General features: G+C 39.9%; 2 protein-coding genes across 3 annotated transcripts; one reads left to right on the top strand and one right to left on the bottom strand.

Moving 5' to 3' along the window:
* The first annotated feature begins 11029 nt into the window (after positions 1-11029).
* Positions 11030-31657, top strand: crtac1b (cartilage acidic protein 1b). Its single transcript, XM_067520200.1, has 15 exons — positions 11030-11165; positions 14041-14231; positions 14958-15154; positions 15504-15640; positions 18136-18292; positions 19907-20041; positions 20148-20290; positions 24066-24202; positions 26103-26185; positions 26367-26467; positions 26546-26714; positions 27661-27806; positions 27982-28024; positions 28130-28273; positions 28546-31657. Exons 2-15 carry the CDS (start codon positions 14047-14049, stop codon positions 28671-28673), a joined length of 1905 nt encoding a protein of 634 aa, XP_067376301.1. The 5' UTR covers positions 11030-11165; positions 14041-14046; the 3' UTR covers positions 28674-31657.
* Positions 31658-34758: 3101 nt separating this feature from the next.
* Positions 34759-51363, bottom strand: golga7bb (golgin A7 family, member Bb). Of its 2 annotated transcripts, XM_067520179.1 has the most exons (6): positions 51214-51362; positions 47911-49739; positions 45324-45449; positions 43495-43647; positions 39952-40053; positions 34759-38817 (listed from the first exon to the last, which is right to left on the bottom strand). In XM_067520179.1, the coding sequence occupies exons 2-6, from the start codon at positions 48004-48006 to the stop codon at positions 38734-38736; spliced, it is 561 nt and encodes a 186-aa protein (XP_067376280.1). In that variant the 5' UTR covers positions 48007-49739; positions 51214-51362; the 3' UTR covers positions 34759-38733. The 2 variants fall into 2 exon arrangements, with proteins under 2 accessions (XP_067376280.1, XP_067376288.1); XM_067520187.1 differs by lacking the exon at positions 47911-49739 and having other exon boundaries at positions 34760-38817; positions 51214-51363.
* Positions 51364-51622: the final 259 nt, after the last annotated feature.

The raw sequence follows: 51622 nt of genomic DNA, 5'->3' as shown, positions 1-51622 counted from the left end.
CATGCTCTGCCCAGTCTCTGTACTGCACCCTGACAATTACTGCTATATATACCACTCCAAATGAGAGCCATGAACCAGTGTGATTACAGGGTGGAGCAGAAGCGGAGAGGGAGAGGGGGGATGAGAATGTGAGGCAAGCTAAGAGAGAATGAGAGGAAGATTGAGAGGAAGCAAGAGAGAGAAGGGGGACCACAGGCAGTGCAAGGGGAAGTGACAGAATTCTGCTATAAATTATTTAGTGTGTTTTTCTTAAAAAACAACTTATATGACAAACAAAAGTTTCATGTGAATAGATACCTTTTAAAATAGAGATGGGATTAAAGGGAAGCAGGGTATGCAGGGGATGAGCAGCCTCTTCCGGACTTGTGTGGAAAGAGTTAAGATGATGACCTCAGTCTGCATGACTCTCAGCAACAGATAACACAGCAGAGCTTTACTGTGAATGCTAAAATACTGACAGAACTTAAAGTAACGTTTGGTAAAGAAGTGCTGCCCTCTTCTGGATGTAAAGAAAAAAAAAAAGGATTGATATTCAAGCAAGATTTGTTCTTTCTTCTTTACAAAGATATAAGATTCAAATCACTAGGCAAATGCACTTTTGTTCACCACTTGAGTGGAAAACAGCAATAAATGAACATGTTGATTTCCACAAGACCAACCGAAACCAGTATCATCCAAGTATAGGTAAAAAAAGCCTTCACAGGCTATAAACAGCTTCATAGCTTGTCAGATCAGCTGAGTGACAGCCTGTTGTCAGTGCTGCCCTGACTGGGCAACCACCTCAGACCGGCTGAGTGGTGACATCAGGCTGCCCTAAAAGAGGCACCTAAAAAATGTCAAAGCCAAAGCCCTTAGATAAGATTTAGTGAATTGCTGCATATAATAGATACAGGTTGTTGCAGAGCTCAGGCCCTGGTGATGAGCCATTTACTAAATAGATCAATCTACGTTATGAAGTCATGACTGAAAAGTGGTGAACTGGGAAATGTTGAGTAGAGAAATGGCTGTTCTTTTAATTCCCCCCCTCCATGTGCGCAAACCATCCCTGTGGGGGAAAAGCAGCAGGATCACATTACCCATGGACCCGTTCTCATCGTACAGAAACCCACGGTCTGCCTCACTTCAGCGGCTCGCATAATTGGAAGCATCTTGGCATGAAGATAGAGTCAAGGTGGCATATCAATGGGTGCGTACTCCAAGGGCATGCAGATAAGAAAAGGCTGCTTCTATTAACAGGTCTTGTCCATGATAGGGTCACTGGCCCTCCCTAAAAAGACATCAGGCTGGGTGTTGACTCACATACAAATAACTTGCTGATCAGTGGTGCGAAGCCTTGTGGTACGAGTCACTTCCGGTCGCGCTCATCCTTAATGCCAACAACGAATGGTTTTGTTACCAAGCCTTGTCTTATTATAGCTCAGGCTAACGAAACAAGAGATGATAAGGGTGGCTACATGCAACCTGACTGAAAACCATCTAATAAATCAAAATTTTCTCTGTGCCTTTTTCTTATTTTGAACTACAGTTTTATTTTGAAGTTAATGTTTTTAAATTTAATATCACAATATCAAGGGGTTCAGTTGAATTCTATAAACTTTGGGCGCTTGTAATCTATAATTTGATTTGACCCTAGTGTAAGTCAAGATACAAAAACACTACCATATTGAGCACAAACCGACTCGACAGCATTTATTAATAAACCTTCCCTGTTGGGTAAATGCTCATGCTTTTAACCTCCACCCAGGATAAAGAAACCACCTGTTTGTATGTTTGTAAAATGTGATCACTGCTAAATTTTCCAAGGTGGGATATCCAGTTATTTTCTCTGGGTGGACTAGCTTTTTTGCAGTATGTTTACTGCATCTGCAAATATTTGATAAATGGCTCATTGTACAGTGACCAGCTATGGCCAGCGTAGTTTTACTAATGATTTCTTTTGCAAAACAATACAAAATGAGTCAAAGACAATACTACAATTAATGTAGTAATACTGTAGTACTTACTGTAGTGAATTGTATTATATCGCAGCAATAAAAATGGTCTCTTTCCTCCATATCTGTTCTGTCTTAACTTAGCATCCTTCATCATCCCATTGTTTCCCAGCCTGCAACAGTATCCAATCTCTTTACAGAGAAGGTAGAGTGGGGAGGGAAGAGTGGGGCTTCTCTGCCTTCACACAAATAAAACTGTGTGCCAAGCCACATTAACCCTGCATCCTTATCGCCTTTCTGACTTGAGACATTTTATGAGTGGGAGACGTCAGTCCCCTCGGACTCCAACAACGAGACGACACATGCTTTATGCACTGCTGCACAGTTTACTAGACACCGTTATCATTTTACTGCATGTACACAATGAAAGGTCACATTTTGGAGTTCAATTTATCACATCTCATTATATGATCCAAATATAACGGAGTAGTTTGTAACACAGGGAAAGTAAAATTGAGCAAAGTTGTGGTGAAGTTATGCATAAATAGGGCAGTGTGTACACACCTAGTTAAAGCCAAAGACCTGCTGTCTGTGGGTTCTGCTGATGGTCTAGACCAGCTCTCTGGACTCTCTTAAAGTTTCTGCCCACATAAACACTGACCACATTGGCCCTTGCTGACTCTGAAATAGGTGTTTATTCTTACTCAGAAGAAAATGACTCAACATTCTGCTGGGAATGTGTGCATATTTCCACAAATATCTTAAAAGGGATGTATAATAATGTGAGAGTGTCTAATTTTAAATTAAATGGCCCAAGGGATTTTGTATTTTGGTCAACATGAGACACTAAAACAAAATTCATTTCATGCTCCTAAGTTTACAATTTAAATTCTTGGTCTGATAATTTTTGGTTTTCAGTATGCATCCACTGTTGCCTCAATCCACGTGTATTCATGTCAGCAACATTGCTCCAGATGGCACTCGACTGGAGCATTAGTACAGTATATGTAAAAACTCATAATCATGCTGAGGCTTTGGACCCTCGTGGCTTCTATACAGTAGCAGTAACTTAATTCTGCTCAACTAATCATAATAATTATAGATATTACAGTAGCAGTGGTAATTACTGTAGAGCCTATCATTCCTTTAGTGGATGCTTAAACAAACAGATTTCAAATAAGTTTGGCAAGAAAGCTAATTTATGGCCTCTGAGTGGGAATCAATCAGGTGAAGGGGTTGGGGTGGGAGGGTGTAATACGGTGGGGTTCAGTAATTATTACAGAATGCAGAGAGAGATGGATCTTTCTTTTTTCCAGGTCTGTTTCCTTTTCTTTCCTACATTCCTCCTTCTCTCTGTGCCTTTGCCACATTATTTATCTGCGCTGTCACACCATTGTTGTGATTATGGATGTCATGCAGCCGTAAAGCGCTCCACGATCAATAGGCCTGAAATTAAACCAAAAAATGAATTTCCGCGGCATCGGCCACATGCACTCCTGAGCAGGAATTACCTTGCAAGAGAATGGCTGATTACCCCACTGAGGAGATAGCGACAGAAAAGCAGGAGAACGGATAGTGTTTAATTCAGGCTGTCAGCAATGGCAGCAGAACTGAAGAACAGTTGACCAGTAGTAAGTGTGATGCCAATTTTACACCTTTTCTCTGATACATACCACAAAACATACAGGTTTGCACGTTTAAACTTTGTTTGCTTAGTCATCAGTTTTCTAAAGGGGAAAATCCATTCCTTGAAACATGTGACACACAGTCATATGTTTCTACAGTACATCTTTAGAAAAAGCTTTCGAGTTTGTGTTACATTTCAGTGCTAAATGTCTGAAGCATATCGAGTCTGGGCTGTACACTATGACACATCTAACTAAGGAGATGATGTACTCATTTATTCCAGCCTCAGATCAATACACTATTAAGCATGATGAGATGAAACAGGGCTCATTACTCCTATCATCAGATGATTTTGAGAAACTTGTAGACACTCAGACTTTTGTCCCATGGCATGGCCTTCAGTGATAAACAGCATAATAATTAAACACAGATGTAGAAAGCACAAAAAATATATTGTAGAAGGAAGAGTGTTTGTTCCAAAGGGGCAGTAAAGATCTTGTTTTCTGCAGTGTTATGGTCAATTTTATACCTCAAACAGTTCAACAGAATGCAATATAGGGTTTTGTACCCACTTTCACTGTGCTATCTCTCCTGTGCTGTCCATGCCGGCTACTGCTATTTATCTTCAGCAAATGACAAATAGCTATAGCATATACATCCTATGGCTCCCTCAAACCAGCCAGTCTTCTGGCATCTTCCTTGGTTCTTTCCCCTCTGCACATCCCTCCCCCGGAGATGGACGCATCCTTTTGTTTCTTACTTGTTTCCCTTGTCTCTCATGTAGAATCGATTTGCTATTAATGCCAGAGCATCACAGAGGGAGGGTGACACGGGCCAAGGTGGCTGCAGCTGCTTGACAGGCTTCTTCATCTCCGAACAGGAAGTTTGGTTTACATCAGCCACGGGGCGGGAACTGTCATCAGGAGGCCTGAGGGGTAATGGGCTGAATTTATACTCTGCTCTCCTCCTTTTAGCGTTGACCAACTTAAAAGAAGCTGAAGTCACTGATCTGAGGTTTTTTTCATTGTTTGTTTAAGGTTTGGAGAGTGGAAGCTGATGCTTGATCTATGCGCCAGAGTTTTCTATTTACGTTCATTTAACGATGTGAAATTCAAGTTTACATTCAAGTTCAGTTATGACTTTATGACTTTATAAAACAAGGACAAGTGTATTGCCTGGAGTAATTTTTTTCCCTTTCCCCTAACATGACATGTCAAGACAATTCATTCATCACTCCTGCTACTCTGCACTAACCAAAGTTTGGTTTTCAAATCAATTTGACAAATCTTCTAAGAATTGTGAAACAGTCTTAGAGCAAATAATGGCCTGACACTCTGAATTAGTACATAAAAATATGACTCAAGACTGACATCAAACCATGTGGCTTCTGGGTCTGTAAAGAAACATCATGTTCTATCTCACATGACACTGTAGTGAGATGTCAATAAAGGTTGGCATTTTGAATGTACAAAGGACAGTGATACCTGGAAGCAAAGTATATTATGGCTCATTATAGTCACCAGAACTATCTCAGCCTCCAGCTCTGACCCAGCTTCATGTACATAAAAGTGATAAAAGCACCATTTGACTTCATACCCTGGTGTTATAGTTGGACTCAGAGGATAAGAAGTGAAAAGTTAATTCTAATAATTCTTTCTTCTGTGTGTAGAAAAGGAAAATTGTTATTTTGCAACACTTTAAATGTAACAATGTGCATGTGACTGATATTTGTTGGTACTGTTTCACAATGATCCTATGTGTATTTCTTTTTCTGTTGCTTTCTAGTCTTTTTCCTCCCTCCTCATTCCGTCTCTGGCCCATCCTTGTGAGCATCGCAGTCGCTAAAGTCATTCTCAACTATTTATTAGCTTTTATTTCCTGAGATCAGCTATAAAGAACAAACACTATTAAGTCAGCCAATCAATAAGGGAACATCAGCACCGTTATCCCCCTACTCCCTCTCTCTGCAAAATAGATTTATATCTTCTGCCTGAGCAACATAAATCATATATTCATACATTAAATTAAAAACGTGATTGATAGCAAAGCAGAGAGTGTGCAAAACCTCATGATGTAAAAAAACAAACAAAAAACAAATATAAGTTGGGGACTGTGGAGGGTGAAGAGAAAACAAACATAATTTTTCAAATGTAATTCTTCACAGTCTTGTGAGGACGTCCGTGTCCAGGAGATGAGTTGTTGTTTTTAGAAAGGGAGAACTGACACTTGGTAAAACTGTAAATACAGAAGCAGACCATGCAAATAATTACCAGCAACTAAACTCCCCCACAAACTCAGCACCTAAACTCCCAATAGAAACATTAGCTGTAATAATGCCTAAATGTCTAGCTCAGAGTTCAAGAGGCATTTTTCTTGACTTAAAAATAAAGGGCTGGTCAGTTTCTAGCCTCAATCCTCTGCATGTCATTCTGCGAGGTTAACTCAGTGTGGAGAAACAGGTTCATTCAAAAAGTGACACTTAATGGGAAATATACAGATTGTGTCATGCATTACAGGGCCCAGTGGTTATGGGAGCATTCCAGAGGAGAGAAATATGGCAGCATCCATCAGAGGCTTGGCTAAAGTGGAAAAGGTGCAGAAACAGAGAGGGAACAAGGACTAAGGATTGGGGGGCTGCCAAGGACATTTAAGAGAGCTGTCAAGAGAGGCAGATCTATGAAGGACCCTGTTGGCTAAACCTATAGCCCAGGATTTGTGTGTGTAAGAGAGAGAGAGAGAGAGAGAGAGAGAGAGAGAGAGAGAGAGAGAGAGAGAGAGAGAGAGAGAGTGCAGTTGCACCAATTCATGGTGTAACACATGGGCTCACACCCTGGAGGCAAAAGTACAGTAGAGGAATCTCAGTGCACAAGTTCAAAGATCAGAGTTGGAGCTCATCCGCACAGAAAATCAAATGTTTTCATTCTCAGTTGGAGATAAAGCAGAATTTAAAAACTGAAGGTAGATAAACAGTTGAACTGTAAAAACAGAAAACTGTTCTGGGGAAAATGTAAATGTAACAAAAAGTTGCAGTTTACTTTTAATCCCATTGTATCAGGTAGCATTGCTAAGAGAGAGGTAATTATTCAATTCTACAAAGTGAAAGTTTGATATCTTTTTACAGACCACCAGAAAAACATGTCACATGTCTTTCATGTCAGAGTGAAAACAGATCTCTACAAAGTAATCTAACAATATAAGACAAGACAGTTTGTAACACAAGAACTAACCCCCTTTAAACCTCTATGGCATGTTGTCAGCCTTATCCAACAAAACACTATTTTCGCCCCAACACCGCCCCTTTAATATTCTTTATTGTAAAACATCACATTAAAAGACAGTGACCAATGAAATTTGGGGTGGGCGTGGGTAGGACCTTTCATCTGATCAGAACAGCTTTATACGTTCAAGTCGTATATCGCAGAAAGGTTGTGGAAAAGTGGCAAGAATCTGGAGCGTAACGGAGCTCTTCCTAGTTCCACAATTGGGAGAGGGAGTATGAAGAAAAGGACCCACTACACCCATTCCGGTCACTGATGTGTGTCTGGACACCACAGCCCACTGGATGGTCCTAGATGAAAAGAAAAGTAGATGCATGGTACCAGGATGCAAAGGTACAAGTTAAATGCCAAATATGTGACGTCCACCTCTGTTTCACATCCACCAGCAACTGCTTCCTGAGGTTCCATACAGAGTAATGCAGACTGTGCTTTGCAAAAAAAGAGAAACACCAATTCTGTCAGTACCACACAGAAACACAAACACACACTGCAGCTAATCTCTAACCCACTATTTGATAAACCATTTGTGGGTAATGTTTGTTGTAACAAAACTTGCTGAAATTGTTGTTGTCAAAATAAAACTTCTTCTAACGTATTTATTGCTTGTTTTCTTCCTCATTCCACTTATTTCATTATATAGAAATCCTTGGTGTGTTAGTACCCTCATAGCATCATGTTGCCCTGACGCAACAAATCAAAATCTAGTGGGGAGGTTGGGGGGCATATTTTATGATTGATATATTATCAGGGACCCCCATGCTTCCAAAAACTAGAGTGAAATATATTTTCCTCCTAAAATAAAAATTCATGCCATATAGGGTTAATTGGTGCAGCCAATTAGTTTTTGAAGTCACGCAATTGACTGCATCAATAATTTGGCACATGCATAATTCTGCTTCAAGCAATCCATCCTCTGTCAGCCTACTAAACTTAAATAAGCTGAATTAACTTATTTTCTGTTTTGAAATTTTCATTAATTCCAATAACTTTGTAGAGAGCTGTATTTAGTTTGACACTGAAGTCTTGTTTGTTAATCAGTATAAAAACAAATTAAATTGAATGAATCATGATTCATGACAAAAAAAAAAAGAATAACATTTTTAGGCACTGTACCAATTTTTAGAAATAATATCTTCAACGAACCTCTTTAATTGCAGATAAAACTTAAATATTAACATTTATAGTTACACTGTTTAGCTTGGCATCTTTTGAGACTATGTAGATTTCAATTAGGCACAATAAACCATGTGTAATAAAACAGAAAATGTAACTCAGTTTCTTTTGGCACTGCAAATTTATTTTCCTCCTAAACATTTTTCAATCTGCCAACCTCAACACAGGAAGAAATTCCTGTTCTTTTAAGAGCATTTGTAGTGAGCCTTGCAGGGGGAGGCTGTGGCCTCCACTTCATCAATCATGACCTTTTTTGGCTACATTTAAAGGAGCACTCGAGCATTTCAAATACCATAAGAGATCCTGATTTTGCAAGTGTTTTGTGCTTTTTCTTCCAAAGAGCTATAAATAACATATTCTGTATGTTTGCAAACAGTATGTTTAGGATGTTGCAGTAATGCCCACCATAAATGGCCTCAAAGCTTAAAAATAAAAAAGCTTTAGAGTAACACCTGGCAAGAATGTCCTCAAGACACAATAGGAATATCTTTACCAAAGAGTGGTCAGAAATTCCTTCTGATGTTGTGCAGCTGGGACAGCAATACGTGCTGTTTGTCTATACAGAACATGTACTGTATGTGTGATTTAGACAAAAAGTAATTAAACAATGTGCAAAGCTAACATACAAAGCTATGAAATTCGAAACTTTTTAACTGCAGGTAAGCATTTAATTGTATTAAGCCAATGCAAAAGCTAACAGCAAAGATTGCATTTGTTGGAGTCCTATGGTTCCACGCCTTTGGTAAGGCCTCAATATTAAATACATTTTTTAAAATCCAAACCCACAATACATTCTAAATCAGGTTCACTAAACATTGAGTCTTGACTCTGGGTAGCTCAGCTGCAGCAGCAGCAAAGCAATTGGAGTCTGTACGTAGCCTGCAGGCCAGTTAGCCAGAGGAGTGAATGCCCGACAACGCTGCCAGGAGGGACGCAGCACTGGGACCATTACTAAAGCTTAATGATTTGAGAAGTGTTCTCCTATCCACCACAGAGGGGATTCATCATGATGCTGTAGCACTATATATCTTTCAACAGCCCTTAAAGAGGGAAAGGGGACATTTCCTCATGCTGTAGTAAAAGCCCCTCCTTTTCCAATTCTTCCCATGAGCCTTTTACATGCCTGATCTTCACTTAAAGAAGCGCTATTTTAAGATCATGGCACATCAGCGGGGGGTGCGCACGACCTTGGCAACGAGTGAGGTAAAGTGGTGAGAAATGGAAAAGTGTGTGTAGCTGATGGAAACAGTCACAAACCACAACATCTTCCCAGGGACTTGTCTGAGTGTGCCCCTGGGAAAGCAATACAATTCAGGATCTGCTTAAAAGTCACACTACAAACTGTCACTGGCTTAAGCTGAGTGCTGATAGATGTCTCTGTGTCCCCTCATAAATAAAAACACTCTGGTCACTTCAATGTGAGAGACTGTTGATCAGGGGATAAATGGCTGAGGGTATCATGCTCTGTAGATGCTCAGGCCTGGAGGATTTTCCCTTTCTTTAACCCTTCGCAGTTTGTGAGTGTGTCAAAAACCTCTGCAACCTGGAGAGCCGATAAACTGCAACCAGCAACATTGTTTCTTCTCAATCTTCAACTTAATTTTACAGTAATGCAGTACTCAAAACATGGAAAAGCTACACGTTTCTGTCCCAGTATTTGACCTGCTTGAGTCGAAGCCACCTGCCTGTGGATTTACACCGGCAGATCACAGAGAATAACAGTAAAGACAGAAGTGCACTGTTTATGACTTCAGCACTTTCAGTTTGAAGTCTTCCAGCACCAGTGAGTTTAAATTATGGTGGGAGACGTCCTTGAGATGTGAACATCTCATTTCACCAGGCTGTGTGCAGGCACGCACACACACACACAACTCGTTTCATTAGGGGGGTCTCTGGGAGGCTGGACTCAGTGGAGCATGACATAAGAATTATACATCTGGCAGCAGTAAACCTGCAAACACACTCTCTCTCTTTCTTTCTCACTCTCTCTGACACACACACACACACACACACACACACACATACACACACGTGCACAAAGAACACTAACTTTTTGCTCATCGCTCAGAGGAGGAATTATTTATTATTCCTGAGGATCATTGCTGTTGATGCTTGTATTTCTGCTGTATGCAAATGTAATGCAGTTTCCTGAACAGGTGAAACAGCTGTGTGGCTTCTCTGAGATGCCACAACTAAGACAGATTAAGTATTCAGTGTTTTATTTCTAAATGTTTAATTACTTTCTTTTTTTTAGATAGATTGGTGATAAACCCAATAGAAAAAAAGTCCCAGATATACACATTAAAATTGTCTAAAGAGTTTGTAAAAACATTGTTATTGCAAATGTAGTTCTGTTTAATGTGTTAATGTTACAAACTGTAGTGTTTGCAGATTTGACCAGGTGTGAGTGCATAGTGAATGGGATGAGTCATGACATATTATTATGAAGAGATAAACACATGTTGCCATACTTTTTCATGTCAGTCGGCATTCATGTAAGTGACATCCCTAAGTCCAGATTTAGAACACACACCTACATATGCAGAGAAAAACAGACAAACAAACAAACAAAACAAAACAAACAAACAAACATATATATATATATATATATTATCTGACAAGTTCAGCAATGCTCTTGTGGTCAAGACACACAAACATGGGAAAAAAGTCGACTGCAATACGTTCAACATCTGGGCATGTAAAATACAAGGCCATTAAAATTACTAATAAAACTGCAAATTGATATTAATATAGTCTGCATGAACAAAAGGTTTTTGTGGTCGAGCCTGGATGGGACCGGTCTCGGAGCATCCTAACTGAACTGAAGGGAGCTCCGCATCTAGCTCCAGCTGTTTCCAGCTCCTGCCATAATGAACACCTGGAGACACGCCCACCCTCTGGTTCCCGCCTCCGTCATTGGCTGTCCGCTTAAATATTCCACAAGCTGTCCGGTGATTGGCTCAAATCTCGTACAAGCGATTTCATAAAGCAAATTCTTTGGAAGTTGTTGTAAAGGGAATAAGTAGGAAAAACCCCCGAGATAACTGCGGCATCCACAGCACAATTAGCTGACTGTGTCCCCCTGTGTTTCTCTCTCTGCTAGCTGACAATCGCTGGAGGATTTGTTGGGAGTTTCTTTTGGAGCATCTTGCCATCTGTGAGTACCTGAGCTTTCTAGCTGCTGCTTTCCTCTGAGTTCAGCAGAAAGTGTAGCGCCCCGCGGGGATTCGCTGCTCAGAGAGCCGATAGAAAGTTGATCTGCGTCCTTCTCAGAGCAAATCACAAAACCCGATTAAAATGCATCAGTTTTTAGATACACAGACAGTAAGGTGGCATCATCACCTACATGCTGTCACTTATTAAGTGGCGCTTCACCTACAAAACAGCCGACAGTCAGTGTAAGAAAAAGACTGCTTTTTTTGTTGTTGTTGTGTAAACTAATTATTGCAATTACATCTGTTGAAAAGATTTTATAGTGGTTTGCATCACTTTCCCACAAATTCATATTTAAAACAAGTTAGCTTTTGCTTTTGTTCTAGCTCGATTAATTATGTCGAATTTTAATCACATATATATATTAGTTGAGTATTAACAATCATAGCAGTATTAATAATACAAATAATTATTAGTATTATGTTCATCATCATCACAATGATCACATGATCATTTGTTATTGTTAATCATATTGGTAAAAAAGTCAAGTGTGCAACTTTATATAACAAATCCCACAGCCAAATGTTGTTCTACAAGATAAACTTTAAGCTGTTCACAGGGTCAGTGTTTGGCTGTGAAACAGAAGCTACATTACAGCGAGTTGCTGCACTGTGTGTCTTCTTTGCTTTGTTTTATTATCTGATATTTACTGTGGGGAGTGATGGATGAATTGAGGCTTAACATTTATGGCAGTAGTTGACTGCTAAGTGTGACTGCTTGCTAAGTGTAATTCACTGGACTGGTACAGCACTTTATGTGTGTGTGTGTGTGTGTTTGTTTGTGTCTTGGTTCTGCGGTGAGTGTGTCCTTCACAAGCTTCTGGAAGCGTGTGTTTGAAACTGAAGATGTTGCTGGCTCTTTGTCGCAGTGTTATCAGGATCAGAGCCTGACGGGAACGCTCCAGAAAGCACATGCTGATGTTGCACACTGTGATAATGGCCTCTTAATGCCAACATAAATTACCAATTTCAAAACATTTCTCTGCTTCCAAAATATTTTTCCCGGGCTATTGCATGGTCTTGACTGATTTACTACAAATGACTGAATTTGATGGTTTCAATTGTCACAGTGGCCCCGATTGTTGTTGACCCTGCAGATGTCACATCAAATAACTCCAGTGAATGAATCAAATGTTTTGAGTCATTGCTTATAGAAAAGTCACATTGCAACTTTACTTGATGACTCAAGTTGTGTGTCTTGGTTTTTGCTGCAGTGAATGCGTGACAAAGTGATGGCATGTCCTTGACTGAATCATGTAGTACCGCACCATCCTATCGCCAATGGTTTCAAGAGCTCATGTGATCTTTTTCTTTCTCACTTTTCAATATGCTTATTATTTTGCATACCTAAATTATTATGGCATAATTCTTACAGTACTGTAGCACACGAATAAAACCCTGTCTTATGCTGTACCCACATCTATACAGACATGAAAGATCAGCTAGCAACTGGTTTTGTCCTCTAATTGTCTATTCACATCATCACACAAAAACAGAGGTTTACTTTACAAAAACTTTTTTAATTTATAGCTTACTGGCCCTATCTAACATGGAGTATATGAGCAAGTTTCTAAAGCTACAGTTTGTATTCTGAACTGGAGCTCAGCTCATTTGTCATTACATCCTGCTCTAATGGAGAGAAAGTGCCTCCTCATGAGCTCCCAGTGTTGTTAATTAACCCTTCTTGCTAACAGTCACAGTCTACATCTCTAGCCAGGGTTATCACTGCTCTGCCTGCAAGGAGAGCTAGCATTAGCCCAGGCCATATTTCTGGTGTCAGTGGAGAGGTGGTGGTGCTTCCTTTCGATACCGATAGGCTTTTGAAAGTGTTCCTCAAACAGCGACATAGTTTTTTATCTTAAATTAAATTGTTGAGGGAGATGTTAAAGAGTCGTACATCACCTGGACACATTGAATCTGCAGCAGCATAGAAGCAGAAGGGAGAAAGGCTCAGTGGCATTACCGATGGAATGTGTATTATGACCAAGGCTGTGTTCATAAATCCACAGGCAGAGCAAATCAAGCTGTCAGCTAGTAAACACCATTTAGTGTGAGTGTACTGTCTGTGTAAAGTTTTGCAGTGCTGTTGATGATGAGTTTTATTGTAGCTTTTAGGAGGTGACCTTCCACTTTCCTTGCTCCGCTCAGTCGTGTTTCTATTCTTGCTTTTCAGTTTGAGCATCAGAAACCCCGCCTCTACCTGTCTGCGCATCTCAACTTATTTCTCTAAGTTCAAACACTGACCACTTAAACAGTTACACCAAAGACAACCTTAAGCCGTAAGAGTTACCCACTTTTCCTTAGGAAGCAGTGCTGTGGGTTCTGTTATATCTGTTATAGTCCTCTCTGCTTTGTTAGTCTCCGGGTAATGCTCTGCTCCATGTATGGATTTTCTTTCCTGTGATTCTTCAGCCTGTCTGCATGTGATGGGTTGTTGAGCTCTAACCCTGCAGATTGCTGCTTATTGCAGGGGTACATCTTCATCTTTGTGTCTGAGTATAGCAGAAAACTCTGCCAGTTATCTGCTGGTGTTTGCCTCACAATGGATTTAGAGAATTAGGAACCTGGGCCTGTGCTGTACTTTGAAAGTGTATGACTTCAGTTTTTATTTTTTGATTACCATTTGCCTTCAACTGCCAGAACAAATGTGAGCTGTGTGTGATTTTGACGGATTAAAAATTGTACTGTTCTTAGTGTGAATGTTAATGTACTGGAATTATTATTTGAAGTTGGAAGGTTTTTGTTTCAGAACAAGATGTCCAACATATTGGTACCCTCCATCAGTTTCAGCTGTTATTCAGTGCATGTCTTTCCCTTTAGGTGAGGATGTTATTGTGGCTGGTTTTGTTGCTGCCAGTTCTCTCTTTGGCTCAGCGCTCAGAGCCCATGTTCTCAGCTATAACCAAGACCGTCCTTCCTCCGGACTATGACAACAACCCCACCCAGCTCAACTATGGCGTGGCCATCACTGATGTGGATGGGGATGGAGACCTGGAGATGTTCATAGCTGGGTGAGAAATGGGGAAGGGGTGTATGTAAAAATGTAAAAAAGTAAGAACAGTTCTAGCTTCCTGAATTGCTCCTTGCTCTCCTCACACGTTTATGAGCAAAGGTTTTGTAGGCTTCCTAAGTGCCGTAGTTTTCCAAACTAAAGGTTGAAGCTAAAGGCAAAGACTAACAGACATGAGATGATAAGGATGCCTTGAGGCTCACTCAACTGATGAAAATAGATGTGAATGAATGGAGCACCACTGATGGGAGTAGTTTGGCAAGCTTGCCTCTACCCCATGAATTTCTCAGAGCTTTATAGAATATAGATGGACCAAAATGACCCTGCTTAATAAATGTCATTTAGACAAGTCATCCTATTCAGCAGGTATGGGGCATCACAAAACCCTATAGAGGATGTGATTTTATGAGAAGAGTCTTAGAATGCAATGTTTATAGTTTATAGTGCACTATTTTTGACCTTGAGATATTAAAAACTTATTACACTACTGTAGATAAAGGTCATATGAAGTCACATGAAGTCACTGTGACACCACTTTCATTTCTTTTAAAGATTTTACAAAATTGAACAGAGTTCAGTGGCAATTGAAGCAACACAAATGTTTTGAAGTATTTTTAGGCAATGTCATTAGAACAAAAATGGCACAGAGTGATTCAGGCTTCAGGCTTCCTGCTCACAGGCTACTGTAGTGTAAATATCACAACTTACTGTTGGGGTCTGTTCACAGCTACAATGGCCCAAACTTGGTGCTAAAGTACGATAAGCAGATGAAGAGGCTTGTCAACATTGCTGTGGACAACCGTAGCTCCCCTTACTACGCCCTCAGAGATCGCCAAGGCAACGCTATTGGAGTGACAGCATGTGACATAGACGGAGACGGCAGGGAGGAGATTTACGTCCTTAACACTAATAATGCCTTCTCTGGTACAGTACATACGGGTACTTTCTGTGAAAAAACACAAATACATACTGTACGTGCACACACTCACACTCACAGTATGCAGATATTTAGCTTATCTCATCTAAGTCTTTATCAGATAACAAATAAGCTTTGTGCTGCTATTAATCAATCTGAGAGCTATAGAGCATGCACTGCCAAAACTGGCAACACCTCACCTCTATCATTTTTTAAAAAACTCCAGTATCTCATTTCTCACTTTTAGCCACAGCGTCCTGCCCTCCGGTTTCCAATCACCCACGGTTTTTGAAGTGCTTAACATGTCTTTACTCGATCCATAATCTTTTCCTGAACTCTGCATCTCTCCACATCAAGGTCGGGCAACATACTCTGACAAGCTGTTTAAGTTCCGCAATGGTCGCTTTGAAGATCTGCTGAGTGATGACATCAACGAACACAGAGATGTAGCCAACCGTATGGCTGGGCGCTCAGTGGCCTGCGTGGACAGAAAGGTACTACACACATGCAAATTGTAGAATAGATGCAGAACCCCAGTACACATGTATAAACTCCCCAGAGTGCATTCTGTGAACATGCATGGGTGCTTCTGTTTGTTTACCAGTGATAACTCATGCCCTGCCTACGCCGCCCTTCCCAGCATGTGCTATGACAGTTCATTTGGGGGAATGGTGTGCCATTTTCTCTTTTCTGTCCATCGCACCGGTGTAATTACAGAAGCCAGGGCTCGTTTGTTTTATAGAACATCGCACGAGGGAAGGAATGATGACTGCACACTAGTGTTTTCTGCACATAGCATTTTCTCTTCTTCTCCACGTCCTTTTCCCATTGTTTTCCCCCCTTTTCCACTTCCTTTGCTGCCTTTTTCCTCTCTCTCTGACTGACATGCTCATGCTCTTTCTTTGTCTCTTATCTCACACTCATGCGTACACTGGGATAAAGAAGGTAGTAGTGGAAAAAAGGACAGTAGGGATTACAATAGAGTTTTTTAAACCAAAGTCCCATCTCACTGAACACTGATAGGTCGTGCAGCTGCCAAACCGATTGGAAAGATATCTGCTTTTAATGGCAAGATGCTTTCAGAGGAAGCTAAAACCCTGACGTTCATTCTTCCATGTTAGTTCCAGTCAACAGACAGAGAGAGAGAAAGAGCTTACATTGTTCTGTTATTGAACAAGTTGTTTTAGAATGGATTTGGAACAACAGCAGAAGGTCACGCAGGCCGAGACCAGAGCATGTTGTATCGTTCACTAGCCAGCTAATGTGTTTGGCGTGGTTTACTCATAAATAAAGTGTTATCATTCAGGAAAAACAGGGACAATTAGTCATCCAAATGTTTTGTCTCTCCCAGTCTCCTTGGAAGTGACATCCTATCATTAGTCTTATACAAACTGAAGAAGGTGACGTATTGACTAATCTCACAGAACTGATGGATTGGTCTATTTTCCATTGGCAGGCAGAATGGAATTTTACAAAATAAGTAGATTTTAAAAGCCAGAACTATTATAATACAATCAATAAAAGGCACAATATGTATATAGAAAAGGAAAAGTCCTCGACAGCAGGCTTTCGGGACATGTAAACATGCACATTGCAGGCATCCATGTCACACTATTCATAATGCCAATCCCAGTGACGGAGATTAGCCTTGGGTAAAGCCTTATTGAAAAATCATTGACTTTTACGTTTGTTAAGGGACTGTGGCCTTGAGGTCTTTCACTGTCGTTTTTTTTTTTTTTTTTTGGCAAGTTCTGAGTTTGTGTGTGTGCATACTGTAAGTGCCACACACTCCTCCTCAGCAGGCCATAATGTGACGCATGATCACATTTACATCAGCCAGACTCATTTACTTTCCTTGTCCTGTAAAAATATGTTAAGAGTAACACAAATGGTGAAATGGCAAGCATGTGTGTGTTTTTGCATATGTGCATGCGTTTGTATTTATCGAAATACGTTAGGCCTGGTGGGAAAGCTCATTGGAATCGAGTGTGTAGTCTATTAGTGTGGTTCCGTCGGTGAGTTTGTGTCTGCAGGGACTCTGACTGATAATGGAGTGTGAAATTAATCTCCAAAGGGAAGCAGAGGAAGGAGTGAGAGAGAGGCTGAGAAATAGGGAGTAAAGGGTAGGAAAGCGGGTAAGGGGAGATAAAGGGGAAAGAAAGGGCTTGATTAGGTGAAAGGTGAAAATATGCAAAAATCAGTGATAGAAATATATGAAATATGTGGTTAAGTCTTTATTTTCATATTAGTAACATTCCCATAAAAACACCCGAATCCACCTAAACCCCTCTAAAATAATTTACCCACGCCCTGACTCTCAGTGCCAAAGAGCTCCATTTCTGTCCAAAACCATTAAAACTATTACGATGGGGGAGATGTTTACTCAACTACAGTATGGTGAACCAAGTAATCCCTGTGCAGGGTCTTTGTCAGGTCAAGAAGTGATATAAAATATTTGTATTATTAATCTAAAAATTACTTAACCGTTTAAAAAAATACAACTATATATCTTTAGCCATTTTTAAAGATTGGTGTCCGTAGTACAAATGCTCTTTGTCGGATTTGTGGCCAAAACAACCAAAAGAAAATGGTAAATATAGTTATTACAATGCATTCAAAGATCAGTTCATTCCAATTCTTTCAACATATTCTATATTCTCACTTGCCTACAGTAATATTAAACCACTTAAATACTTTTAGATTTGTCTTATACTCTGTGAGCTTTCTGCTTCCAGCCCTGTACAAATGAGATAAATGAAAATGTGTTTATGGTACAGACATCACTGATAACTGTGGATGATCCACAGAACACACTGTCAATAGTTTTAAGCGACATGTTTCATGTTTTGGCATTTGTATGTCTTTTTCTGAATGTCAACGAAAACGCATGACATCCTTTTTCCTTTTTGGGAAACACAAAAGTCTGAAATCATCTGTAGCAAGTGACAGAAATGACATCAAATAAAATAAAGTTTGCTCTTTCCCCCAGGGTACAGGCCGTTATGCTATCTACATAGCTAACTATGCAAGTGGCAACGTGGGTCCTCACGCTCTCATAGAAATGGATGAGGCTGCGAGTGACCTTTCACAGGGTGTTGTTGCTCTCTCCAACATGGCAGAACAGGCTGGAGTGAACAAGTTCACTGGTAGGTATGAGGAAGGGATTGTGGGTGTGTGACACAGAACGATGCTTTAAAATCATACGGCACTGGACCTTCAGTCTGATTTATACAGGCATCTGGAGGTGAGCATGTGCTTGTTGTGCAGCACAGAGTCTGAAATATTGGACCTTAGTATAGAGAGGGTGCTAGGTGTAGAGGCAGGTAACGGAGAGTTTAAGCTTGAGAGAAGAAAAGAAAGGACTGGAGAGGGAGAAAGAGAAGTGTTAGTGGGTTCTTTTGGCGCTGTCAGCTGTTTACTCCTGTCAAAGTCACAGGGAAGCAACAGGGAAGGGCGACATACTCATACATCAGACCAGCTCAACGGCCTAAAGAAGACATCAATCACAGCCGTAGTTCACTGTAGCTCTGACTTTTATAAGTGTGAATACAATATGTGGAAGGCACTGCACTGTGTATGTTATGTGCAACTAGACCGGTCAGAAACAGTCTGATCTAAACACATCGCACAACAAGCAACAGCGAGTCCTGGTGGCCCAGTGGGTAAACATACTTTAACACTGCAGTCCCCCAAGTTTGAACTACTGTATCTATTCATCTTTGAAATTATTTTGAATCTGAATAGAAAACAATTACACCTTACATAACTGTTTGGAATAAAGCCTAACCATATGATGGGTGTCTGCTTTAGTAAGCTACAGGTGAAGTGAACATTACATAAATTGCACAATGGACACCTTTAGCATGACTGTTTCCTTGATGAAGTGAGTACAAAACGCTGCCTCTATGATACTTTATTGTAACTACTGAATTGTCCTTGACGCTGATGTCCGAGAAAGTTTTAGAAATGGGAGCTGACATTGTATTTGAGCATAACAGAATCAATCTTTATCTTTTTACATGCAGAATGTCATCAAAGCCACCAGGGGGGCAGAGTGAGTCGGCTATGAATAGCTCTAAATGATGTACAGTGGATGTCTTTGTCATCAAACTGTCGTTAATCAGAGCTGAGGGACAGTCAGTTGAAGTTGTATATCTAATGGTTACATATCTCTAGAGAGGCATGTGGTTTATGGCCGTAGGATATAGGCGAGTGATATTTGTCTGGGCTGATGAAGCGGGCCAGTAAATCAGGAGCAAGTCCTGACTCACAGCACTGACTCTGCATACTGGAAGGACAATCAGAGCCCTCTGAACTCCATAATTAGACTCTGCTGGTCTGCGAGGAGACACTAAAGTGAGACACTTTACTGTGTAGAATGTCATTGGAAAATCCTATGGTTATTTCAAGAGTGCATTGAACAGCCGTGGCGATCTTATCATCAAGAGAAAATTACTGTTAGCTTTTGCTTAAAGCAAAGGATACTCAGCATGCGTTACATCATCGCATTTTTGTGGTGGTTTGTGCTTTGTGTCTGGGTGTGTTTATCTGTGTGCTTGTGTGTGTAGCCCATCAGCGTATGTTAGCAGAAAGCCCTGTCCTCCTCAGAGGAAATGGCCCAGAAAGACAGCAATGATCACTCACCATTCACTTTTGTTATGTGGCAGACGTCTCTCATTGTCATTCCACCTATCCCTCCTTTTCTTACCTGCCTAAATTTCTCTTACCACCAAGCCTTGTCTCTGTCTACGTCTGTGCAGGAGGGCGAGGTGTTGTGGTAGGGCCAATTGTCAGTCAAACCCTTTCCGATGTGTTTTGCGACAATGAATATGGACCAAACTTCCTGTTCAGGAATAATGGAGATGGAACTTTCACTGATGTTGCACAGCAGGCTGGTAAGAGAAACGTACTGCACACAGCCTTATAGATCACTCAGTTCTACTCACAAGTATCAATCTGGTGCAATGCACAAGGCAGTAATACATTACCATGTAATTGTAGGTGTGGAGGACCCCATTCAGCATGGCAGAGGGGTTGCTCTGGCAGACTTCAATCGCGATGGCAGGACAGACATTGTCTACGGGAACTGGAATGGACCTCATCGCCTGTACATGCAATTGAACAACCGCAAACAGAAGTTCAAGGTGGATTATGATGTAACACAAGTAAAAAAACAAAACAAAAATAAGTATGATTAGGAAAAATATTTAGGTACCAAAAGTACCCGAAGAAATCACTGGATGCCTTTGTGCACCTTTTATTAGAGGTTTTCCACAGACGCCCAACTGGTACAAGATCCTGGGGAAAACACACAACCTGCTGGAGAGGTTATATTGTATACTGTATTACAACTGCTGAACCTTCTGCCATTATACACAACTCTGGATTAGCAACAGAAAATGGATAGTTGGACAAATTACTTTTATTTAGAAAAATATGTTTTTTAATCAGCAATTACTTGTGAGTAAAGCTGAAAGATAAATGTAGTTAAATACAAATACAATGTGTTAATCCCAAAAGTTGAAAAAAACTTGAAGTAAAGTACAAGTACTGTAAAATCATGGTTAAGTGCAGTACCCAAATTATAAAATGCAGCGTATTCAGAAAGTTTTCAGACTCCCTTCAATTTTGCAGTCTGATACAGTTTTTTTAATTCATTTTTATCTCATTAATCTACACTCAGTACCCTGTAATGACAAAGTGAAAACAGATTTTACAAATGTCTGTACATTTATTAAAAGAAAAAAAAAAACTGAAATAGCACATGGAATTTAGCTCAGGTGTCTCCCATTTCTCTTGACTGTCTCTGAGTTGTTTCTAGACCTTGACTGGAGTTCACCTGTGATAAATTAAATTAATTGGACATGAGTTGGAAAGGCACACACCTCTCTATAGAAAGGCCTCAAAGCTGTAAATTCAAGCTCTATAAGACCAAAAGCCATGAAGTCAAAGGTGAAGATGAAGTCAAACTGCCTGTGGAGCTCAGAAACAGGATTATTGCAAGGCACAGATCTGGGGAAGGATATGAAAAAATCTGCTGCACTGCAGGCTTTCAAGAGCATAGTGACCTCCACAAACCTCAGGTGGAGAAGTTTGGCACAACCAAGACACTTTCAAGAGATGGTCATATGGCCAAACTGAGCAATCAGGGGAGAGGGTCTTTACTAAGAGAGGTTACCAAGAACCTGGTGGTCCCTCTGACTGACCTGCAGAGAAATGTAGATGGGGCAAAGCTACATAAGGACCATCACTGCAGCCCTCCACTCTCTCTTAGACTTTGAGGAACAAAATTCTATGGCTGATGCACAGATGGTCAAAGACAGAATGACAGAAAATTCCTCAATCAAGGTGCGCAAAACCTGTTGCATTGTAAAAAATGTGCAAACTTTCTAAAATTCCGTAATCGATTTGTCATTACAGGGACCCGAATGTAGATTATTCTGAAAAAAAAAAAGAAATTAAACAACTATAGTACCAGGCAGCAACATAACAAAATTGAAAAAAGTGAAGTGGGTCTGAATACTGAATACTCCTAGTGGCTCCTAACCATGTAGATGTATGATTCCCATGAAAACTGTTCACAGTTTGGTCTGACAATATTCCTCATCAACCCACTAATACCCACTAATAATCCATAGCCGTTGTGTCAAATGATTTCTCCACAAGAGAATCGGAGAATAAAGTTGTAGGTTTGATTTCTCTTCCCTCCTACCAGGTTCAGGTAACACAAAAACGACAAATCTCAGCCATTACCTCTGTGAATCACAGAGTTATCACTGCTAATGCCTCACTAGTGAATTAACTCTAGTCTGTTCTGGCCCACTTTGGGATTGAGTGGTATTTAACGACAGACGAGTAATTTAGTTAATCGATGACTCTAGGGACTCCTGTGAGACAGCCAGCAGTGTGTATGTGATTTTGCAGCACGGTTAGGAGCAGCGGAGACAGTGATGGCCTCTGCTGCATGTAAATCTGCAGAGATTTTTTATTCAGTGAGCTATCTGTCAGCACCAGTGACTGCATCTTTTACCAAAGAGATAAATGTCACAGGGGATGCCTTTATAGGGGTCAAACAAGGGGTTAATGTGTGATGCTTAGCCCAGGGACAATTTCATCAGTACAACACACACTCATACATACACAATGCAGAGAAAAGAAAAATTGAATTAGGTGCTTGATGATTTTTTTTTTTTTTAACAAGATTATTAAATCACAAGCCAGCAACACATTTAAGGCCGTTTCCCCCCACTCTAACTGACACTCCTACCAGTCATGTTGACCTTTGGCATAGATAATGAAGCTGTTGTATCACTCCAGTAAACCGCTAATTAAATTGGGCTGAAACAGCAGTTTGCCTGGGTAGTGGAAAGTGCCGATTAGGCCTGTTTGTGCTTTAATTAAAATCTATTGCCTAGGTTTTCATTGCAATAGGTTTAACGTTCACTGCAATGCAAAAACACACCCACACACATCTAATATGTCCTTAAAGAGATGGAAACATGCCAGAATAGAAGGTTTGAATTTGTTTGAAACACTGCTAAATACTTTTATAGAAATAATTATAAAGTTATTAAAAATGATGTTAACTCTTATTCAGTTAATTATTTAGTGACAATATTGATATATGCAATTTACATTATGGTTACATTTTACCTTTTATGATATATAAATGTATTTTATTTATTCATTTAATTAAAAAAAAAAAATTTTCTCCCTGATTGTGTAAATTTCTAATTTCTATGCTCCATATTTGTTTTGGTGAGAATACCTTTCATCGTCCCTGTGGCACATTGATTCATTCATTTAGCTGGTCTATCCCCTTTCTTCCTCCCTTTAGGCCTTGGTTGGCCATCGCCTCTCCTTCACCTGAGAAGTAGAAGGTCATTGTGGGCAGCCCCCTCTGCAGCTTTATGAGCCTTATAATTAAAGCAGGGAGTAAATACTGGAGGGAGTGAAGGGCCGCACTATAACTCTTCCCCGACTTATCACCGTGTCACTGAAGCGGGGAGATATCCGTTACTTTTCTGTGCAAAAACTATGGAGACTTCTTTTGGCTCCAGAGCTGCAGTCTGCTTTTCTGATTCCAGAGGATGTAAAAACAGCCTTTGTTCTTACCTTCAGGCTTTAGATTAAACTTTTGGGTGAAAGATCAGATGCCAAGTCAGTGTCTAGTTCAAGGATTGGACGCGGATTGTTGATGCACAGGGCTGTTGTGGAGATTGAACCTGTGACCTGATGTTCCAGGTTTTAAGAACAATGTCTCTGCTCCCATCACCTGTCCACATGTTGACTGAACACATGCATGATACAAATCGTATAAGAACAAGGTGTAGAAAATTAAATGTTATTTTATTAATCATCTATTGACCCACAATGGATGTTGTGGCGTTTGTACACTGAGTATCAATCTTTCTATCAATGATTCTGTGCTGAAATGGTTCAACTCAACTCCTGACTTCATAGAGTTGTGTATCTAAACTAAATCTCCTATTAAGAAAAAAATAAATTAAAATCACATTTTAAAGAACTTTTAAATAAGCATATAGTGTAACAAAAAGTATCTCTTTTGAGTAAATTTAACTCTTTAAACCCACTAAACCAAAAGAAAACAGATTAAACTTTGGTGCAAGGTAACTGTTAATAGCACAAATACTGTATGTACTGATTAAAGCAAAAAAAACTAAATATAATACACAAATAAATACAATTTCATTTCACAATTCAGATCAAGTCTCTGATCAGAATACAATTGAAACTTATTCCATGTGCTTGTGAATTACTGCTGCTGAATTTTCGAATTTGCTTTCGACTTCAAAGAAGTATCCTCCAAAAACAAAACAAAACACTGGATCATGTACTCTACATGTATGAATGTGCGTGTTTCACTGACAAACTATTTGTTTGCTCTGCTCTTCTCAGGATATAGCATCCCAAAAGTTCTCCATGCCGTCCCCGGTTCGCACCGTTATCGTCGCAGACTTTGACAATGACAACGAGTTGGAGGTCTTCTTCAATAACATCGCCTACAGGGGCCCCTCCGCCAACAGACTCTTTAGGTAATCACGTAGAAGTACTACAACATACACACACTAACACAAACATACACACATGTTGCAGTATGAGGGTGAGGTTTAATTGCACTTTGATGTTGAGCTTAATTGACTACTCTGGCATCTTGATTTAATATTCTAAAACTGGGCTGGGAAGCTGAGAAGAATTCAAAATTCACAGCCAAGGGTACTTATCTATTCTGGCATCCCGCCCCTCCTCTACACTTGAATGAATCTTTCATTAAGACAGTTTTAGGTCTCTTTTTTGGCTCACAGTTTGCTTTCCTCTCTAGATAATATTAATGAAGTCAGGTCTCAAAATGCAAAATACGATACATATCAGTTGTAAGAACTCCGTATAAACCCTTGAAATCTGATCTGGCATATTTTTCTGAACAGCATGCATAAGTCACCATGAGCTGATAGGTCATTTTAAACTGAATATTGATAAGACATTTAAATCCCAGAGAATTCCTAGGTCAGAATTTTCCTGCATGGTGGGTCACATGAGGACATCTTTGTCTTTATGGACATGATGGTGATCTAAGGGACGTGACCGCTCTTCAGTCTGTGCCATTGTCTAGTAGGATGATGTATCAGCTAATTTAATGCTCTCTGGCTCAAAAAGAAAAAAAAAAAACAGCTCCAATTATTGAGCTCAAGCTAATTAATTCAATTCAAATAATCAATATTCAGCTGAGCTAAGGAGTTTAATGGCCAGGATCAGCACATCTCTTTACTGTGAAATAAAATTACAACTATAGGAATGTACAGTAAATGGTCATGTGCTTAGTTTTTCCCCCGAACAATGTTTTTCTGCAAAGGGTCTAGTCAAGTCATGTATAAAAAAAAAGTGTTTTACAGGAATATGACATTTATAATCACATAAAACCACAAAAATAATGAAAAAGAAAAAAATCAATAAAGTGAAAGGTAGAACTACTGTACAAAAGGGACAAGGGAGGGTAATGAGACAAAACTGTGTAGTGTAAAGTAAAGTTTGTAAAAAAATATCCAGTGGCATTCAATCATAAAAGCTGAATGTCCCCTTTTACATGTTACATTATTACATATTGGAACATATTGGAGATATCTGTGTTATCACAGTGGCTGTTCAGTCAAATAAAAACACATCAAAGCATTTTAAGTCTATAAATACTGCTCTGTTCATGCCTAGACCTCATACATTTTCACTGAGATTAACTTCTTGAATTTGAAGTATTTTTATTACAGTTTCTATATTATCATTTGTTTTTTTATATCGACCAATATATAAAAATAACTGCTAATTTCTGCTTACAACTAGGTTGTACTGGGTTGTAAACCATGTATTCAGTGTTTTTATACTGCTTACTGTACATATCCTAAACATTACTACTGTTTTTAGGTACTGCTGAATAATTTGTGTAATAATTACTTATAAATTAAGTACAATTAAGGTAAATCTTAATTGGGGTGGCTGTAGCTCAGTTGGTAAGGCAGTCGTCCACGGACCACAGGGTCAGTGGTTTGATCCCCCTTCCCGGCTATATGTCAAAAACACAGAACCCCCAACAGCCCATTCCTCTCCACAGCTGTGCAGTGCCAGTCCAAGCCTGGTAGAAATTGGGGAGGTTTGCGTCAGGAAGGGCATCCGGCATAAAAACTGTGCCAAAATCAACATGAGGACAATGATCCGCTGTGGCGACCCTCAACTCACGGGATAAGCCGAAAATACAAAAATTAAAAAAAAAGTACAATCTTAATCTGCAGAGTAACCATTACCAGAAGAATAAATTATTGGTCTCTGAAATGTTGAGAAGAAGAAACATAAAGTAAAGTAAACATAAAGTAAAGTAAAAAAAAAACTGAGCTTTATAAGTTATGTATAAACTGATGATTTGCTGCTGTGACGTTAACTTCAAAGGGTGAGCAGGAGAGAGCATGGAGACCCCCAGATCGAAGAGCTGAATGTTGGAGAAGCATCAGAGCCTGAGGGAAGAGGAACTGGTGAGCATGGCAGAACGATGAAATGTGAAGGAACCTGCCTCACATGTGCTTTTCTAACGTTTTACCATTAGATGGCCCCAGAGCTCCACTAAGGCTTTGACTTTCCTCATCTGCTTGTGAGTTGATGTTGGTTGTTACTGGGTGTGCTTATAACTGCATCATTACTGTGATGGATCTCCAGGAGCTGTAGCCACAGACTTTGATGGTGATGGACGTCTGGAACTGCTGGTCTCTCACGGTGAAAGTGCTGCACAGCCACTCTCTGTCTACAAAGTTAACCAGGTCAGTATTTGTGAGGTATGTTAAAAACCTCAACAACAGTTTGACACAGAAATTCACCATTTTCTCATTTTGTCTTAGGGCACCACTAACTCATGGCTGCGAGTGATTCCCCGGACCAAGTTTGGTGCTTTCGCCCGAGGAGCTAAAGTGGTGGTGTACACAAAGAAGAGTGGGGCACACACACGGATCATTGATGGTGGCTCTGGATACCTGTGTGAGATGGAGCCTGTAGCCCACTTTGGCCTTGGTAAAACTGCATTTAAACTCTAGAGGATACAGAACAGAGCAGATCATTTGTTAATAATGTCAATCACTGCCTCTAAAAGGTCATGATGAACACTAAGGATTTAAATTTTCAATGAAAAGCACCAAATGCTTGTTTCCCATTTTTTCCTGATAAAGGCTCGTTTTAGTAAATCTTTTTAAGAAGGTCAGATTCTAACATTGAGAGAAGTGGACAGAATGAGGACTACATAGGAAAGCAGGGAGAAGAAAAATGAAAGCTTGGATTAAAAAAAATATTGGTTTAATGCCTCCAGCCTGATTGGACACCCATGGGAGAGTAAGTTTCTGGGAGGATAAAAGGGGGAAAGATGGGTGGCAGGTGCTGCAGCTGGAAGCCAGCCCAGTTTGTGAGGAACCCTGTCTGCTGGTGGCCATCCAGTCCTTGCAGCACACACACGGCTGCTTCCTGGCCCTGCTCACTGAGCCTGTTCTGTTTCAGGGCTGTCCAAGCATAGATCAGCTCTGGAGGCCCTCAGTTTTAATGCCTGAGTATTCATAACACAGCAAGGGGTAAACGTTCCATGCCACGTGACTTCAGAATGGACCACCACACATGTACACATGCGTCAACACAAGCAGACATCTGAGATACACTCTCCCACACCAAATGAGAGGTTGTCATGTGGAATAAGAACATGTGAAATATTTGCTGGCTCTTCGGCAGCACACCTGCTGTCTGGAAAGGTAACCCAAGATCTGTTTACAGTAAAATTGCAATTTTAATTAAGGGCTGTAGAGGCCCTGTAAGAGGGGCTCTCTTTATGCCTGATTAAAATAGTTAATGACGAGTCAAGTGGGTGCCACTGTGCCTCTCACACTCTATCACTGAAAAAAGCCCATGCCATGGCAGCCCTAAGTCAATGAGGGTCACGCGAATGTTCCTTTTTGTGTGTTGTATGTCCCATCAGGTAAAGATGTCGCTACCAGCGTTGAGGTGTACTGGCCGGATGGTCTTTCAGTGGCCCGGCCCCTGGAACCTTCGGAGATCAACTCAGTGCTGGAGATCCAATATCCAAGACATGAGGAGGAAGTCACTCCTACAGTAGAAATAGAAGTACAGCTCTGCTCTTCATCTTGTTTTCTAAAACGCTACATTAACTGACATGATAAGTTCACTATTAGCTTAATTGCTCAAATAAAATTTGACTGAACTGTCAAATAAAATTTGACTTTCACCCTGGACAGCACACTCACTGTTTCTGATCAAACTGACTGTCTTTTTCTTGCAGTGCGGTCATGGGTTTGCCCTGAATGAAAATGGCCGCTGCACTGGTAAGTTGAAAAGATGCATCAACCTGTTGACCACTCTATCCATGAGTCCTTGTTCCAAATAAAGACAAAAAGTCTATTTCCTTCCCTTACCTCCACCTCCCTCAGACAAAGATGAGTGTACCCAGTTCCCCTCTGTGTGCCCCTCTGACCGCCCTGTCTGCACCAACACCTATGGCAGTTATAAGTGCCGCGCCAAGAGGAGATGCAACCAGGGCTTTGAGCCTAACGATGATGGGTCAGCCTGTGTGGGTGAGTGGACCTGGCAGAGGCAGGGTAGACTTAGCTGGATTAACATGATCTGGAGAACAAAGGAAGCACTGCCACAGAACGAGATGCCTTAAGCTGGCTTAATTACTCTGGTTTTGGAATAAAGAGGTGCTAACATTCCTCTGACTGTGTCCCCTCTCTGCACCCCACTGTCTTGCATGACTAACTCTCCCATGTGAATGAGCTCTCTTTTACCTATATTGGAGATGTTGGCTAAACTTTCCCTGCCCTCTGTTTCACCTCTTTCTCTGCAGCCCAGGTGGCTTACTTCGGAGGGACGCAGTCTTCTGGGGAACGCAAGTGGTCAGGACTATCGTACTGGTTGCTATTGATTCCTGTGCTACCACTCCTCTCTAACCATCTCCACATTGGACTGCTGTAGCTGTCCCCATCTTCTCCCCTTCCTAACTTTCCCCACTGGTGAACAGGGATATACAGAAACTCTCAGAGCAAACTTTTCCCTGAAAGACCTCCTTCTCCTTCTCCTCCATGGATCTCAACATCTCTTTCCATCATTTATTTACAGACTTTCCCCCCTTTCACCACTGCTATGTGTCACCTCTTGGCTCCCGGCCCCCTCTGGACTATAAAGAAACACAAAGGGAGCATGCTCGCTGGGAGCAATGGGGTTCAGAACTAACTGGGTCACACCCACAGAGCCCTCACGTCATCACCTGGCACTTATCTTAGTGGGACCTGAACTGATGCCAAGCCAATAAGTGGATCCGCACCATATAAACCTCTGTCCATGCAGCAGACAGATCTACAGGCTCCAAGGTCCAAATTCATTAGAGACAAGCTGAGGCCCCATCTGTATCTCCACAATGCTGCTACGATAATCCTTACACTTTCGCTCTCATTCTGATTATGGTGTGACTGGGATGCTGAGAAACACCAGGTCTCCAAGCTGTAGGTTTTGTGTGTGTGTACTACATTATGTACAAATAGGCACTGGGATAGAGCAACATATGCCAGACCATCTGTCTCCAATGGTACTGTAGGATACATTTTGCCACTTATGAATAATACAACAGCAGAGTGAAGAAGATAAACAGGTGCAGGTGAGCACAAGAAGAGTTCAAAATACAGCAATCAAAAGCTGTACTTTTGCAATAATTTAATCATTTGCCACATAATTAAAAACTCTCCAGCTAGAAAAATAAATTAACATCAGCTAATATACCTGCTTTTAATAATAAAAACTTTTTATTTATTTCTTCCTAATTAAATTGAATAAAAGTCAAGAAAAAAACTTCTGGGCAATGTAGTTTTTAGCTACTGAAATGGGAGTAAACACCTTTCTGTCAGTGACTGTTTTAAGCCACACGATGGTGTGTATGAAACTGACTCACAGTAAACTACGGTTCCCCTTAAAACTTAAACTTAATACCTGGGTCACTGATTAGTTTTTAATAATGCTTGAAAATCGGGGGTGGTCTGTGGCAGAGAGAAATGCAAACACGTCTACACTGAGTACAGTGTATAGTACAGTGAGTACATTGTTGACTGGAATTTAAAGAGGATTGCTGACAATAAGAAATACAAATTAAATGTTACTATACTTATCCTTTAGGTTGTGAATATGGCTGCTTTGTTTTCTGAAGTGAGCTAAAAGAAATTTAATGTTATATGGTTCCAGGTAGTATTGAAGCCCTCCAGATGGCTGTAAAACACCCCCGGCATAGATTTGTCCATTTGGCACATCTTTCTTGAAAGTTTTAATAAATAAGTTGGCAGACAAAAAGTCCAATGACTGGACCATTCACAAGAGGCTGACTTCTGATGCTGGCTAGCTTTTCCACGGGAGGGGAACATACACAGATCCTGTGCAGCAATGATCTTCTCAGCAATTCCGGTGCAGTATCTACACAACACAATTCCAATCTTATCCAGTGTTAGACCACAATTACTGTGACTGTGTGTATACGTGTATGATGCTTAGATTCCACTCTCTTCACCAAGGGAAGTGTTAGATCTCCTGGAAATTAAGCAGAAAACCTCACACATTCCCTCTAAAATACAGCACCAAAACTGGGCCCCTTGACATTAGTCCTGAAGCCAGCAAACGAGTTGGACCGAAACCATAGATGCCAAATCTAAATATCCAATATTTCAGCTAAAGAGACTCAACTTACAGTACTTCTCAACGAGAGACATTTTAATGAAAACTGAAAGGCATCAGATCATGAAAAACTAATAAACAAACTATGATGGATGTGTTAAAGCTATTAAAATTACTCACCATGGATCTGTGTTGGATCCACACTGATGATGTTGTCATGCTCCCCGTGGAAGCCAAAGAATCTGTGGAGAGTGAGGGTAGGCAAAGGTTCAGCAAGATCATGTCTACATAACTCAAATATTTTAATATGTTTGCACAGAATTTTCACCAACAAATATGCGAAAGGGTCAACTGAGGTTGCCGTAAAAAAGCAAAGACAAAACAAAAGCTTTTGTTTAGTTTGTGTAGTCAGACTTGAACTGTATCACCGAGGACTGATATGTAAGCTCACAGTCTGCATGAACAATGCGCAGTAAACCTGCACGCTTTAAATGGACATACAGGCGTTTTTAAACCTATAGCTCACAATTCCCTGCTTAATATTCACAATCCTCTATACAGTATAGTCATTTGTTATTTAAATACATGATGGTGTGAATCATGTTGTTTCTTATAAATGTGTTGAAATGAGTTGCAAATTCTGATACCACTTTTTTGACACTGCTTAGCTAAATGTATGTACATGTAATATGCAACTAAACATACTGTATACATTATGTACTTCATTTACTCTCTGTTCATTTGAAAATGGGGGATCTCTGAAGTCACTGATTATTAAAAACTCAAGCTTCTTTTGTGTTCACTCAAACTGGACTTCATAGTATGAGGTAATGTTTGTGAAAATAAATGAAACTATCATATTTACAGTGACTGATTACTTTGCTGTACCTCTTCAGAGATGCCTGGAAGTAGAATTGTATACTTTTGTGATAGAGCAGAAGTACAACACTACAGAAAGGACACATTATATCAGTAGACTAAGAACAAGGTAAGTTTGTAAAGAAATTCCCTCTGTGATTTCTAAAAGCTGTGTAAATGTACTGTACCAAAACATTGTCATTGAATTTTGTCCAAGGACCTGCAAGAACCTGTGTGGGTGTGTGTGTCTGGCATGGTCACTGCCACGGTATTGTTTCCATCCCAGATGCTCCAGCTGTGTGTTTCAGTGCTGTCCCTGTACAAAAAGTAAACCTCAAACACAAAGCATAATGTGTGAGTTTCCGTGTAGGTATGGTGTGTGCATCAATGTACGCACATGCACCACACAATTTGTGTGTGGCCCTGAGGATAAACAATAAATACTTCCGACCAACAATCACAAAATGTCCCACAAAATGGAAATACTGTTCAATGTACACTCAGAGAATATGACAGAAGATCAGATAAGGATCTGTTAAGAAAATATTTGGAAAAGGGACTAGAAAAAATCACCGGAAGGAGACGAGAAGAAAAAGCTGTATAAATGTGGATGTATACATTGTAGCAGTCATTTCTGTTTAGCTTCAGCCAGAGAGCCTGTACGTTTATTTTCTCATGTCCCTGATACAAACAGCTTTTCCTGAGCTTCATGACTGGAGCAGTGCTGTGTGCAAACTCGTCTCCTGTGTCCCCAGGCCATTGTAGGCCTAGTTCCAGTAGGGGTACATTAGAGTTCATTGCAGTCAACTTAATGCTTCATCATCTGTGCACAGAACTGCCTAAGTACATCTAAAGTCATTTTTTTTTCAATTCATTTGACTAGTTTTCAAATGCCTGAACGATGAAAAACATTAAGGACTTTAGAGATTATGCTACTTTAAAAACCGCTTGAGCATGAATGGCAACACACCCAAAGCTGAATGTTAAGTAGGTTGTGCAATATTTATGAACTGGGGCTAATTTCAGGCTAGTGTGGTTTTTTTAAAAAACACAATTAAATAAGTAATAACACAAACAAATGCACTGACTTATTTTCTTTATAAATAAGATCACAAGAAGCATCTTCAGTTTGAAGTGGGAAGCATGTAACTGAAGGGAAATGGCAAATCTTCCTTTGGTCAAAAATGCAGTAGACTATTCGTTAAGCTCTGTGCTTTGCATATTACGTTATTGACCACACACGTTGCATCAAAACATGCACACAAAAATGCAAAGTTATGCACATACACGTTATGAGGCACTTCTTCTGTCAGCCTTTATCCCTGTTTCAACCCTGTGCTCTGCAGGCTCTCATGGCTGCCTCATCGAAAAGCAGGAGGGCATTTCCTGACACAGCACCATTCATTAGGTTTTAGCAGCAGATTTAAGCAGAATGAAACACAATAACCTCTGTCTCACAATTAACCACCTTAATCCAAAGTGACATTTTAACTGGAACCACACGTTTCTAACCTTGGATACTTAAGATGGTGTTTTTATGCTGCATTCAGGGCTGTACTTTAGGAGGGTTCAACGGCAAACACACAAGGGCTGCCAATCACAGTGAGGTTAAATAAATCAAGCGGATAATTATGCCAAAGCCAACAGGCAGTGCAGCGGTAGTGGGCAAAAAGTTGATTTAAGGGAGAGTCTCTAAAACCGAGCCAAAACAGAGAGGGACAAATCTTAAAGTTTCCACCATATTTTACTTCTTTCTGTCTTCAGTGAGCATCTCAGTGCATCTTGTATTTTTATAGCAGATGTCCAAACTAAATGTTCAAAATACACATGTTAAAGCAATGAGCCAGTGAAAGTGTATGTGTGAGCGAGGTTTTGTGTACACAGTGTGCGTTTCGAGGGAGCAGTAGCACTGAACCTTTCATAACTCAGCGTAATCTTGTTAGTGTGAACACATATTTAGTTTTAGTTTAGAGAACTGAAATAAATGTGTATTTATGTGTGATTTCAGTCACAGATGAGTGTCAAGAAGAGATTATAGGAGTGAACATCTTCTTTTATTGCCATCACAGGCCTGATTATCTCGGATTACTTCTCCTGAGTGACACCATGTTTGAGGCATTACATGCAGTTTTAATCATCGCTAAAAACAACAGCATTGATTTTAATAATAAACATTTTAACCAATCAGTACCAGAAAGGGAGTTTGTTTCCCTTTTGGATGTCCGTGAGTCAGGCTGAAAAGAAATTGTAGAGAAGGTGAAGCAAACCACATTTTCCTGTTTAGAGAATAATGAATGAAAGAACAGGAAGGGCGTGAAGGAAGTGGAACAGAAACTGTTGTTCAGCCAAAGAATGAGGAATTTTAAAACTTGAAAACTAAACAATTGTGGCAACAAGCTGTTGCAGAAAAAAAAGCCAGGAAGAAAAGGGGTCTGTGAAGCAGCGGAGAGTGGGCGTGAGAGTGACCTTTTACCACAGGTGCTGAGATGTTGCTTCACTTCTCTGCTGTCTTTAAGAAAATATCAGTTCAGTCCTCCTCTGTCTCCACTCCTGTGATCTTAGCTAAGCCTTAATATGTGCCTGAACCTTATTGCTAATTTGTGGACTTATGAGGAGGCCATGATGGATCTACTATACTTGACTTATACACACATAAACAAAAAATAATCTGGGCTGTCACCTTCACAGAAAATGTTTGTTGAAATGTCCCTGCAAACTTTTGTCTGTTTACAGAAAATGTCCAGAGCAAAATTTTTATTTTTTTTTTAGTTGAAATATAAAGAGAAAAACCTAGAAATTAAAAAAATTGTGACATAAAAAAAATGTGGTGGTCTATCAAGCAACAATATATATACTAAATTACATAATAATTTTATTGAAGAAAACGGATTTATTCATTTTGGATAATTCTCTATCAGTGACAAACTCATTCCAAAATGCTTTGATTAGTTTATTATTAGTTTATATATAGTTCTGAATTTGGTGGTATTTGAGTAAAAACACATGTCCAATATCTAAATTTAAACATGTGCATCATGTTCCTGTGTCCACTGAACATAGTGTTTTTATGCCACCTTTTACATTTCAGTTATAATATGCTCCCTCATTTAGGCAACAGCAGGACTGTAGCTTGTTACATAAAGTATCTACAGGAGTCATTTAATACACAAAGACGTGCTGCTCATATTTTTATCAGTCGGTCACATGATTAGGTGCATCTATAAGAGTTTGCTTTAAATGACAAAGATCTGCAGCTCTTCTCTGTCCTTCAGAGCGGTTACAGCAATCGCTGTCATCTTATCGTTTTAGTTTTAACTTTCATTAACTGTACAGTATTGGTTAATGTTCACCGTTCGCTGTCAGCTAGGAATTATGTTAGAAGCATGGTTTAAAAAAAAGACGACCACACCAACTCAAACTGTTAGCGTTTTGTGTTTACTGCTTGTTCTGCTGCCACCAAGTGGGCAAAACACCCAATTATATGATCTTAGATTCCCTTCTTTTGCTTTTTTAATAAGTGGTAAAAATTGTAAAAGAACACTTAATATATGAGGTATTAAAGATAGTTTTTGGTATTTATTCACTTTGCATTCAAATAGACCACTGTAATATTCAAGAAGTGACAGATTGATGCACAGAAGAAAAAAAAAAAAAAAAACAACCAAAGTCCAAGGCTACTGAGGTACATGTTCCAAGAACATATCTTCTGGTACTTACAATCTGGAGATCTGCCCTTAGGTGACTTTACCTCATTGCGAATGTCCTTCTGTGGATATTGGGAGAAATGAGAGTAAGAGAGCTAAACAGAGATCACAACCTTCCTTGAACTAAGAGCAGAAACCCAGCATGGATAGAGTATAGAGAATCTAAACAGCAGCATAAACAGAACCTGAAAACACAATAATTTGTCTCCATCAAATTCAGAGGACTTTATCAATCTCTTAGAAACTCTTCTGCCCGGGCTTTGAATAATAATCAGCTTAGAGAAAATAATAACATGAATCCATTACAATTTCTATGTAAATAATCTCATGTAAACACATAAACAGTACCAAGATAAGAAAAAAATTCCCCTGTATCAGCAGCACAACCCAAGAGCTTTGTTGATCAGGGATTTGACTTCTTATCATCTGGTTCTCACATTGTTTACACACACATCAGACAGTATCAAACATCAATGCAGTTATACTCTCCCCCATGGCTCAGAACTCAAAGCAACTCAGGGAGGCTGGTACAAAGGCATGACATAATCTTTTATATGTTTAGGAAGACATCATATTGCACTACAAATGACCTTTAATGTCTGAAAGCATAACACACATAGAGTTTATGGGCTTACTGATGACTTCTCATGTCTGAATAGAACAGCTTCACTCTGAATCACAATACAGGATAAATACAAGGCTCATGAAAATTTACATACTGAAATGGCCTATACATCAATATGTTGTCCACACTTTTTGCACCTTTGCTTCACATTTAACGACATGGCATAAAGCTTATCATAATAGTCAGCATGGTAGGGATTGAAGGACCCAAAGATAGTATCTTTGGGGTTTTGGCCCCGTGACACTTTCAGTAAATTTCAATGCAAATGTTTTTACAAGAATACATTTCATACAATATCACGATATTTACTCATTTAGGTGTCTTTTTTAATCAAACTATGGCCCAGAGTTCTTCTTCATCTGAGTTGTAAAGGATAGTTTCAGACTCTTTTCAAGTGAAACAATACAGGAGAATGTGTCAATTAATAGGATGGTTAAAAGGATTTTTGTTCATAAATCAGAGTGTATGTCAAATTAAAAATGTGACCTGGTGATGGCAATTGATGAAAAGTCAGGAAATCACTAAAATTATTACAGTTCATTCTGAGGAAAACTCAAGAAATGGCTGAAACAAACAAATATCTTGTCACTCCATTCATATTTTGGTGTGGAAAGTTTTGCACCAATACAGAACGACACTGTTAATCCCAGGAGGTGCTAAGCCAAAAAATTGAACCTATGATTTAAAACACTTGAATTTGCTGCACAATACAGTAGACTTTCCCCTGAGGATCATCCTAACCCCTCTGTTTACCCGCACCATCATAACTGACCTTGTTACTATTGCTGACAATATTATAGGCAACATTAGTGACACTTTCAACACTATTTGGGACAAAAAAATACACTACTGTACGTGCATTTTACAGAAGATACTACCCAATAGTTCACAGTCTCACAGATGACATGCTGTCATAGCTGCTCTGTCACTTGATGCCCAAATTATATTAGGTATTAAAACATAAAAAAATGTATGGCAAAAGTGTTTTGGAATTTCAATCCACTTCTTTACATGTCATTATGAATAAACATTGATAAACAGTTCTTCTGTTCATATACACTCTGTTTTGTTCTTTATACTATACATGGTCCAGTAAGCGCTTTTATTTGTTTTTTGGCAGTGTTAAGTCATATTTAACTTGATAAGTCCATCAGCTCCAGGCTGGGTATCCATTCCACTGCGATGAAACATGAGGCATCAAAAAGCACAGGAGCCGAACACAAGCACAACTGAACTCAGCTCTACTGTTGTAAGATATCTTGTGTGGATTCAACTCATTCATCAAGGTAGTATAATGCTCAATATAAATGAATATCACTGTACTTCAGTCTTTAGTTCTACGATAACTTTCTTTTTGTGTTATGAGGAGAGAGTAAAAATAAATAAATAAAAAGGGTAAAAACAAAAGACAGAAACTGCGCCAACAGAAATAAAATATGCATGACAGTAAAACAGGTTTTTCATTTTTTTTCAGGAAGTGTTGTCTTTTGTTAGATGTTGTGTGGGTATGCTGTCTAAAGACATCAACGTTGCTACATAATGATAATCGTTTGTCTCATCAGCCTCCACAGACACACACACTGTAGACATTAGTCAGAAAGAATGTACGATTTCTCTAAAAGAGAGACAGAATTCATCCTCAGGCTCTATTGTCTTGAATGTAGATATCAGAAAGGCACCTGCAGAGCAGTGCAGGAGTGTAATTAAGTACTGTTAGACATAAATTCTGTTTAATTACAAAGCTACAAATGGCCAGAATCATACAAACTTGTATTGCCTACTCAACCATTTGGGTGTTGTTTCTATCAGAAGTATAGAACTTCCTCAGTTTCACTCTAGAGGGAGCTACAACTGTGTTTCACTGTCAACGTGACTTAAACTGATGCCAATATCTCTGATTATACAGAGCTGTGCAACTATATGAGAGCTATAAACACACACCTATAAAGGTTCAGCTAGTGAGCTGTATGAGGGGTGATTCTCCTACACCCCTACACCACATACAATCACACACCTGTCATTAACACCCATGCAGCTGTAGACGCAAGAACCCAGACTGTTTCAGACTTCTCAGAACCGAATGTGTCAGGGATCTCATTCACTGCCGTGATTCCTGCTCTCTGATGTCTCATTAATGAATAGCAAGTGTTCGTCAGGACTGGTGGCACATACACACTCATGACAACTGGATTCATCTACACATAACCAAGTTTTCCAAGGCTTGTGTTTGCTCATGTTACCCGTGAGCTAAGAGCTCAGAGAATATTGTCTGACAAGGTCAACTCAAACTCCACATCTGGCCACATGGCCACTAGCCACAGGTGTGTGTGTGTGAATGTATGTGGATATGAATGTTTGTGCATGTCCCCTCACTACCATGTATCTGTATGAGTACAAGGGCATGGTTGTTGCATTTGTGCCTGTGTGGGTGTGCACAGTGTGACCTAGATCTGTGATGTGTTCACTGCTGTGAATGGGAAGGATAAATAATCCAAGGTGTTCCCTGTTAGCTGATAGACATTGAAGCCAAATGCATGTGAACGCAGCAAAGAAGAAAATGGTTCCACAGCAGGCCCAATTTGCCAGCATTAAAAGTGGCTTGACCTCAACCACATGACATGAATGAAATCATTCAGTGAGGCCAGAGAACACTGGGTTTCCAGATTTCAGGGCTGCTGCACAGACATAAGACTTCCACAAATGCATCAGCAGATAGACATAGTGACACCCCCCTGAAAAACAATCAAGCATGGATGTCCAGCCTAATCAAGGCTAATCCTGTTGAGTCAGCTGTACCAGAGATGGTGTGACTCATGGAAACAGACGTGATGGAATGAAAGAAAGGTGAATGGAAAAATTAGAACAAATCCTGATTATTTTGCTTTGAATAGCTGCTGGAGAGTAAATGATATTCCGTCACATGTTGGCTTGTACATGTCATCTGATTGTGTGGGTTCTGTTGCACTTGTGTTGAATCTGTTGAATATCCAATGTGTTTGTGTAAGCCAGCTCCTGTTCTCGAGGTGGTCTGTCATAGGCCCCAAACAGGAAGAGTGTGAATGCTGTAGATCACCTCCTTGCCTCCTTTTCTCTCTACTTAGAACCTTGTGCTCTCATGTTTCAGCATGCGGATGTTGGTAAGTGTCCCGCTGCCCCTGTGGTGGTACCCGTAAGCCTGGTGCTGCCCCTCCAGTCACCGAGCACTGCCACCTGATGACATACTGCTGCTGGGACTGGAGCTGCCCGAGCCCCGGTCTTCGAAGATGCTTATCTCTAGCTGAAGTACGTCAAGGATTAATTTGGCAGTGAGAATATTAAAATAAGGTTTATGAAAGAGGCGGAGGATCCCAAGGCATTAGTAATTCCACAATCCATAACAACAATCATGTATTGTGTCATTTCCTTCCTTAAATCTACAGGCTGACGTGTGCATGATCTTGAGGTGTACTCGTACTTGTGAGGGTAGGCTACCTGAAGATATCCGTGTCTGGGGTGAATAATATATTCAACAAAAACACACAATCAGTGTGTGTGTGACTTAAATATCAAAAATTTGTCCAAAGTAAATTAGTTTGTCTACCCTCGATAGGACCTAACATGACTAATTTAAAAGCGATAATAAATTTTTTCAAATTGGCCAGTTATAATAACCATGCAAAAGATAAAACAAATAAGGAAAAAATTATGTTACTGAGACAGATGTTCTTCAGGAAAATGAGCTCTCCAACTGCTGCTCACAAACAGAGATTTTATTGTGTAGGGGTATACTGACTAATTAGTATTGCTAATAGCTTGGCCCTGTGGTTTAGAGCCTTGTTTCAAGCAGTGTGGAACTGTGGAGTCTGTGCTGGTCTACTTGAGACTTTCCCCAGCTATGTAAGTAGTAACTGGGATGACTCTGACTGACAATGCGACACACACTTCTGGCCATTTTTAAAAAATATAGTACCAAGAAAATACAGTGAGCCAAATGAAGCGATACAAAACTGAAGGTTAAAACAAGATGGGCTGACCAAGACGTGCATTCACAGCTTAGACTGCTGACTCACTTATTGTCCTGTGTTTTGTTTTTTACCTTTTCATTTGAGACATTTGACAGATAGTGTATGTTTTTAAATATGCTGTCCTGCTTCACATTTACTCCGGGGAACAATAGTTGGCTATTGGACAGCTCCTCTGCAGCAGCTGGAGTTGAAGTGCATTGTTCAAGGGCACCTTGATGGTAATTTATGAGCCGGAGGAGGTATTTCTTATTTTTTATTCATCCCAGATGTTTCTGAGTTTCAGTGATTTTACCTCCTGATGCCTGGTTTATCTAACCTTCGAACTACTGCCACCTCATTCTATATGTTTGACTCTCCTCTCTGGACCTTTATACTCTATACTAGTTCTGCACAGTTGTGAAGGATACAACTCTCATTCCTCTTTCAATGGGATCTGTGAGTAGAAGACCTCTAGGAGCATAGATCTTCTCATTCTGCTCTTGGATGTAGCCTGATATCTTTCTTAGCACCTAGAATAAAACAGGGGGTCGGGAAAGGTTAGAAAAGGCAGAGGTATATTTAGAGATAATGCAGATTTCAATAGACACACTGAAGGAATGATGTAACCCTAAAACACAAGAACACGTGGTCCAGCCAGACATTACAACCAGAGCTCCATCACTTGAACATTGCACTCTGTGTTACATGTAACAACAATATGCCTGAAAGAGGCTAAGCATAGGCAGGGCTGCTCCAACTTTAACCTCCTCCTGCCTTCGATGGAAAAAATGAAAAATGGAAGAAATTAGTTTGCAGTCCTTCTCCATATAGTTAGCATACAGCATATGATACTGACTCTCTTGGGTCATTGCCCGTCTTTATTTTTCCTGAACATTATACTTTAAACTCAAAAGTAATTCCATTATGCTCTAAGTACAGCAGTTATTTTTATACATAGTTCCAAGCCACTCGTGTCAAGCAAGGCTGTATGAATTAAATTACAAAACTGAGGGGCAAGAGCTTTTCTTTTTTTGAAGTTTTCCATTTGGAAGCTTTGGTTCCTAAATCCCAAGATGGCTCTCTCAGGTTAAATATCATGCATTGGTTAACTGTGGGTGCAATTTGGAAATAATAAAATGCAAGGTGGCCATTTTTTTTAGATAGCACTGGCACAAGATTTATTTCTTTGTTTTGTGAGTGTGTTGCATAAACCTCAGCAAATCAGCACACTAACTTCAGACCTTGTACTTGCTCACAGTTCAAATAGGCCTGCATGCATTCTTGTACACATTAAGATGAGTGTTTAAGAAAACCTAAGCACTGCAGTAGTCCCAGGTTGTTACTAATACCAAATAAATGACTGGTGACTGATGTCCAGCCTGCTTATTGGACAGCTATTGGCTAAAGTGGAATCATTAGAGCAGTATATTTAGCCTCAGCTATGCCTCTGTGGACAACAAGGATGCTGATGTGCCATGCCTCTCCTAAATTGTGGCTAAGCATGTCATTCAGCTAAGCCATGCTCCACCGGGCCTTATCTACACTGATAAGGCTTTCACTGCACCTTAAAAGAAGGTGCAATCATAGCACATCTGTGTGTCTATGCTAAAGTTACACAGAGAAAAGAAATTACAGCAACACGAGTTTATACTATACTGTGTGTTTATTAAAACTGTTTTTTCCATCATATAAATAACTTTTGACCCATTTGTGAGTTTTTCTTGATTCTTTTGTCAACTATGATATATCCACATCTTCTTTGTAAGTTAACTACAGGTCACTGCAACCTTGAGAGACTAAAACAGCAGAGACTGAGCAACACACTGAGCAGCTCTATGGGATGTCAAAGACCTGCTACAGCTGCAGGCACAGCTGCTAGTACAGTGACCCCTGCTATCAGAGACTAAACCACAGTATAATAGTTCTTTTTGTCTTCCACTTGAAGGAGAAGAGGAGCAGTCTTTTAGAATAAATCTCTGGACATGAAATTCCTCAGTGAAATATCATTAAAGAAAGCAAAAAAGGAGTGATTGGCTTCACTGCACACTTTTAAATCAGTCAGATCTATATTAAACACACCTAAGCACAAAACTTCAATATTGGGCTCGGAGCAATGTCTTAACACAATATAAACTCTGTTTTCAAACTGCGTTCAAAAGTCCATCAAAGAGAATCAAACATCATTTGGAATAAGCTGAGACACAGTGTGGAGCCTTAACTAATAGGTTTATTACGGTGCTGGGAAAAGGCCAATCTATTCAGTCCTAGCAAGCTCTAAGGGCAGCTCAGTTCTCATCAGACTAACAATATGACAGTCAAGTATGCAAGCTGTGCTTCTGTTGTACTGGGATGTGTGCGACAGACAGGCCCTCTGGGAAAAGAGTGTGTGTATACTGCTTAAGAAGCGAAGGTGTCACAGTCTGTTTCACATGTATGATTGTTTTTTCCTCTGCTACAATCAAAGGAGCTTACAGTATGTCACAAAATGAACATAAAGGGTACTACATGTATATGCATGTACCAGTGTCCCATGTGTACACTCACATTCTTGAGAATAATAGCAGAAATATTTGAGACAGAGGGCACAATCGATGCATGAGGGACATTTTATGAATGCTTATGCACATTTATCTGTTTTAACATGCTGGGAGCAATCAGTGTCCTTTGATATGATCAAATGTAAGCATCAAGGGCTCCTGGTGTTCCAATGAAACTACCCACTGATCCACACTAACTGATGTGTAGCATCTGTATCAGTGCACGCATACATTCATCCACAGCATCAACTTGGGTGGGTATATTTGATAATAGTCATTAATAACTTCACTTAGAAAAGATGATTTAGTTGAACGTGTAAATAAACAGCTCTCATGTGGGGCTGATAGCATCTTAGAATCTCAATGGCTGCTCCATTGAGACGCTAAGATGACAGGGAGATGAAAGGAGCCTCAGACTACACCATTTCTGCATGACTTCAAAGTAGCAAAAAGTCCTTTTGTACATCTTGGTCAAGTTCAAAGGACCTTTACACTGGTTGATAAACCACACAACAAGACCAGGGCAGTGAATGTTGTGGGTGACAAAAATCTGAAAGGAGAGGCATGCCGGGACTTTACACCAGGCCAGTTTCATCTAAAACACCGGCAAGTACACAATAAAACCACAAGGATTAATCAAACTCGCCGTGTATGTGTTAGTAATTGTGTTAGGTGTGTTTGAGTTCCATCTCATTGGGAGATAAACAGGAACAATGTGGCACAGAGGTCTTTCTCAAGGTGGATAGCCGCAGATGCAAGATGTCATAACTGCTCTGCTATGCCTTGCCCACCAGCACACAGGTGTGGGCTTTACTGACAAACATGGGATTAAAATAAATTGCAAGGTTGATAATAAGCAGCTGATAAATAATCATATTTGAGTTTAAATGCTCATGCAAAGCTGTTCACATTCTACTTGATCGTTCAGTTACCTCCATATATGAGTTTTTTATTATTAAAATTATTAAAATCTTTAAATAGATAGCACGGTGCTGCAGTGGTTGTTGCTGTCACCTTGCAGACTCTGGGTTTGCACCTGTTGGCTAAGTGGTTCTTTCTGTGGGTATGATGGTATGTTCTCCCCGTGCCTGTGTGGGTTTCCTCTGGGAGGTCCAGTTACCTCCCACAATCTAAAGATGCTGGGTTAACTGGTGACTCAAAATTGCCCGTGGTTGTAAATGTGAGTATGAATGGCTGTCACACATCTTTTTTTTCTTTTTTGTCCATGAACAAAAACTTTTGGTTTACTGTAGAATAAACACTGGCAGCAAGCTAGTAGGTTCAAAGCATCTCCACAACAAAAAAATTAACAAACTTAATCTGGTTTTCTTTCATCTGTACACAAACATTAATATAAAATCACAATGTGTTGTTACATGGGGGTGGGGTGGGGGGTACTTGGTTGCTGCTCCCCCACACTTTGAGGCTTAATACCTTCTCATAGCGCGTCTCCATGCAGAAGAAGATGATGTAAGCCGTTGCACAAGCCAGACATCCTTCCAGGTACGAATGACCTCCAATTTTTTCAGCCTCTGCATAATAGGAGTTCAGGGTCTTCACCGTGTCCTCAAGTAAGGTTCTCTCAATCTACTTACGAAGAGAAACAAACATCCAGGTAGAGATTTCAAGGTATGCACACACCATAAGGACTTTTAAAGTAAAAAGTGTTCTGGCACACTGTACGGCACAAGGCTATAAAACAGCCTGCCAAACACATCAGCTGCAGTCAGCTCAACCTAAAATACTCCTACTTTATCAAACTACTTAGAAACACACCTCACTTGGCTAAGATGACAAATTAGAAGTGTGACAGTAATATGTAGTGGTTGGAGCATCTGACAGAGAACATTCACAGTCAAGTGACGCAGATTCAAGAGCATGTTTTCCAGTGGTTGCCTAATAGTGACTCGCTCTATGTTTTTGTCTGTGACTGTGTTTCTGTCTTGCTCTGAGTGTGTGGTCTGTCTGCTTCAAATGCTAATTGCTAGAAACATTTACAAAACTACCCCTGCATAACACCATCCACTGATGCAAATAAAGCAATGTAAGAGAGCAAATGTGAACATTACATAGCAGACTGTGCAGTACTGTGCAATTAATATAATTAATGTTTCTTCTTCTTTATCTTTACACATAGAGGAGCTTTGAATTAAAGTATTTGTGTCACATTTATTCTGCTTTTGAATTAAAACTGTAGGATATCAGAGGTGATGGTGCAAGTCTATATTCATCTGTAGAAAGGACGGAAAAGGACTCAACAGATAGAAAACAAGCTGACATTGTAGCATCGGTAGTTCATGTTAAATAACACACACAGACACACCCACACACACACACGCAAAAATGAATAGAGCAATTATTTGTTCCCTGAGCACTTTATCTAGAGAAATGTGTACAAGTGAAGAAACAGATGATTTTTAAATATGTGGACATCTATTAATTATACATGTATCAGAGAAGAAGAGAAGTATCTTTATATCCAAACACAGAAGAGAGACGCCTGTCATTGTAGGACAGGCTTGCCTAGAGGTATCCGGGCTGAGCAAATCCGCTGTTTAATTGTTCTGAACAAACCTGTCAGAAATCAAATGTACAGAATGGTCTATAGTGTGTGTAAGTTTTTGTTCTTACCCGAAAGCAAATCCCAGATAAGAAAACATTGGTGATTCAGAAAATCTGACAAATCTGAAAAACTGCCACTGTAAGTGAGTTTTGAGGAGGAAAGTGTTCTTATGAAGAGTTGGTGATTAAGGCCAATGATCCTTTTTCCTAACAATGCTTCCTAAACCCTGTTATCTTCAGAATAGAATAAGGCAGGTTGCAGTCTATGCAAGAGTGAGTCACAGAGACTTTTTAAGAACTCTGATCCATCATTCACATTTGTTTTGACACCTGGGATGAACTGATGTAGTTATCTTATTATGCTATATTGGCCATCACTCTGTGTCGAAGATTGTGGGGCGGCAGTGCTTCAGCTGGTAGTGGCTGGCGTCGACCAGAGGGTTGGAGGTTTGTGCCTCAACCACGTCTAGACATTGACACTAAACCCCCAACAGCCTACCCCCATCCCCAGCAGGGCAGTGCCGGTCCCAAGCCCATCAGAAATTGGGAACAGTTGTGTCAGGAAGGGCTGTGCCAAATCAACATGCAGACTAATGATGTGCTGTGGCCCCACTGAACTTACATGATAAGTTAGTCGAGAATTTATCAACATATTACAATTTCTAGGATTTGTACGTGTGAATTTCTGTGTTTGTCCTCACCCTGGTGTCAAGCTCTGAGGGGAACTTGGTCTGGAAGCGGCAGGTGGTCCCTTCATTGTAGTCTCTCTGTATAAACACCTTTGTTACCAGTGTTGCGCTGTGCCTCAACTCTTGAAGATTGTGAAACTAAGAGAGTAACAAAGGAAAATACATGTTATATTTGTCATCCAAATACATCTATATTTGTCTAGGTACAGAAGTAGCAGGTCCCTTTGCTTTATAAGAAAACTCTTCTTCATAACTGGCACTATAGTGTGGCTATACACCAGATACAGATAACTTCTGTTTTAATTTCTTTAGAGATATTTCTATTATAACCAATATTCCCTAGGCTGCTGTTCACTTCTGCACTTCTGTGGTAACTTATTGTACACTAATTCATAGAAGTAAAACACACAGCTAAAAAGCTTCTAGCAAAGTTTAGGCCAAAACATTGTAATTTAAAATCCACATGTCTACAGCAGCTTTCAAGGCCTTATATACTATTTCTTGTATAAAGTTCTATAGTATTTACAAATGCAAGTTTTTGTTGTTTGTTTGCTTTTCTCCAGCATCAATAGCTCAACTGCAGTGGCCAGCACTTTGAAAGACTCTTTTACAGCACTTTGGTGTTGTGTGGTCTATTTTACACCACAACAGTGATTCCCCTGAGAAGTGTAGAGCAGCGAACAAGAGGGCTAGAGTAAATGTGTCCCCTGCTGATCCAAATTATTCCCCTCAAGAGGATGGTAATTAGAGATACAGTAGAAGCATGGAGAGAGAGAGAGAGAGAGAGAGAGAGAGAGAGAGAGAGAGATGAGCATGAGGTTTGGATTCAATTCAGAGCACTAAAATAGTTTTACAAATAAATGAATGAATTACAAATAAATGTTATCCTATAAATACTGTATCACAGTCAAAGTCTGGTGCCCTACTGCAATGTTGAAAGCAGGGAAAGAATCTGTTTATGAGGTTACCTGAATGTATGCAGGTAATTTACACATTTCCATGTAAGCAGACATAGTGCAGTACAAGCCTTTTATCTCTATCTAGGGTATATCACTCACAACCAAGAATAGCATGCAAGCTGCTATTTTTGTCTGCTAACTGCCAAAATCATCCCAGAGCTATTAGATCTTTCTGTCTGCCAAGGCTTTTAATATCCTCCTTTTTCGCAGTTCTTGTCTCTCTAACATTGGCTCTGCCCCCTTCCTCCCTGCGCTATCTTCGGGGCATCAGGATGAACAACAACTCACTCTATTAAGAGAAGCAATTATCAGCACACAATTGAGCATCATTTATCCATGTTCGAATTATTTGGGTAGGAGTCACATTTATTAAGATTAAACTGTTCCTGTGTTTGTGATGGTCTGAATTTGTATATAAACAGATAAACTCTCACATTCTGTATATGTTTGTGTGTAGATTTCAAAGTAGTAAAGGGAAAAAGGAGGGGGGAAAGGACAAAGAAGGGTGGGAAAAAGAGGGAAAGATAGATGGGGAGAAGAAAAGACAGATGGAAGGAAACAAAGACTAACAGCATGAAGAAAAAAACATGTAGAAATGTGGAAGTGACTATGAAATGAAAAAGGGAAACATGTAAACATACAAGGAAAAGAAAAATGATTTTGGAAACTTGTGTTCTCAATTTGAATTTGGTTGTCATAAAAAAGGATAGAGTGGTAAAAATCAATACTAATCAATAAGTCAATAATTTTACATTAACAAAAGGGGTCTATTTTGACACAACCTGGAGTGCTGATGTATCGTAAAGCTTTGTTCTAAAATTTGAAAAGCTGAACTGGCTGACATAATGAGACGCTACATATTTCAAAATATAAAAGACCATCGTCGTATACTGTATTTGGGGTGGTTTATAGATTTAGATATAGACATACTGTATTCCCATTTATTGTTTTTTGCCTCTCACTTGCTAAATACCACATGTGAGTCTATAATATAAATCAATTATTCTTACTCTAGAACTCCCCGAGTCTTGCAGCAATCCTGCTTTGATACAGAAGGCCTTTATTATGTATTTTTTAGTCACATGTTGTTATTACTGGCAGTGTGGCCTTGTCTGTGACCATTTTAGCCGTGAAAATAAATGTTTTCTGTTGGCAAAAGGCTGATATTTACTTTCCTGCCTGGGAGATCGAGGTTCAAATCCAGTCTATTCCTGTGTCTAAATATAGTCCTAAAGCAGACAGCAAAGTAAAGTGTCGTACAGATCACACAGGACTCTGTCAAGAAGCTCTGTATCATGTTGTGCTGTCTAACTTTTCTTTCCACCCACACATGTACTATTTTTAGTTCTGTTTACATTTGATTGCACACTGATTAAATGGAAAAAGAATGAAAGTAAGAATAGGTTACAGGAGGAGGATTTAATGGGCCAATAAAACACACTGAATGAAGCAATCAAAGGATAAAACTAAACAAAACAGCAAATTACATAATTACACCAAACACATAAACAAATAAATGTGACTGTGGGGCCATGAGGCATGTATATTTAAACAATTAAACCACATACATTTTTGTTTCCCAATTAATACAAATACCAACTACCACATATAACATATAATAAACAATAATAGGGACTCACACTCATAGTTAGGAAGGACTTTCCTGAGGAAATTTCACTTTTAGTCACTTTTTCCTGAGGAAAGTTGCCAAGAGAATTTTTATTTGTTTTTGACATGATAGAATCCGATCTGTTGCCTACAGGCTCATGATGCAAATGTCCCAATCCACCACATCCAAATGGTGCTCTATTGGACTCAGATCTGGTGATGGTGGAGGCCACTTGTATACAGTGAACTGAATGTCATCTTCCAAAACCAGTTTGAGATAGTTTTAGCTTTGTGACATGGTGCATTATCCTGCTTTAAGTAGCCATCATAAGATGGGGACATTGTGGCCATTACGGGATGGACATGATCAGCATAGTACTCAGGTGGGCTGTGGCATTTAACAATGCTCAGTTGGTACTAAGGGGCCCGCAGTGTGCCAAGAAAATATCGAACACACCATTCACCACTAGCAGCAGCCTGGACCCAGGGTTTCATGTTTAGGCCAAATTCTGACCCTACCATCTGATGTTCACAGCAGAAGTAAAGACTTATCAGACCAGGCAATGTTTTTCCAATCTTCTATTGTCCAATTTTGGCGAACCCTTGTGAACCTTAGCCTTAGTTTCTTGTTCTTAGCTGATAGTACTGGCACCTGATTTGGTCTCCTGCTACTGTTGCCCATCTGTTTTAGGGACACTCTTCTGCATACCTCATTATCTGAGTTACTGGTACTGTTGCCTTTCCATCAGATTGAACTAATCTGGCCATTCTTTTACCTTTGGCAACAAAAAGGCATTTCCCCAAGAGAACTGCTGGTCACCAATTATTTTCTCTTTTTCAGATTGTTCTCTGTAAACCTTAGAGGTGGTTGTGTGTGCGAAAGTCCCAGGAGATCAGCAGTTTCTGAAATACTCAGACCAGCACGCCTGGCACCAAAAATCATGCCATGTTGAAAGTCAATAAAATCACCTTTCTGCCTCATTCTGATTCTCATTTTGAACTACATGTCTAAATGCACTGGCCAAATAGATGTTTGCATTATCGAGCATTTGAACAGGTGCACCTGATAAAGTGGCCGGTGACTGTGTATGTTTTTGAGATGAAATAACCAGTGGCCATAAAAGGCAAACGACAACTCTACGACAATCAAAAGTAAAATAAGGCACATAAAGTACTGATACTCTCTCCTGACCAAGGATATTGCCAAAATGAAATATAATACTACATTTATAGAATTGTCTTTATTTTTCTTATGTTATTCCTTTTATTTTTATATGCTCTGTTTTTATCCACCAGCTTGGGTGTGTAGGTCTGTGTAGCTTTCATTGACATGTTTCCTGGTTTAGTAATTCCAACTCAAGAAACAGCATGTGTGACTGAGTGTTGCCAGTGGGCAGATATTGCAAAGGGCGAACACACAATTAAAGCTTGCACAGTAAATAGACATTTTCATTCTTGTCCCATAGCTCTTTTGGCTTTTTTTTATACTGTCAGCACTCTCTTTTCATCCCTTCATAATATAACTGGTTTTGTGCCATGGGGAGCACATTTTTTTATGATTACTGGCAAGCTGGGCTGGCCCAGAGGTATAAATCACTGAAATGTAGACATTGTTGACATAGCATGACATCTGGGTGGATGTCATGGAAATTCAAGATCAGTGAGTGTGAGGCTGAAGCTGGAAGAGGAAGTCTTTTTTGGGAAAAAGGTAGAACATTGTTTCAGTAGAGCAGAGCCTGTGCCAGCCTCTGAGATGATTATTGTGTTTCAACACATTATTCCTCAACAGTGGAAGATGTGAGCCAGCACTAGCCTCAGAGGAAGATCTGGCAGTGGTAGACTTCATGCATCCAAAGATCGCCTATGCAGCACAAACAAAGTGCAGTATCAGCATATTGTTATTCAGTCACTTAACGTGGTCATTTGCTTACTTGGCAAACAATAAATGTCACTGGACGAGCCCTAATATATTATGAGACATAGAGCAAGAGATGGTTAGATAGATAGATAAAAGCATGTGTAGGAAGTAAACTGTGCTTCTCATCTCAGATTCACTAATGGTTACAAACTGCAGCAGCATGTTCACATTAAATATGCAATGGATAATTGATGTGCTTCAGACATAAAATCTGTCCTGGTTCTACACACAGAATTTGTTTATCTGCATGTGGATATACAGTAAAACTGATAAGGCTTGGACAGGGGTACTGAAAGACCACCTGAGTTAATCAGATTAGGTCCAACCCAGCAATGCTTACAGCGCCCTAACCTGAAGCATTGGTATGCTTGTAATACACCTTTACATACTCATAAATTGTATGATTTCAGGTAGATTTATCACCCAAACTCATATGAACACTTGTATGAAAAATTGCATGCATGAACGTATGGCATGTATAAGTGCAATACATGGAAGAACTGAGAAAGATCTGCACCAAACTTGCACCAAAGTAATAGCTGTCTCCTCTAATGAGATCATTAATATGATAACTAAGGCAGTTATGTCTTTGGCATTATGGTGTCATTACCAAGGGCAGAGAAAGGAAGACATGCGGATGGCCTCAGAGCTACCAAGCATTACTGAGGCTAAAAATACAACAGCAAACACTGCTTAATACTTTTTGGCATAAGTAGTTTTGTCTGACCAATATTGTTTCTGCCATCAACTCAATCATCTGCTTGGTGCTGTATGGAGCTGCCAATCAAGCCAACTATTACAGGCATGAAGTGAGCATGACACCAGTGATTATACAGAGCTGCTTAAATATGGGGCACGTTCAGAATGAAAGGACAATGGCTTGTCAAGCTGATTTTAAAGTATGGCAGCGGAAAGACAGAGAGAAACTGTCCCTGTCCATGGTCCTGACTGCTCCATCACCATCACCCTGGACATGCTCTATTAGAATAACAACAGTTTTTGTTTCGCACTAGGTAGTGCTTGAAAAACTATATATGATACAGTAAAAAGAAAAAAAAAGAAATTACACATTTTTAGCCTCGTCTATCTAGTGACATCTGTGTGCAATCACAGAGCTTATAAATGGTGATGAAAGTAAGTGAAATCAGTCTCCTGCATGAGCAATGTTTTCTTGCGTGCACGCTACGTGACTCGCTGCTGGACTTGATAAATTCACATTAGGCCAAGTCCAAGCTGTTGACACCCGAAGCACGGAAAGCCACAGATACAGGAGGCACAACAAGCACGACATTCAGTTCACAAGACTGCAGTTCTCAAGCTGCACTTAGAAAAATAAATTACAACCTACAGTCATTTTTTCGTGTTTTGTTCCTAAAACACTAAAAAAAAAAGGCAGCCAAAGATACACATTTCTTACCTCTGTCGCCATTTTGCACTAAAGAAGGTGCAGACTCTGTCCCGTGCTCACAACGAAAAACCGTTTGCTCGTGCTGTGCGGGACAACGCGACTGTGGAGATTTGCAGGAAGACTGGACGCACGAGCATGCGTGCACGTGTGTGTGCGTTACCGCATGGGCGCGCGCCTGCCAGTGTTACAGCGGGATGGTGGGGTACATGCTGACAAACCGAGAATTACTGTTCTCATGTTCAGACTTTTAAAACGTAAACCAGCCATATTCCAAACATCTGCGGTATATTTAGGTCTGTGCTCATTTTTTAAGCCACCCTTTTTTTTTTTCTTTTTTTTTTTGTGAGGCTATTGTCGTGGGCTATTAACATTTTATTGATAATCAATAATTCAAATAAAGTGATTTCCGCTCTATTTG

Source organism: Channa argus, chromosome 1, assembly GCF_033026475.1.
Source record: "Channa argus isolate prfri chromosome 1, Channa argus male v1.0, whole genome shotgun sequence".
NCBI lineage: Eukaryota > Metazoa > Chordata > Actinopteri > Anabantiformes > Channidae > Channa > Channa argus.
Note: the sequence above shows the minus strand (reverse complement) of the source record. Positions and strands in the feature narration are given on the sequence as shown.

What these genes read in the sequence shown, in the direction of transcription:
- crtac1b (XM_067520200.1), top strand. Translation starts at nt 14,047, where the DNA reads ATGTTATTGTGGCTGGTTTTGTTGCTGCCAGTTCTCTCTTTGGCTCAG. An exon ending in TCCGCCAACAGACTCTTTAG is followed by an intron (nt 24,203 to 26,102) that starts GTAATCACGTAG and finishes TTAACTTCAAAG; the next exon opens with GGTGAGCAGGAGAGAGCATG. An exon ending in TGATGGGTCAGCCTGTGTGG is followed by an intron (nt 28,274 to 28,545) that starts GTGAGTGGACCT and finishes CTTTCTCTGCAG; the next exon opens with CCCAGGTGGCTTACTTCGGA.
- golga7bb (XM_067520179.1), bottom strand. Translation starts at nt 48,006, where the DNA reads ATGTCAAAAACAAATAAAAATTCTCTTGGCAACTTTCCTCAGGAAAAA. An exon ending in TGGAGACGCGCTATGAGAAG is followed by an intron (nt 40,054 to 43,494) that starts GTATTAAGCCTC and finishes GTTTTATTCTAG; the next exon opens with GTGCTAAGAAAGATATCAGG. An exon ending in TTGAAAGAGGAATGAGAGTT is followed by an intron (nt 38,818 to 39,951) that starts GTATCCTTCACA and finishes GACGTACTTCAG; the next exon opens with CTAGAGATAAGCATCTTCGA.